The sequence below is a fragment of the Populus nigra genome, chromosome 6, assembly GCF_951802175.1.
Source record: "Populus nigra chromosome 6, ddPopNigr1.1, whole genome shotgun sequence".
Taxonomy (NCBI): Eukaryota; Viridiplantae; Streptophyta; class Magnoliopsida; order Malpighiales; family Salicaceae; genus Populus; species Populus nigra.
In genome coordinates this window covers 10131855-10203943 of record NC_084857.1, presented here as the reverse complement: position 1 = coordinate 10203943, position 72089 = coordinate 10131855, and the positions used below count along the sequence as shown (strand labels likewise).

Sequence of the window (72089 nt, the reverse complement as noted above, 5' to 3'; positions counted from 1 at the left end):
CAAAAACCCAGAGAGAAAAAAGGCCTTTTGGATTTGCCTAGAATTACATAACCGATAACATAACTGGTATTTTAATGAAATTCAAAACTCTTTAAACAAACTATACTCCAGGTATGAAATAAACAAAATTTTATTGGTGTTTATAAAATAGAAAACTAAAAAATTTAAATTTGGATCAAAGGAAAAGATATCTCAAGTAAGGTGAGTTTTGATATTAGCTTTTAAAATTCATTATATAAATACTTAAAATAGGAGCTTGGGAAAAGTTACACACATGTTTTTATCCAGATCTTTACATGCTCTTCGTCACTTTATTTTGAGTGTTTTTCCTTTTTTTTTAATGCTTCATCCCAAATCATAAATACATGTAATTTTAATATTTTTTATTATTATTAGCATGCATGCTAAAACTTTTAATTAACATCAATTACAAGTTTGAATACATATTAAGTTAATATGCATGTTAGAATTCTATTATTATATATATTGAAAGTATGTTTGTAGTAAGTTTTTATTCTACATAGATTTAAACTTGTATGAATTTTAGACCTTCCTTGAATATCTTTCATGTTTTAAATGCTATTGTTATAATAAATTAAACATTATTATTTATTAGTTTAATATATCTGAAACATTGAAAAACAATATATGCAAATAGATAAACAAAGAGTATTGAATAGTATTTCAATGCTATTTTATAGCACGGTCAATTATATGGTTAGTTACGCTTACGATAGTTTTTGTCGTTATAATTTTAAAAAACAGGTTTAAATAATGAAGATCAATCAACTTATAAAGTTATAATGAATTTGAAAGCATCTCCAACCATATCATTGGCAATGGGGGGAGTGTCTGGCTTCCAAATAGTGGTGTGACCATTGCCAGAAAATTAAGAAAAAAAATAGTAGTGTGATGATATTGATAGCCCAGAGGCATAATCACAAGAGCGGGGATTTCGAGAAGAAATTGAAAATTGGAGTAGCGGTGAACTATTGATGTATTCGATGGGTTTATAATGTGGCTGGGTCTCTACTCATTATTGCAAAGCATCGCCCCTGTTGACATTTGACATATCCCATTCTTTTCCATCATTTTCGTTCTTGTTTATCTCTGTTCTATAATCTTCTTTTTTTTAAAAAAAAAATTTAATCCACGGATCAACCCTTGAATTTATTCTTGTATTTTGAAACTTCCAAAATATTAGACCATACGTAGAGTTTCAGACCAGCAGTTCAGGTTTGTGTCTCTTCACAAGATCTTAATTGTCAATGAAAATATAGAATTAATAGTAATTAAAAAAATGATCAACTTGTGTGTTTTATTTGAGCACGTAGACAAGATAGTATATGCCGATCAAATCTGAAACGAACAATTTTCAACTCTCTATAATTTTCAGTTTTGGCATGCAGGGAGTGAATCCTTCACCTCTCATGGTGTCCAAAGCAGACGGAAAAAAGTAAAATATAACACCAAAAAACGTATAAATCAGGCAAAATGATATTTGTGTCTTCTTTGATGTGTTCGACACTTGCTATCTCATCTGGGATCCTTATGGCCCATATCTTTTAGTGCAGACTCGTTGTCGCCATTGGACGAGGCTCAGCAAGAAACATGTAAAGTGAGGCATAGAATTAAATTGATTGGATTATATATGGTCAATGCTTAATATTTTTTTTTTTAATTTGTAGGTCTGCATGTGGTAAAGGGGTTGCTTTTTTTTTTCTTGCTCAAATTCTATCATCCAAACTTAGATGACTTGATCGCTAAATGTTATCCTGGTTGCACTATGAATATCAATCCCGCATCATCATCGCGAGATGATTTCAGCTCTTTTGCTTTCTAGTTAAATCTCTCTCTCTCTCTCTTTAATCTTAAAAGCTCACCCACCCACTGATCATCTGACAATGTTCAAAGTTCCTTTCACTTGTACTTTAGACCTATTTACCATTTGTCCGTCACTTTAACCTGCGCCTTGCTAGCATGGCCTGCTCTTTCTCCCGCATTCTGTACTACTCGGTCGCACCCTCTCTACTTGCTGATATATCACTATTTCTACAAATTATGACATTAATTCATATGATATCTTGATAGATTTTTTTAGCTTGTCACTGACCTGTTCTCAAAAAACCCCATCCAACCCGAATTAACAATGTCCTCCTCAAACAAATGATAGAATAAATGAAGTTAAGATCGCAGTTTTATTCTTTTGTTTTCTTAGTGTAAGTTTACAGAGAATGGGATAGGAAATGAACGGTGATCAAAGGGTAACAAACCAAGTTGGCTTCACAAATTGAGATGTCGGGGCCGTTTGGATCCAAACGGCTTCCAAACGGATCCACATTGTTGTGACGTGGTTTAGCGTGTATTATGACATAACAAGTCACCCACTTCGGAAATTAAAGACTGCATTACATCCATAATTTGGCAAGATATGACGGAAACGTTTACTTTCTAGATAAGACTGATGAGGTCACGGAATGGTCTACAGGTCTAGATTTCAGATGTTATACATCTTCGAAATTTGAATATTTTCTTCTTTTTTTTTGTTAAATTTAGTTGCCCTGGATATGGAACAGCGGTGATGAAAATTATAGAGATAACCAGCATGACCATGGTTTTAAGTAATTATCATCTCAAGGTTTGTTTAGCCTTGACCTTCAACTCGGGAGAAATCACCAATTTTTATCAAAACTACGAAATAAAATTGGGTTCCTTCATTCGTATAAATTTATTTAAATTGGATCGTTGGATTGCAGAGCAACATCCCAGCCTAAAACCCTTTTCAAGTGCAACCTTCTCTTGCAATTTTCTTAGAACCTGAGAATATCATTTGAGAAATTGATTAATTTGTTATGCAATCCGATTATCATGTTCTAGTAATAGCCTCCCGGGAGGCACATTTTTTTTGTTTTTTTTTGTTTTCTTCACACAAACTTGTTTTACGAGAATTCTAGTTTAAATATTGTGTGAATTTTTATGTACTATGATTTTTATTGAAATATCAATTATCGTAATTTTGTATACATTGATGGATAGGAACCATTGTCGCCAGGTAGTTGTGCCCAGAGAGGTCAAGAAAATAACCCTTTTTCTAGTTATCTGACAAACACCATTCCGTTTGCTAATTCCATGATTGCAAGTCTAGTAATGATGACTATAGCTAGCTAATCAAACTATTTGATAAATAAAAGAAGAGGATAATCCTTGCAGGAGGAGCAAATTATTCTTTAATCCCTGGATCTTGAACACTGCTGTAATTGAATTCCTTATGTTTAGAAACTTATAATCAACACACTGCCTCTCGTTGACATTCTCTTTTATCGAAATATATTGGTTTTTCCTCAAATCCCTTTCTAGGTTATTTTTTTTCTATATAAATTATTAAAGGTACCGACTGGGATTAACAAACACACGAAAAGGAAAAAAGAAAAAAGAAATACCAACAAACGTTTTTAATAAGACATTGGTCTCTAAGAGTCGAAAAACTAAGTTGTAGATTTTCAAACTTAGACACTAAAAAACAATTCACTCTTGAAAGAAATAGAGAGGCACTAATAATGGCAGCACCAATAATTCCAGAGCAACCGTTTCTCTTTTTCAATACGCATTTGAAGTAGTCAGGGAATGAGTTGCCTGAAGAAAAACGTGTAATAACCAAAAAACATATGTAAAAAAAAAAAAGAATCACTGCTGGGAATTCTACAATTACATGAATTACTTTTAGGGCGTAATCCTATCTTGTCTACTCAATTTCATGCAAACTCGGGCACTCGACCAGAAGCCTATGATTTTTAATTGGTATGGACAGGCCCAGAAGGAAAGTGAGCGTGCCTTAAGGCCTTTTCCAGTGGCTCTATGCTGGTGGTATTCATTTGGCACTGTTGAATGAGATTCGTGGATGCTTGTCTAGCTAACAGTGGACAGTTGATTATGAGTCTACGTTAGTAAATGATGGTCATGAGTGAGTCTTTGGAGTGGAAGGTACCTCCCTTTCTTCATCACTCTTTGCTTGAATGCTCTATCTTTTGTTTGGTTTGCTTCATTTTAGGTCGTGTGAGCTTAGCCATCTATCTGTATTTTCAATGTCAAGCTGACAGCATTCGTGAAAATCTGGACCCTTCACTGTAAATTCATGTTAGGCTTGATTCGACGCTAGAAATTAAAGGTGCTACACAGGTTTAATATTCAAGGGCTTTAAGATTCTACTAGACCTAATTTGCTGGCTTCTCCAAGTACTCGTGTAGCGTCTTTGATCATAGCAGAAGCCATTATTCCCCTTGTGCTTGCTATATAGCTTTGAAATTATGTGTATATGATCTTCTGCGTATGGTCCTATATATATTTGAAGGTTTGTGTGTGTGTGGCGGGGAGCAGGCAGGGAGAGGTGGTAAGTAAAACGGTCTTCAACTAATCTACAGCAATCAAATTCTTGTTTCAAATGATTTCCTTGGAGTCCCCAACTCCATGAAGCAAGTGCCGGTCAAGTTTAAGAGAGGGGTAAACTAGAGAGAAAGAAACAGACTATACGTTCAGGTCTCAGTCTTGAAATCTGAGAGAAATAATTTTTGATCATAGGCTCACAAGTTAGCCACGGCATTCTAGTTGCCATTATTTTTTTTACTTTTTATAAATATTCAGAACTGGGCTTGAGCAAATGGAAGTATGGATTTTCTCTTTTCGGCCCCCCGTATATATTTCCAACCCTGAAGGCATCCCCTCGGGCCTATTCCTTCATTCAGGCCTAATGACACCCCGTTCGTTTAGTATATACATAGCATAATATAATATTTTCCAAGGGGAACATGGCTCCCCGAGAATTGTCAAGTGCCCATATGTGTTTGTTAAGGAGTGTTTGATTTGCATGAAATATTGTTGTCTGCTTCTCATGAAATATTTTATGAAAAAATTAGTTAAACATTTTATGACGATGTATTTAGTTTATTTAAAAATATTTTCAATTTATAAATTTTGATAAAATATTTTATATAAAGTAATACACTTATAATATTATTTAATTATTTTAATGATTAATTTGCCATTATCCCATCATCATAGTCTATATTATCATTACTGTTATTGTTTTTATTATTGTGATCGTCACAAGTATCAACAACAACATGTTATCATCAATCCACAACTATTATATTTTTTATATCATTAATTATTAAATACTATTAAAAAAAAAGGAAAAATATTTTACATACAAACAAACGCCATGTAATTCGAACCACTGTTAGCATTGATGGCCGACAAAGCATGATGAAATCTGTTTGTTTTCCAAGAAAAGAAAAAAAAAAATATATATATTTTGAACATTCTAAGAAATAATTGAATTTTCCTCGTAAAAACTTTCAACCGCCAAAAAAGCTCGTAGACCCCCTCCAATGCTTTGCCAGAACTCCCGAGTGGAGTTTTCAGTTTTCACTTGGTTGTTATCAAGGTCGAACATTATGTCTTAAGCATCGTCATAGAGAAATTATTTCATTTGAAGTTCCACGGGGACCAAATATATTGTAATTGATTAGTTACGTTACCTGTAATTTGCCACAGGTTGAATAAGTTTTTTTTTTTTGGTGAAAAAAATAAAAAATAAACATGTAAGCTTTTCAAATTTATTTTTTAAAAAATATAACTACAAACGAAAAAGCTTATGAGAATTATTTGTGTCAATATAGTAAAAAATAAAGTATTAATATGTCGATTCAACTCGTTTAGCTGTAGGTTAAATATTTTTTTTTCAACAAAAAAAATGAATGTGTAAATGTTATTAATATGGTTTTTTTACATCAAGTAAAAAATATAACAGTGAAATACAAAGTCGATGATCATATATAATAAAATATAATAAATATCATATGTATTAATAAAAATATATAAGATCTCGAACTAATTTTTAATATAATCAAACAATTAAATAATGTTGCAATTGCTACAACAAGACACTATTTTCTTAGCATGTGTAGAATAAATTTCCAGGAACAAAAAGTGCAAAGAAGAAAAATTAAAAAACAAATTACAAAAAATAAAAAATAATATTTTTTCCAAAAAAAAAGTGTAAAGAAAAAAACTAAAAAACCATTAAAATCATTAATTTGGCGTGCATTATATAATTTGTTTTTAAAGAAAAATATTAGGTAAATTAGCTACTACAATGTGTTTTTCTATATAAAAAATTAAAAATATAATTTGAAAAATCTATGCAGCCATCTAACTAAATACATAAATAATCATTTATGTAAATAAAAAAAATATTGTTAACAATAATCAAGAAAGAAACTATAAAAATAAGATATCTACCAGATTATATTTACTAAACTTTTTTATTTAAGTAAATAAAAGATAAATTCATTATAAAAAAACTAATAGCTTAAACAATAAATACAAAAATAAATAAATTAATAAACCCATACCATAAGCCCACATGATGTGGTGGAAGCTAAATTTCAACCACCATTGTTAGCCACATGCACCGCTCAAATATAAGGAAACAGATAATACATGCCAATCACGTGTTAACAATTTTGTTTTCATATGTATAAAACTAAAAATATCTCTGTGATTAAATAAAAATAATAATAAAAAATTATAAATAAAGAGTAAAACAATAATTTTACTGTATTTCCGTACACATTTCACTGTAAATCAACTACAGAGAAAAACCTAGATGGTTAGTATTTTAATTAACGAGTTTTTCTTTGAAAAAAGGACCGGGCTTCACAGTTTCATATATCATAGTGTTAATTACTTTTTATTTTTTAATCAATAAAAATCTTTTGTTTTACAATATGATCCGTGATCATCAAAACGTTTCTTCTTGTATTGACTTGACCTCCATAGCTTATCAGCTTTACTATAGATATTGATTTTCTTTACTCGTTTAATCAATAACTAATTATTAAAAAACACAGAAAGTTAATCACCGTTGATTAAAGAATATTGAAGAAATAAAGTTTATATATAAAATAAATTATCCAATCAGGTACAAAAAATCAATTAGGTGGACTCAAATTTAACACGTTTTTCCTCACCAGATATCATTGAGTCAAGGCTTTAGATCAAGAATTAGCATCATTCTATCATGTAAATATCTCAATTACCGTCCCTGTTATCCTCTAAAGGCAACACGAATGGCTCTGGAATCTATGACGTAGAATGCATTTATAAACATTTCATGATTCTCATCATCTTTCTGCATAATTAAATTAAATAAAATTAAGGTGGGAGGATTAGCACATTAATTATACCAGTCGTCATGACTCCGATAGCCAGCTTTTATTGTACATATGCGCCACTTCATCAAGTGAAGCAGTACATTGTAAAATAGCCAGCAGTAATCATTGTAAAACAGCCAGCTTTTATTATTTTTCTAGAACATGGTTTTTATTTGGAGTTTCAATCGTGGTAAAGCAGATCATCGTGGATGTTACGTGACAGTCATGATTTTATCATTCATAAAATATTTTAGAATTTATTACTAAATAATATACTAAAGTTATATAAAACTATCAATTATGAATAAATAGATAAAAAGAATAAAACAAGAAAACAATATTTTTTTGATATGTATAATGATCGGGTCAACTGTGACTCTTGATGATAAACATTATTTAATGTTACAAAATAGATTATAACATATATAGAAAACTAAGATTTCTTAACGAAACTGCATTAACGATTTTTTTAAAACCATGTTGCTGGATTTTTTTTTGTTTTAGATTAACATATGTTTTCGGATTAAATTGTGCACACTTCAACTAATTTCATAGATTTTAAAATTAATAATTATATAAATTTTCAGTAATTTTAAATTTTTTAAGATTTAAATTAATAACTTTTAAATATAAATTTAAAATTTAATGAATTGAGGTGGTAAGAATACTTAGATTCTTTGAACTATCCATGTTATATATAATATATATATTTTTTCTAATAACTTCTTTATAAATATATTTTGATCTATCTTTTCTATACATCCCATCACTTTTGTTTTTTTGAACGGGCCCTTAATTACACTTTTTGTGATTCGTTTATTTAGAAAATCTCGTACTTTTAAAAGCTGTGGGGGCGATCAGGGGGTGCTTGGCATTATGTGTTTTTTTTTTTGGTTAAATTTTGATTTTTTTAAATTAAATTTTTAAATATTTTTTAAATTATTTTGGTATTAAAAATAAAATTTAAAAAATAATAATAAAATATTATTTTACTGCATTTTCAAATAAAAAATATTTAAAAAATAAAGCACTTTCAAATATCATATATATATATATATTAATTTCTTTGTAATAATTAATTAAACAATCTAACTGATGAACTTTTACCTAACAGTACTATAAATGTTAATAAATAGGTTCATCAAAACAATCGAGGGATTAATCATGTAGGAGCAACAATTTTATCATGCTCTAGATTGACATATCAATTATTTCGAGTTTTTTTTTTTCCCGGGTACAATTAGAGCTGTCATTCTTTGTACTGATGATGCTTTCCTTGAGACAAAGCAGCATCTTCTCGTGTAAAAAAGTGACAAAGTTTCTTAAGTACTATACCAAACCCAACTAGACAAGCAATCCCAAGAACCATGGATGCCACTATATATTTTAAGAGAGTTTATAAGAACGCACTCATCAACACTACACGTATTTGGGCACCCAACACCCTTCCTCCCATCCAACGATGGATTCCGGCAGAGCTATTTACAGGCAATCAGCCTCTCGTCTAACCGTAGTTGCACACTTGTTTGGCATCTTGGCTTTCATTCTCATGCTGGTTTGGTTATTGCATTATCGTGGGGGTATCGAGTATCATTCTGACAATCCTGATCGTGTTTTCAATGTAAATAAAATTTCCTCACTCTTTGTTTCGTTACTGTCATATAATTATAACTAAATTGTTGTTAGTGTTTTTTTTATATATAATGACTTTATTAATTTTGGTTTGTAGGCTCATCCATTTTTTATGTTCTGTGGATTCATATTTCTTGTTGGTGAAGGTATGTATATTTTAACTTTTCACAAAAATACTCCTAATCATCAAGAAGTAAGAATCTTCCAAATATTTGCAACTTGATTTTGGAATATTGGCTATTTTATTTATTTCATTATTAGTGCATTTTTGGGACAGCATAATTTTAAATCCAAAACTCTCAAGCACCCATTAACAATTAATCTCAAAAAAATAATAATATTGTTGATATAAAAATCCAAGCCTTGTTGGGATTCTTACGTACGTACACATATATAGTAATTTTCTCCTGTCTAGTCCATTTAATTACTTTTTACAGCCTCCTAATTAATTTCTTATATAAATATATGTTGGTGTTGTGAGCAGCTATGATGGCATACAAAACAGTATTATCGCGAGGGATCGTAAAGAAATCTATCCACATGATACTTCATCTGATCGCCTTATGTCTTGGTATTGTTGGCATATGTGCTGTTTTCAAGTATCATGATATGATCCATGCCGAGGATGTTTATAGCTTGCATTCATGGATTGGCTTAGTCACCTTCTGCTTATTTTGCTTGCAGGTGCGTAAACAACTCACTTAACCATAAACTTTAACTAGTGATGAGAAAGAATTCTTTCATTGTCTTTCTTCGAACTGATTAAATTTTAGGCAAAACCATCCCATTTGCCCCTGTGTATGTGGAAATTGGTCATTTTCACCCTCTGTGTTTCAAACTTTGTCAATTGACACCAAAGCTGACAACATGTCGATGAAGTAGCCTCCATCAATAACTCGCACACGTTAATTAGTTTGATAAAAAAAAGGGATCATATTGCGATTTTAAGAAATATAGGGATTGAACATAACTTTTTCTTAAAAATCCCAGTAGCCTCGAGGCCCTCGACGTTGGGATCATTACCGTCCAGACACCATTGAAGTAATTTCATGGCTAGGATATTGTGATGAGTCAATGAAGGGGTGGATTTTCATAAACGTTCAATCAAGCATTTATACTTTTTAGCGCTGCAATTTAGCTCTTTTTTTAACTGCTTATTTAAAGACAGTAATTTTGATGTCAAGTACCAACCAAGTTAGAAACACAAGAGATATGACCCTCTATCTGTCACAAACACAAGAAAGGTGATTTTGCCTAACTTTATGTGTGAGCTTGTTTACCAAATAAATCTATCTTTATGCAAATTTGTGACTCTTGCTGCTATATAATTGAACTTGGGTCGCCCATGCAGTGGGTTCTGGGCTTCTCTGCGTTCATGTTTCCAAAAGCTTCGCCAGGTACAAGGGCAAGTATGCTTCCATGGCACGTTAGTGGGGGAAGGGCACTGTTATACATGGCGATATGTGCAGCCCTAACTGGGTTGATGGAGAAATCTACATTCCTCAATCTAAAGAATCACAGGGAGGCTCGTTTGATTAACTTCACTGGACTCTTTGTCCTTCTCTTTGGCATATTCGTTGATCTCTCGGTTGCTCTTGCCCGTTATGTGTGACTTTTCTGTACTCTGCCTCTCTGGTCTTTCACCGTTTATTTTTTGATTTGTGATTGGTTTGTGATCTTTTTTTTCGGTGTGTGGGTATGAATATATTAAAATTTTATATCTTGATTCGTTCAAAGCAAGCAAGTGATGGGGTTGCTTATAGTGCACTGATATTTTCTTATTAATAATTTCGGAATCTCGGGCCACGTGGCCATGTCTATTGGTAGCTGCATGTTCCTTTCGTTCCAGACAAGTTATAATAAACTAAAAATCCCTTGTTGGGCTTGCTGTGCCTTTTTCGTGGGCTCCTAACTTTCATCAAATTATTAATTTTCCTTTTCTTCTTCAACTGGCCCACCAATCATTCGGGCCTTCTTCAAGACATTATTTTCAAGTTTACAGAATAATAAAATAGTATTTATAACGTCATAAGTGTAGATATATTTATTAATTTTTAAGCACTGAAAAATAATTTCTTAAATGATATTATTTCTCTTCTCGATCTGAGGTCACAAAGAACTTTTATTTGAAATTATACTCATTTTTTTATATATAATTTCTTTTTAAGGTAAGAACATATTGATCTACACTAATACTAATAACTAGCATAATTACGAGATAATTAATCACGTAACTGAGTGATAAGATATATTATTATAATATAATAAATAAAAATATTTAATAGTTTATAATTTAAAAGCACTATAATTATAATTCCTTCAAATAACTATGGAAATTACCTCGTTATATGGTGTGTGTTGAGTAAATTTATGGTTATAGTATTTGAAGTATAACAAATATAACGTGCATTAACTAATTACATGTTTTTTATCAGTTAAAATAGAGAATAAAAAATGTACATTGAAATTAAATTTCCAAGTTAAACGATTTTATTAATTTCATATAGAGGCATTTTTTAAAGCAACTTTATTTATTTTATTTATTGTGAGGTTATTTTCAGACTAGGTTATTTATATGTCAATATTCAAAATTAAATATCTTGTTGAATAATTTTAAAAATATATTCACACATTAACATGGTATACTTAAAATAATTTAATAATTTTTTTAAACCCTGACTCTAAATTTAAATTTTTAAAAAAGTAAATGAAATGAACGCACACATCTCTGTAACCTTAGGCCGGCCAACCCGTCCGTTGAGGTCAACTTTTATCTCGAATTCGTCTTTTGCTCAGTATATATTTCAAGTCTCGACAGCACGATGCCTTGTTTGATCACATATATAACCGTTAACCTAATAAATTCAAATTCCATTGACAAAGCGAAGAATTGAATAGAGCCAGGAAACTTTGCAGGATTAGTCAACAACATTTGAACCTGGACCATCTTCCATCGGCTTTTCCACTTCTATCCTTTTATTTTTAAATTTCTCAATGTTATCCTTATTGTCCTCAAAACGTTCCAATGTTGCCCCTAACCATTAAATAGCCTACCTTTTAATTTGGTTTTTAGAGTTTCTTTAGCTTTCTAATTTTTTTTTAAGAAATGTTGTCAGCATTTACGGGGACCTGAGAGGAAAATGTGAGATACAAACAACAAGATAAAAACACGAAGAAATTTAGTCAAGGGAAAATTGAATTTTTTTAGAAACTACAAGGGTAAGATTTCTTAGAAACTATACAAACACCAAGATAAAAGCGTTTAAGCATGAGGGGGGTGATCAAGACATGGCTGGTTTACATTCCTGCCTTGGCCTGATCACCTTCTGCTTACTTGGTTTCCAGGCAAATCTTTCTTTCTTGTTAGGACAAGAAAAACCGTTTGTTTTTTCGGACAATCCCAAATGTTACCGTGTTATAGGCTGGTTTAGTTAACGGCATCATCGATTTTTTTAGTGTTCTGATCACTGGTTAGCACAAAATCGGATGCCGGGGTTCTTCTCATTTGTGCTCCCAGGTGCAGAAATGTCAGCAAGAGGCACATACAGGCCATGTCACGTCTTTGGTGGCTTGGCCATATTTTTGCTCGCTACATGCACTGCCCAGACGGGTTTGCTGGAAAAAGTCTCGTCAATTTCACTGGATTTTTTATTATTATTAATATTCAAATTAGTTTATATACCTTGATTAATTTTTAAAATTATAAAATTAATAATCATGTAAATTTTTAACAACTCTAAAATATATAATTAATTTCACTAGACTCTTGCCTATTCTATTTGCGGTCAGTGTTGGGCTGAGTGGTGTGTCCTTACACGAGGATATTATTAATAACATCAAATACAAGCACTAGATTTTTTCCATACCCAAGATGGGGTTTTAACTTTTAACTTGTTCTCTTCAACTACAAATAAAAGTGGGGCTCTGACATATCTTCTTTTTTTCTGTTTTTTGAAAGCGAGGCATTCCACTTAATTCTTACACATTAAAACTAATTAATTTATTTAAAGGTTCTTGAATAATAATAATAATAATAATACAGAGAACAAACTTTCTCCCTAACCTCACTGAACAACGAGTATTACTTTTATTTATTTTATTTTTATGAGACAATAATTATACATGACCATGTATGCACGATCACGATCCCCACCGCATTAACAAGAGCGGGTTGGCTGTACTTGCACCATTGATTCCCAACTTTGAAGCACTTCTTTTGATTTATATCCGGTGTCAATTGAGCAATTAATTAAGGCTTAATGGTTCTGGTACCACTAGTGGGCCCGATGGAATCTTTAATGTCAAAAGTAAAAATCGACACCCCAGCGAATCAATGGTTCATGTATTTAAGGTGCAATCCGCAGTGACCGGTTTTTATTAATGGTGCCGGCATCATAATCCCTTTCTGGGCATCCATGTTTAAGGGTCCCAGCATCATCCGATTGTGCTATTCGTGTCTTGCCACATAACATACGTTTCATATATTATCTGCAGAATCGTATAATATATACATTGTAGAGTACAAATCTTCACAGCTGCATCAACCAGTGCTAACAATATCTTTGAAAACTATATTCCCAGTATATTTATATATATATTTGACAATTATAGTTTAATAGTCGAAATATTGGTAAATTAAATGATATGGACAAAGACATGTATTCATTAGTTATATTGGAGGGATACCATCGAGTTCAGGGTCAAAAGCAGAAACAACAGTCGCCCTCTAAGGCCTGATCCTGCCATGTATTTACCAGTTTTAGACGGCCACTAAGAATATCAAACAGTATCAAACAACCTGAAATATACTGCAAGATAAAATCTCGCTGTTTCTGTTCCTTCTCTTTATATTAAAGCAATGAGCTTTCAAGCTCCCCAGTTTCACGGCTAGGAAGGAAAGTCGTGCATTCTGCATTTGGAGGACAAACATTCCAAGCCCAAAATGGCAAAGACAATTGCACACTATTAAGCATCATCTGTCAGCAAAATTATAAATAAAAAGGAATAGATTACACCCATTGTTGCTTTGTGGCTTCCATTCTCTCCAATAAACCATCGATCTCTGCTTGCATTCTCAGCTTCATGTTATAGTAATCACAATGTGTATTTTCCAAAGCCTTCAGTTCTTCCATTTTCTTCCTTCGTCTTTCTCCCGTCTCTTGCAAACTCAGTTTTGCCAGCTTCTCTGCATATTCTTCTTCTAACTTATCAGACTTTGCCCGAATCATCTGCCTGTACCCTTCAGCCTCCCTCCGTGCTTCATCTGCCTTGCTCTGGAACATTCTTGCTTCTGCTTCTTTGATCCGCACAATGCTTTCTAAGCTATCAAATCCATCATTCTTCTGTAACTTCCCAAACTTAAACTCACTTCCAATTTTTAGGTCATCAAGGAGGGCAGCTTTGATGTTATTTCGGTGTAGATCATTTGGTAGTGAATCACGTCTTCCACTTGAAGAGCCCATGTTGTCAATGGTATATTTTGGAGGAAGAGAAGGTGCTGACAGCATGGGGACTGCATCTTTTCTAAGGCTAGCTTCTGTTGGCATCAATTCCTTCGCAGAAACACCAGAAGCAGGAAAATCTGACATATTATCTGCATCTAAAATCCCCAAGGAAGATACATTATACAATTTGAATTTCTGAAGAAATAACTAGATAAATAACCATGAAAATTAAAGAAGTTGAAGTTCACAATCTAGGGATAGCAAATGTTGATTAATGCTGTAAAAGAAGGGACTTTTCTTTCCTCTTTTTTTTTTTTAAAAATGATTTTACTTCGATTTTTCCCCTTCATATACAATAAGGAAATAAACATTGAACAAACATGCTAAAATCCCATTTATATTACAGTACAGTGCAAGCAGTCAAGGATATGACATTTCCTGGTTATGAGAAACAACATCAGCACAAGCGAGGTGCGGGACATCACGTGAACATTTGACTTTGCTCCATCGAGGTTCAGAGCAATCAAAAAGGGCAGTACACATGGCCACCAATCCCACATCAGAAGGCATATTATTAGGCAAGTTACTTGTAACCAAAATTCTCTACCACTGCATACTTTTGAAAGGATAAGCACACATACTACATGACCTAGACCTTTGTTGCTCGAAACTGCAAAGCTCAAGAAATAAGAGCTTGTGTTTGAACTGATCCGCTTTTAGATGGTAACTATTGCATGTAATCACCCAGATATAAGAAACCAGGCATCCTAAATTAAAGAAATAACCTAGGCCATTTTGTAAATCAAGTTTTTACAAACTAAACGTTTCAGACAAATTACAGATTTAGATAATTCATAAAGGAAAAAAACCTGTTGGAAGAGCAGTTGATGTTGTCCCTAGAGTTGTTTGCTAATAGTAATATGTATGGAAGGACCACGAAAACCTTCAACATATATTGGATGCAAAGATATTTTGAAGGATTATGTGGTCTATCAACTGCAGCCTGAATACTCTCACAAATAGGCAAACTAATGCAATCCTTAACATACTGATCGATTGTTGTTCTTCAGCTCTCTTTAGCCCGGTGTCTCTAAAGCATTGTAAATTTTCCCCAATATCAAATTCTTCTCCAGAAACCTTTAGTCATGACCTGTGGTGCAGGTGGCAGGCATGTCTGCACTATTGGTTTCGAAAAAGATCTACCATCTTTGTTTCTATCTGCATTATCTAAAATTGTCTTCTACAAAAATCTAAAATAATCAAGTAAACAGACTGATGAATTGGACACCATTCTTTAAAAAAGATTACAAACAAGCTCAACCACTTCAAATTGATTTTCTAATGCAAGATAACCAAACTCAAGTCCCAAGAGTCCATCATATATACCTCAGGTCCATTATACAGCCACAATTGATCAGAAATAAAACTATAAAATTTACAGCACCATCAAAGGGCTTAAAGAACATGTTACACCAATAATGACTCTGTTCACAAGCCTAAACATGAATCTATTGAGCTCTTCAAAAATGAAATCAAACATGTTTGAATTCATCTTGTTAAGTAAAACCCTCTCCAATTATGCTCGCACATAAGCAATAATAAAATTAAATAAACCTAAAAGAGATTTTATCAAACCTCCAAACAACTTCGTTCAGTTGCAGCCAAAAAAAAAAAGCAGCACAATTTTCAGATTGGCACTCAAGCTTGGCTTGCAATAATGAATAGACCAAGTTTCATGTGTGACATAGTTATCTGTGTGCTTAGGCTTCTCTTTACATAACAATTGGATCTCAAACCAAAACAAAGCCTTTTTAAAATTTATTGGACCTGAGCTCGGATATAATGTCTCATGCTAGACTTGGGCTTGATCTGAGCTTGAACATAAAAATATACAAATAGAAAAACCTTTTTGTACCCCTAGCTTTTAACTCCTTATTCAGAGTCAATATGTTTTAATTGCACTTTTAGAGTCTTTTTTGATCTTAACTTCTATGCCCTTGGCCTCAGGTGTTTGGACATGTCCCGTCTTTAAGAGTCAGAGCTTAGAAGAAAACCATCAAAAGGCTCAGAGCTTAGAAGAAAACCATCAAAAGCCATGCCAAACACTCAACATAGTTACTATAAAAGAATTGTTTAGGGTGAAGAAACCAGCAGAAATATTCACACAGATAAATATAAAATGACCTATGCACAACTTATCACATCACCTTCAATAAACTTTAGATCAACCCTTGTAGGCATTTATTTGAGCTCCAACAGATTAATTTATTTATGTAAGGAAATTTATTTGGAGAAAAAGGATAAAGGTTTCAGCTTAAAAGAAGACATCAGTGACCAGAAAAGAACATGCAAGCTTTAATCAACAAAGCTCTGTCCATACAGAGAAATCTTCTTCTTTTTTCTAGAAATTCTATCAGGCTTCAAACGACAGCCTTGTGACAGAAGAATTCAGATTTTCACCAACAAATTCACTTGGATAGTTCAAGCATCTAACGATTTAACTAATGAGAAGAAATAGCGCATAAATTGCATAGAAAAAGCAGGAGTTCAAAGTTAGAAAACTTACAGGTAAAGAACTGAATAATGGCGATACAGGCATCTTTAGAAGATATCATTTTTCTTTCAAGCTTGGAAAGCAAGTCCTCAGCTTTGGTATTCAACTCCTTGCCTTTGAAATCCTGACTTCCCTTGAAAATCTTCGCAACACAATCAAGCTCCTTTATCAGAGTTTCTAGTCCCCAATCCTTTGCACAGCACACAAACACATCCTTGACAAAACCGAACATCTCCGAAGCATGATTGCATCCAATGCAGTGAAATTGCATCTCACTAGTCCCTGATGGACCCTTCAAGCTAGGACCAGGTCTAATGAGATTCTTTTGTATGCCACATGCAGCATGACACCAATGAGAGCAAACGTCACAGCCAACCCAACTGCAAGTATTGCTAGCACAGTCAAAATTCATACAGACAGGGCACATACATGAGCTGCAAAATCCCTTATTCCCTGAGCAAAACTTACAGTCACAATCATCCACAGGCAATATGCTCTTGCAATTCACATTCCTACACCTCAAAAACAAGAAAATTTCCACCAACTCGTTTGTAGGAAGCCGAACTTTCCCAGAAACAAAACTTCCATGCCCCATTTTGACCGCAACTAAAATTTCCAACTGGTCCTTTTGGCACTTTAAGAGAGTCTCCTTGGTAAGATCAGACCTTCTTTCAAGCCAGTTTTGAAGGCCAACTAACTCGTCTCTCTTTTCAGGCATGGCGATAAGATTCTTCAAGTACTCCTTGGTGGATTCCAATGTTTCTTCTGCTACCTCTTGAATGATCTGAGCCATAACAGGAATAGTCTCAGAAACAATCTGACGAAGAATTCTCCCCGGTCTAGAAAGCTTTTTTGCTCTACCTTCTGCATCTCCACTCTCCAAACCTCTCGAATTCTCCGAATCCCTTCTCCTAGAATCACCTGAATAAGCATCTAAGCGAGGCCTAGCCGGCAATTCAGATGGAAAAAATGAAAGATTATCGGAACTGGTAGTCTTATAGAGACTATTATTGCACGAATCCTTATTCGTTGCACGATTACCTTGCATCACAGAACCACCACCACCATGACTGTTATTGTTCAGAGCAACAATCCCGTCTACAATAGGCCTAAACCGGCTATGAACCGATCCATTAGTCCCTTCCCCTCCACACCAAATTTGATCATCTCTCCCTACAGAATACTCGTAATTCTCAGTTGAATTGCGAGTCATAGAACAACTAGGATTATGTGAAAACGGATGTGAATACGAATATGAAAGTGAAGCGGCAGTGAAATCATTAGAACATGTTGTTTGTGTGTTGTTGTTTGATAGTGTTGCTGCTGCTGCTGCCGCACCCAAAAACTCATGTCGATTTCGCTCAATCAAAGGATCAACATTTTGCAATGCATTGGGTGCAGTTAGAGAGAGAGAGACATCAGGCAAAGCTAGAGAAAGATTTAAAGTGCTCTCTAGCTTTGGTTTCTTGTCTCTTGAGGAATTCTCCTCAACTTCTTCATCTTCTTCACGGGGAACTTGTCGCTTGGAGGAAGAATTAGATTTGGTTTCACTCAGATTCAAGAAATCCCTCTCAACCCATTTCTCATCTTGGTTTGAATTATCTGAAAAGACAACTTCTTTTCCCTTGAGTGAAAAACCCAGTTTCGTATTATTGTGGTTGTTTTCACAGAGGTAGCTGAGAGTAAGTTCTTGAGGTTTTAAGCCAACCCCATCAAAACCCATCTTTGATTCTCTGAGAAAATCAATTCCCTTTTGAGACAAACCACTCATCTTCTCTCCTGGGTTCCCTTGGTTTAGAGACCTCTCGGACTCAGCCTCGCCATTAGAGACACGATCTTTCTCTCCAAACATGGCCTTTGTTTTGTTTTCAAAGGTCAGACTTTTAACGGGAGGAGAGAGAATAGGAGGAGTAGGAGGAGTAGGAGAGAGGGGGGGCGAGGGAGTAGAGACCTTTGCTTTGATGGTGGACTGGAAGGGCATAATGGAAAAAATGTGGGAATCTAGGGGGTGAGAAGGTTATTGCCTCAGTTCAAGTTGGGTGGGTTTTATTTTTTTAGTACAAATAACTGAAAAGTCTTACATTGCAGCATCACACAACCAAGCTTTCTGATTTGTCTTTGTTTTGTTTGTGTTTTTTCTTTAACGGCTGAAACTTTCAAAGCATTTTACACAAAACGGCTATACAGTATTCACTATTGACTACTCGAGTTGCTGATAAATACTCAAATCGTGTTTCCTATTCACTGCTGCAGTGCTGCTTCTTAGCCCAGAAACACGCAAAATGTAGCTCTCTCTCTCTCCATAGAGGGACTACAGAGAGAGAGAGAGAGAGAGAGAGAGAGAGCTTCCCCAGAAAAGAAATTCGTTCACCTCCCCTGTTTCATGGCTGTAGTGAGTCTAGTTTGGCCTAATTAACGGTAACATCCCATGTAAGGTACATAGAATATTTTATTCTAGGCCGACGGTATGTATCATTGCCGTGAATGTTGAATTTTCTTAATACAGAACATCAATTTTTTTAAGGAAGGAATCTCTCTCTGTTCCAGCCTTTGATTTTATGTACTAATTATTATTATTATTGTTTCTTTATCTTTATGTGTATATCTGGTGAGAAAGAAAGGTCAAAAAAAGGGGTGCTTCCTCTAAAAGAAGTACTTTTTTTAAAAAAAGTTTATTACTGAGTAGAACGTATGTCTTTGAAAAAAAAAATTGCTTGCTACAAAAATTTTTTATAAGTATAATTTTTTCAAACACGAATACGTTTTAATGAAGGTGTGTTGAATTTGATGTTCACTAATTGAGTTTAACACTATTAATTTTATAAATTTTTATATAAAATTATAAAAGAATTATTTTTTAATAAATAGACTTAATTAAACAAGTTTATACTCCATCAAGATTATTAGTTATATTAAAGTTATTTATGATCATTCATATCACTATCTTTTAGCTGAATAAAATGAATGAAATACAGTTTACGGTACAATTCAAAATATTATAAAAATAAAATTACACTGCAGTTCATCATCTCTAAAAAAAGCAAGACTTATAAGTTGTAAATACACCATAAAATATTCAAAATAAAGATTTTAAAGCATCTCTTTTTAAAATATAATTGTATTCTCTCTCTATAATATCATTATATTTTCTTTTTTAAAACAAATACTTATTTAAACATAGAAGAATTCTTAATTTCATTAATTAGAATTTTTTGTAGGTATTAATCATAAACCATATTGGCCTATTAAACACTAATTACAAGCTATTAACCATTTTGATTAGAAAAAATAGATAAAATTACTTAGACATCAACTAATTATCCAACCCAAAAAGACCATTGATTTATTATTGGTAAAGAAACTCGGTGATTTATTGAAATTTCATTATAAGACAGGCTAGTAGCACTCGTTGTGCATGGATTCACAAGTAAAAAAGAACAGCTCGTCCAGCTTAAAAATTTGAGTTATTTTTGTCAGTGGCTTCTTGAAAATGTTACATATCTACTTCCAATGCTTATGAAAACATTGGTTCAGTTCTACCTTCATGGCTAGACAACTATTAAAAGGCTCACCTTTTCTTATTTTTTCTCCAATTATTTCCAGTCCCCATGAATATTAACATATATCTCAAAAAAATAATAAAAAATAGTAGGTCGAATAACAGATAGGGGTAAAGATAGAATTCTATGGAAACTAAAATGGAAAGATTTATATAGGAGTAGAAACGAAATATTGATGAATCATAGGGACAGAAATAAAATTTAGCTGTAATTGACAGGGGCGGAACCGGAAAAGGTGGGGGTTTACGCGTCATCTAGCTGTTCGAGACCCTTGTCCCCCAAAGCCTCCTTTTCGTTGCTTTCTCTCTCTCTCTCTCTCTTTTCATTTAATTTCACCGGTCATCTGAGTTGCTGCCGGTAAATCTTCAAAGCAGCACTTTAATAGCATGATTATTTTTATGTGTTTAAAAATATATATTTTTTAAATTAATTTTTTAATATTTTTAGATTTTTTTAATATATTAATATCAAAAATAATTTTTTAAAAATAAAAAAATATTTTTAAATAAAAAATATTTTAAAAAACAATTATCACTAAAATATTAAACAAGCTCCGATATCGTTTTTTTTTGCTTGGAACTTTGGTGTGCCTTTTTGACCACAAATCATTTATTTGCGACCCTAGAAAGGTGCAGTCTTTCCTCTTTTTTGGGATGCAATTTTTTCACACTTCCGAGACAACGAAACAGCACCGCTCGCCGTACCATTACATTAAGAGTTGTAATAATGACTACATCAAAAATTAACCTGGCGAAGATTACAGGGAAACCTTGAAGCACATTATAAGCTATAATAGAATTAGTATGGTGGACTTAAGATAGAGTTCGATCCACAGATTTCTATGGTCAAGATCTTACTAGCAGATTAGGAGATCATGCATGGGATTGTTTGGAGTTAGGATTGAATTTGGGCCAGTACCGAGCCAGGGGACTCGAAAACGAGAGTCAAGCTGGGCAAGCCGAGGTTAGGACCTTAGGGCCACATGCCAGGCCAGCTACTTGAACGTGGATTCGAGGAATCCAAAGTAATGGTTAGAGAGGTCACGATGACGTTGGTGTTTCGAGGATTATTAACGCTTAATTTCAACGCTTAAGTTTTATCCAACCAGATAAAAGAGTGAAAAAAACAATAGCATTTCTATTTTTACTACAAACATTGTTTCTTGTCAAACATGCGACTAATACATATTAATATACACAGTAATCACAACACTCAGTCTACGAAAGAGAAAGAAGTACAAATGCATAATTTTTTTAAAAAAATAATAAAACTGAGATCTTGAATCTCATGGGTTTAGATCCTTGTTTCCAGTGATCTAGCATCATCTTAATCGTAATCATTTGATAGGATTTTGTTGTTGATGTTTTTATGGATTTCTTCACTGTTTGTAAGTATGGTAGTAATTATTTTTTAAAGTATATTTTTAAAAAAAATATATCAAAATAAAAAATAATAATTTTTGATATCAATACATCAAAATGATCTGAAAACATTAAAAAATATTAATTTAAAATTAAAAAAATAAAAACATTTTAAAATTTTTAAAAAATATTTTTAAAACACAAAAACAAAATTTCATTAGAGTTTCGCTTTGTATATATAGTTTCAGATTTCCAATATCACCATTTTAATTTTCAAAAAGTCTCAACTTTTCCCATAACAATTAAATAGCCATGTTTTGAATTTTGTGTCTGAGTTTTTTTTTCCTTGTATTTTTTTAAAGCACACGAGCAAGCTTGGCCTCAAAGTTCTATACTCGGTAGATTCTGTGTAGTCTTATTGGACAAACAAATGAAAGAAAAAAAGAACAAATGTTTCTACAAGGCTTGTAATATTTTTAGGGATTTGATAGCAAATGGGAAAGCATAAAATATGTAAAGGGTAAAATTTAAACTTTTAAAAAATTACAAGAGTAACATTGAAAAATTTTAAATTATTATAGGAGCAGAAGTGGAATATCGATGAATATAGATAAAGGTGGAAGGACAGTAACTCCAGGTTTATCTACCGCGAGCATTTGAACTGAGGATTGAAAGGCTGAGCGAAATGTCACGTTTTTTTTTTTTTTTAATATGTGTTTGGTATTTTAATGTAGATTAATTTTTTTAAAATGTTATTTATTTAAAAATTTATTAAAATATCTTTTTTTATAATTTTTGTTTTTTTAACATTAATATATTAAAATCATTATAAAATACTAAAAATATAATAATTTAATATTTTTTGTTTGATGTACCAAACACATTTCTAAGGATCTAAATACAAAAATAAGCAATGCCTTAATCAGAGTGACTCAGCACCGTTTCCTTCGACAACAACATTGTAACCGTAAGCGTGTCTTGTTTAATCAAATGATAACAAATTCTATATAAAAAAAATTGACACCAAACGCGTCTTTCTGGGACGACTGAAAAAATAAAAAATAAAAAATAAAAAAACAGAAAGATTTTCTTGGTAGAAACACCTAGAGTGAAGATGAGCACACTTGGTCAGCGAGTTCGGATTGGCAGAGAAAAGCAAACACGTTTAAAGAATTGTTTTCCACGGCACCGTTTGGGAATGGTTGGAATAAATTTCTTTAGGTTTTTTATTATTAAAAAAAAATTACTATATTTTTAGTATTTTTTATTATTTTAATATGCTGTGTTAAAAATAAAAAATATTATTTTAATATATTTTCAAGTTTTTTTAATTAAAAAAATAAAAGCCGTACGTAAATAAATTACCACAGAGGCTCCAAGAATCGAGTAGATGGAAGAATTCTTATAAAAAATAAATGAATTTTTATTTTTCGAAACACTCCCCGTGAGTTATTTTACTGTGGAGCCATATACACGTATACAGTGCACTATGGATTTTCTCTCTCTCTCTCTCTTCTTTCACACTAGGAGACGTGGGTCAATGATAGACATTCATTTTTTGCTCATAGAGATAAAGCAAGGATGATTGCTCTCCGAAAAAAAAAACCCCAGCTCCAGGAACATCTCCGATAAGTCAAATTGATGATATATTTTTTTAACAGTGTGAATATTGTTTTTTTTTATTTAAGTGTGTTTTAATAGTAAAAACTTAGTACTTTTTTTAATATATTTAATATATAATTATTTTAATAACTTGATTTAACCAAAGAATCTAAAAACAATTTATATAATTCTTAATTAATCTAATATTAAATCATAAAAATAAATAAAATCAATTAAAAAAAATAAATAAATAACTTGAATCCACCTTGATAAACTCATAATATATGTTATGTGACCCGAATAATTTTATAATATATATATATATATATATATATATATATATATAACAAATCAAATAAAAAAATGAAAAAAATGTTATTTCAACCAATAATTTTTTTTAATTTTGATTTAGTATTTTCTTTGGGATGCTTTAATAGCTTGTATGATATTGTCAAAAACTTGATTTTAATTTTTTTTTAAATATATTATAATAATATTTTTTTAAATTTATTTTTAATTTAAAAATATAAAAAATATATTTTAAATTTAAAAAATAAAATTTTAAAAAACACGGTAGAAACTGGAAACACTGCCCGTAAAAACGCTCCCAACTGCAAATAGCAAGTCTGAAGACCCATGTGAAGAACACCAAAATCGAATCTCATGTGCAAAATCCATAGATTATGATGAAAATAGAGAGAGGATGTGTTGCCGTTGTGGGGAGGATCAATTTTTTTTTGTGTTGGTAATAAAGATGTTGATAATGAACCTGTTGCTCAACAGGACTGGAGAAATGGCGTTGTTAAAAGCTGTTTGAGAGCTGTGGTTAGGGTTGTGAAAAGGCTGAGTTTTGGTTTTTATTTGTCGCGCAGTTGACTAACAATGTGAAGCCGCCGTGGGAACCTTCTAATTTCAGACAAAATTGGATTGGTTTGTCCAAATCTTTCAGGCAGCTTATTGAGGTTTTGGTCATTGTTTGCTTTTTTTATTGGTATTTGATTTGGGATGGCACAAATTCATGTGTTGACCGTATGAAAGGGAAGATTTGAATGGCATCTCTTCTCTTTATTCTAATTCATTCCATATCTGTGTGTACAGAATCCTCAAGTCATTGAAAATGCTGAAAAACCTAGGACAACCCCTTCAGCTGTTGCCTTTACCCAAGACGGAGAGATGCTTGCGGGCACTCACCAAAACGTCAGGCTGTGACTAATCCAAGCAATACAGTTTAATTTTTGAACTAAGCGTTTGATCGATAGGAGGTTCGATGATCAAAGGAGATGAAAATCGTTCCATCTGAGATAGTCAGGTCTCCGAATGGGTTGCAGCCAATGGCAACAATGTTCGCCTTGCCAAATTGGGGCCTTTATTCTGACCAAGATGAAAGAAACTGCAAAAGCATTTCTCGGAAAAGGAATTTCAAAAGCTGTGTTCACTTTGCCGGCCTATTTCGTTGTCCTCCATAGTCTATAAAGTTGATTTATTGATTTTTTTAATATTTTTTTTTATTAATATTGATATCTGAACTACCTTGCGTTATCTGGATTATTTTTTTTAATACCTTTATTTTGTGTGATGAATGATAGATACTAATTTCAGTTCTTTAACTCGTAAGTGTAAACTACCATTTCATTATTTTTTCTTTATTTATTATCGAAGGTTGAAACCCGCTAAGTTGTTATTTAAAAAATAATAGTTCTAATAAAAAAATGTAAGAAAAAAAACAAGAGAAAGAGGTTTTTCTTTAAAAAATATTTTTTATTGTTAATTTTTTAGATTTTTTTTAATTATTTTTAGTTTTTGCCCAGTAAACAATATAGCTAAAAACAATGTTCCAAAAATATATTAATAAGAGAAGAAAGATTTATACTAGAAAATGATTTTTTTTGAAATAATTAAATAAATAAAATTTAAGAGCTTGTGGCAATCAAATATTTTTATGTTAAATTTTCAGCTTCTTGCTTTAGTTTTTAGTTGGTACTAGTAATTTTTTAATTTTTTACAAGATAAGATAGTTTTTAATTTATTTTATTAAATACACGCACAAACTTTCCAATAATAAATTATATTTTTCATGATAACAAAAAATGTGTTCACAGCTTCTTCTTCATTATTTTTTTACATTAAAAATTAACTTTGCATGGACGCAGCATAGCACGCACGGTATTTGACTAGTTCTTATAGATAAGCTATATAAATCTTAATTAGTAGAAGCTTAAACTTTCTAAATTACCTCTTTTCAAGGCCGCAAGTCTTGAGATTTAACTGTTGTGGCCAAAGAACAATTAGTAACGACGACGTTGATAGCTTAAAAAACTGGACACAAGCAGCCCCCCCTGCAGCTGAGGCATTAACCCAGCAGGTGGAGTCACCTAAATACGAGAATCATCGATCTGGACTTGCTTCTCCAAGCTTCGCCAGAAAATTCACACATTGATTACCCTAGGCGCTTTCTAGCTCCCTTAAAGCATGATGCCTTATTTCCCAGAGTCCGACTCCCGTGCATTCTCAATACCAAACCGGAGTGAAAACAATTCACCAAACCAGAAACGACTTGGATGATCACCTATTTGTTGCGAGCATACCAAACCAGCCAACAGGTACAATAAATGCTCCTACAATCTCTAGCTACACATAATAAGAGGGTTGAAAAACCTTCATCAGCAGCCATGAATCCCAGGTACCATTAAAGAAATCAGGCACTCCACTCGGATAACTAATCAGAACAGATTCTTGCCAATCAGGAACAGGATGGACTGGAGATTCAAATCCTTTTCCACCAAGAAATCAGGCGTGAGCTCCCTATGATAACGAAGCTCGTTGGTTGGAAAGAATCTGAATTTTGCGGCAAAGTTTCCAAATTAATAACCTTTTGAGTTAGAGCCCATGGAACGTGGGCAAGGCAGCTTCATGACCAACTAGCAACCAGACTTCGCGGAGTAGGAACCTGAGGAAATTCCTCCCAGCTTTCTACTATTCTATTAGGTGCAGAGGATTAGCTAAAGGAACAGCAGATATAAAATCCTGATCACCAGGAAGTGAAGTATGAAGTCGGAACGTGTCCCAGGTTCTAGAGCTTTAAGTAGTGTCAGTAACCATAAAAAATGATAATCCAGAAAATTGATATTTGGCACCATAAGCTTCGAGACAGCATCCCCAACCCAGTGATCATGCCAAGTAGTGTGGACATAAAGTGCCCATCACCAACACGCCAGGTATAACCATCACGAAGGAAACTGAAAGCATTTAGAATGGCAATGCAAGTAGGGAGATCCCACTCCCTGGATGGCAATCAACCAGTGATTGACTGACCCTTAAGGTAATGGGAATGCATGACCTGCACCCATGATTTTGCTTCCATTTGAACATAAACCAGCATAATTAGTTGAAGTGTTCCAAGAAACCAAAATAAAATTCGACTTCACCATACTTAACTTTATTCAGGGAAAAAATTGAACAAGAAGGATGACACTGTAATTCCATGAAGAAAAAAACACCTGTGATTTAAATATATTACAAGAACTCTGCATTAATTTGAACGTCCATATTTCTCGTATATAAGGAGTCCAACAACATAGTTAGTGCTGTAAAATTACAACAATAAGAAAAAATTGACAACAAGAAAGATATGGTGAGCGAAGTTCTAATTAGAAAGCTCATAGCCATGCATATCTCACTGTACAAAGTGAAGACTGTTATGAGTAGCTTGTTTGATAGAAAAATAAGACACAACAATAAGAAAAAATTGATAACAATAAAGAGATAGAGAGCAAAGTTCTAATGAAAATTAGAAAGCTCATAGCCATTGCTGATGCATATCTCCCTGTACAAAGTGAAGACTGTTATGAGTAGCATGTCTAATAGAAAAATAAGATTTAAAGAAGTAAATGGAATTCAGAGCTTCAAGGTAAGATCAGGTGCTGATGAATCTGTCCTTGATGGTGGTGCCCTTGCTTCAAAATTCATATTTGGACTTTGAGCAAACTCTAATCCCGAGTTACCACCAACATCCTCATCAACCTGCCTAAAACTCCCAGGCCAATATGAACCCACATCATCTTCTTCCATGAACATCGGCATTCCATAATAGCCTTGCCCAAACCTAGCTCCACCTCTTGTATTAGCAGGCGTTTGAGATTGTATGAGACTTTGGTGCATCGCAGCATGGGCTTTGATCCCAAGAGACCGAAACGCAGAACCATGAAGTGGAAGAGAAGCCAAGCTAGTATATCTATCTGAAAGTATTCCCATACGCATTGCTCGCTTTGCCATTGTTCGCTCTCTCTTATGTGCATTTTGGTGACCACCAAGTGCCTGTGAGCTGTAGAACTTTCTGCGGCAGTAATTGCAAGAGAAAACTCTTGGGATGGTTGTGTTTGGAGCATGGGCAGCCACTTCACTGCTAGTCTCACCTGTTCCCTTCAACTCAATTTCACTGGAGTTGAAATGGAGTGATAAATCAAGGGAAACAGGCACTGGATTCTCTTGAATCTTAATGAGATCTGTGAGAGAGGAAGAAGGGGTGGTGCTTTCCTTTGATGGATCGGGGGACGGTGCATGCATATATAAGTTGGATGCTACTTGGCTACTAACTTCTGAATCATTTTCGAAATCCAAATTGGATTTTGGAGGTATCATGACTGGGTGATATAGTGAAGTACTTGGGCCAATATGTACTACCACAGAAAAACTGCTGATAACCGGATAATGCTTCACCTGCAGTTACAATGATTCAATTAATTGCCTCGAAGTAAGAATTTAAAGAGTAAACATTGGAACAGATATATATGCTTCGTTCTATCCCGATACCATATCTACTAAAGCAATTAAGGAATAGTGCCTGTTTGCTAGCTTGAAAGCACAACAAAATAGTCTAAAAGCACATCACAGCACGACAACTCTAATCCTGTCCAAAGTTCCCTGCATGTCTTAAACACACCCCGGACTCCAGAACAATTAAAAAAGATTAACAATCATTACATCGTTCATAATGTGCCCCAGTTAAGGTGATCCAAACAATTCAACCAACCAAAATCTTTTTTCTCTTTTCCATTCTTAATGAATAGAATAATACCACAGGAAAGGCTAACTTTTTATTTTTATTCTTTTTATTTATTTATTCAGAGAGAAAAGGCTGATCTCATCATCTCAAAAGCTCTCATTCCAGGAGAGGAACATAACTTTGGAACCATTCAAACCAACATCTCATGACTTCAAAAATTTAGGCCAAATTTTCTCCAGCTGGGGAGAGCTGATGAAATCTCAATCAGGAGGTAAATAATATAGTTTGAAGTGTTCAAATATGTTTCAACTGACTCATGCCAAACCATCTAAGGAATTCCTTTTTCTTTCTGTCATGTCCAGGGTTGATATTTAGCCTATATATATCCTTTCCTCGTAAACCCGTCCTTTTTATAACTTCAGCCAAACTGATTTTCAGATCAATGACTTCATTCCACGGTTTGTTCTCCTTGAATGCAGGTCACCCACTAATATATCTCAAGCTCTACAATACACGTGATTGAATCATCCTATACGAGCTTCCCTCAACTTTTCTAAATGAGTGCATCAATTTTCTAAGAAAATTTCCTCGACTAGTTAGCAGCATCTGATGGAAAGAAGGGATCGTCTCCTATTTCTGTGGCCTTGTTGCTGTTTCCATGTAGACAACATCTTAAACTCATTTCTAGGAAGTCCATCGGCCACTTGTGAACTTGCTTGATTGATTTCACTCCCAATAAGCTTGACCCACACAAAGCACCTCAACTTTAGCTTTGATTTCACATCAGTTATTTTGAGGATCTTTTTCATCACACAGTTCCAACGAATCATTAACCAAATCACTGTATTGACTAGTAGACGCACGCTCCCTGTTCCCCGTAAACACTTGAACTGGTTAGTTATTCCTAATTCCTAGTGTCTGTGATATGTATATCGCTGTTATAAAAGTTCACATGCATGTATTTATGTGTCTGTGCTAGACTACTTTGTAATGTTTTTGCAATAAAAAAGCATTGTGCTGGAGCTTTTAGATTATTATTTTTTCACTCAAACGGGAGCAATTAAGGTAAAAAAACCATTTCCCCAATTGACTTTTCCATGTAGCATCACACCTTTGAAATGATGGAAAGTAAAAACCATGTACCTCTGAACTGCAGAGCATCTCACAACTATTCAGACTTGACCTCACATGGTAAAGTTGCAGATCTCCAAAACTCCCACAAAATTCATGAATTTTCATTATCTATCATGCATATATAATTCTTCGAAACAACAGAGGCATCATTCAATTAATGTCTTGCCAGAACCAGACTACGTCATTTTTTACAGATCATCTGTAGTTCCTCAAACTTTTATCTCAAGAAAATTACTTCAATTGACATGTCAAATGGCTCTTAACTTGATCCACAACTTGTGAATAGATAAAAGTGGCCGGCTTCCATTATATCAATACATACCATACCTAAAACAAATAGAACTGCAACACCACCCCATGTCAAAACATGTAATGACTAGGCTACATTTAAGGGCATTCCAATTAAGTTAAGAACCAAGTAATCCTACAATCTAGATTTAGGAAAAGCATTTTAAGAAATTAAGAATGCGCGTACAACCCCTTCTCCTTTGGAAGAGGTCGAAAATAATGGCTAAAGTGAAGGATAAACATTTCTTAGTTGTATGGTCTGATGCAGTTTCAATCTGAACGAAAGCTCTACACTCATGCAAGAAGCAGGAATTGCCTCAGTTATTGGGGAAAAAATTGCATTTCAGATTACCATTCCAATTCTGTGCAAAATCAATTATAAAACAAGGGAGAGGAAAAGGCAAAAATGCAAAAAGCCCTCATTATCAACAACTCTAAGAAAAAAAAAAGCAGAAAATTGAACTCGGCTGCAGGCCATCAATAAATCCCAAAATCATTAACAAAACAGTACATTTGAAGAACATAAACAAACACTAAATGATAGGGTGAATCAGCATATGTAGAGTATACCCAAAAAACAAAGAAGATACTAGAGTAACACGAAAGAAACGATAAAAGATAAGAAATAATCAAAAACCGAAAGAAGGAAGTACAAAAATGAAATAATATGCAGCGATAATTAGGGAGGCGGTTGAAGTTCCTTACATGGTATCTTGAAATTCTCGAGTGAGCTTCAAGGACATAGTACTACTGTTTTGGGAAAAGAGAGAGAGAGTCCGTGTGAGTAATCAAAGTGGTTTTTTTTTTAGTTTTTACCACTTATGGAGTGGGATGAAAGTAGATAAAAAGAGAATAAAGAGAGAGAGAGCGATGCAAGCACTTGTGGGAAAGCAGAAGTCGAAGAAATGGAGAGGATGGTGCAACGACAGATAAGTCAGAGACAGAAGAAATTAAAAGAAAAGCAGATAACGCAATAAGCACTCTGATGTTGAATTTTGGGCCCTTTCCAAGTCTTTCAATCAACAACAGCTACACAGTACATTGATATCAATGAATGCATGAATAAAGAGAGAGAAGATGTGTGAGAGAGAGAAAAGCATACAAAACGACAGAGAAAGCAAAGACAGCCCCCACAAAAAGACACTCGAATCAAGTGTCTGTGATTTCATTTCATTCCTAAAATTTCGTTCTCACCCCACTTTTTTTCTTAAAAAAAAAAAAACAGAAAAGAGAAATAGTACTCCAGTCTCCACTTGGATATCAGATTCTTTACGTTGTCTTTTTACCCCCTTGCTTCTTTCCCCTTTTATTGTAAAGATGGATTCCCATGCCATCTCCGTCTCTCACACCTGGTTTTTGCAGCTCACATTCACATGAACCTTCATCTAGCCCACACGTTTTTATACTCTCTACAAACAGTTCTGCAAGATAATGTGGCCTGTTGATGTCACTCACAAATGAGACAAGGCCATAGACCAGACGACAGCCTCAGATGAGGACCCTTTTTTTTCTAACGTCTACTACTATCATTAATTTTTTCTTCTTTAGTTATAATTAAGATGTTAGCTGGGATCCTGACTATTTTTGTTGGGTAAGTCGTAAATACTAAGACTAAGCATCTCCGTCCTTCCGTGATGTTGGGAAGTCGTATTGATTTTTTAAAAATAAAAAATATTTTAAAAACTTATTATTATTATATTTATTTATTTTGTTAGAGAATCAAGTCATCGGTTTTACGGTGATTATCCATGGATAAGAGATTTCAAGTCCCCCTATCGCACCTTATTTTCTGATTAAAGATTTTTATAATACTAAATTAAATTCACATCAATCATCATCCCACGAAACATGATATTTTTTTTAAAAAAAAGAAAGCAAATTGACATTTTAGATTATAGACATCTGTAATTCATTTTCGCTCAAATTGATTATTGATTGGCAGCTCGTAGTGGCTAAATCAATCCAATCAATAAAGAATGACGTGTGCCATGATTACTTTGTATAGTTTTCAAGTTGTGAATTGTTGAGTGTGTTTTAGCATTTCATGCTGTTGTAAGAATTTAGACAAACCTTTTTATAATCAAACACTAATTTGTGTGTGATTATGGTAATAACGAATAATGAGTGTGCGAACTTATAAACTATTTTGATTTTGGACAAGAAAATACACTATCCATGTGGTATTAAGCTAAAAATAATTGCAAATTAATTCATACATGGTCGATTTATTAGATTGTTATGCAATGTAGGAACATGGTCAAAGAATATTAAGCTAAAAATAATTGCAAATAAGAGCTTGAATTTGCCTATCAAACAAACTTGTATTCTTGAATGAATCCATTTATTCTTATTTGAATTTATTAGATTGTTATGCAATGTAGGAACATGGTCAATCCATATGTTGATTATTGGTTGAAAAAAAGCCATGGTCATAATTTCTAAATAAAGGGAATTAAAAAATATATATTTTCAATTTACTGAAAAGATAAAAGATAATAATATTCTTGATTTCATTAAAGCTTAATCCCTAATAATGTAAAGTGAATTTTTAATTATTTTACAAGAATTCTCCTTCTTTTATGCTCGCTATGATAGATTCATCATGATCACCTTCCCCATCCGTGTCCTTTCGAAACAAAGGAATGAAACCGTGCACACAAAGAGGATAGCTATGTTAGCACGATCAACAGTTCCGACTTTGTTTCGTTTTTTACAGTTATTCCCGGACACAATTCTTCAATTAAGATGTCCTGAATGTTTCTTTCTTTCCCTGCCCTTTTCTGGCCATCTAGAAATTCTAACCCAACTGCCCCTCGCCACCACCGCCAAAGCCATGAAACCACATTCTTCGAATCAACCATAAAAAGCCACCGACTACTGCCACATATTAATCCCCACCGGAACCACCACTGGGAGCTGTCTCCGCCACAGTTTTCACCCTCTCCTGCTCGTGACCGTTCCTCTCCTGGCCAAAGCCACTCCTCATCACTGACCTCCCTTGCAGCAGCAGCAGCAGCATCGATCGAGGTGGCTTGCTGTGGTCGTTAATTGATTTGGGAATTGGTGGCGTGGGTGATTGTCAAGGTGGTGAAGGCTGGGTTCGAGTGAGGGACGATCTAGGTGGTCGCAGTTGATAATGAAAAGAACGATGACTCATTTATCTCATAAGACAAACAATTAATTTCACAAACTGGCAATGGTAAAGCTGCGATAAGCTAGGAACATCTTCCGTTGCAATGGATTTTTCACTGCTAACCCTAGCTAATAGATTCTCCATTAAGCATTATTTAAATATATTGGTTACCATGCCTGCTGTATGCTATCGACAGCATTCCAATTTAAGTTTTAATGAAAAAAGAAAAAATAAAGATGCTGATCACGAATTATTATTATTTTTAATGAAAAAGGAGCTAAGCATTTTTTTATCACGAAACTTGTTAATAAAATATAACAAGAATTGCAAAGGCCAATTAAAGGTTTAAAATGGTATAAGTTGATATTTATAATAAAAAAAAAAAAGTAAATATAGATACATGTATAAATATTTTATCCGTATAGGTTATAAAGAGTTCTGCTTGTTAACGGTAACGTAGAGGTAATAAATTATGGAAAAGAGATTCAAGCGAAGACAACGAGACCACTTTTTAAGTTGGTTTTTATTTAATTTTATTACAATTAAAATAAATATTTCAAGAGTTTGAAGGCTTTAAGTTTTCGAGAAAAACATGTATTTCTTTAGTCATGATATTCATTTTTTATTTATGCATTTTTCATGTTTTAACAGAACATGTCACTTATATTAACATCATGATTTTTCAATAAAAACTTAATGTAATTAAAATAAATATTCACAAGAGTTTTAATAATTTAAATTCGTGACAAGAAATATATTTCTTTAGTCAAAATCTCTTATTTCTTATTCATTTATTTTTTTTATTTTGAATAAAACATATTTTTTTTATTAAAATCATATTTTTTAAATAAAAACTTATCATGATCTTAGAAAACTCATGTGTTGATAAGTTTTTAGACACTTGTTTGGAAAAAACAAAAGAATAATTATTTCATGAAAATTATATATAAAATTTATGATAACAAAAAAATATATATTTTACTCTTCTTGAATATTCATGTGCAATATTTTTAAGAAAAAATTATATATTATATTTATATATAATTATTCATAAAATAATTAAAAAATATCATATAAAGCTCTAATCTCATTTAAAGAAAATGATATAATCAAGTTATTTTTTAAATGTCATGTTAATTATTTATCTAAATATAATTTTATTTTAAAATAAAGGCTAAGTTAATGTAGCTCGTGCATGTTTGGACTTGCAAGGCAACGCTGGCGCCTCTAGCCTTAAAAAAATGACAACGCATACATGACTAACTAAGCTTTAAAAAATGACCTGATATATTTAGGTTTATAACATCAAACTTGCATGCCTAACCTTTAAAAATAAAAAAATCAAGTTTTGTTGGGCTCAAAGGTTAGACCTACAAGCTTGGCATAAAAGGAAAATCTCAAGTGTTTTTAGGGCAAATAAAGTGTTATTTACTAAAATATTGAAGTCTGAATTGAGATATAAGTCTTGTAATTCCAAAAAATTATACTTCAACTTGTTTTAGCAAAAAAAAAACACTTATAAAAAATCATATAAACCTCAATAATTTTATTTTCAACTCTAAAACAACCTTCAATTAGTTTAAAAATCAAATAAAAAAACAATTATGGACCTTGATTTACTTTCTTCCAACATGGTTAAAGAGAAAAACCACATATATTCAACTTTATTTCCGAATACAAACTTATTAAATCAAATTCAACTTTTTTTATTATTGGTAAGTGGTAAACCAAAATTTTTCTCTCCTCTCCCTTCTCCAATGACTTTTTTATTATTATTATTAGCATCTAATGATCAGAACATGAATAAAATGAAGTTTTATGATAAAATATCAAGCATTTAAAACCATAAGAACGAAATATGAAAATATAAAACTTCAAGGATTAAATTGAGCTTTTTATAAAAACTTCAAGGACCAAATTGATTTTTTTTCAACATCAATGGACTGAAACACCATGGAAATAAAGTTTTAGGACTCAAATATAGAAACAATATATAATGAAACTAGGTTTGTCGTAGTTCACCATTCAAAGCGATGGAGTCATCTAGTGGTAAGGAAACTTATAATTTATTAATAAAATAATTCAGTTTGATGTTTCGTAGACTGCAAATTTTATCCTTCAAGTTTACTCATCTAATTAACGAGCTAGTGTTTGTTTTTATCCTAGTAACTTCCAGACACCTATTTCATGGAAACGGAGCGTTTTATAAAGGATAAGAATCTCTTTTCGCTTTCTTCTGTCAGTTGAAAAGACGAGTAGTAGTCCTTGTGGAGATTCTAAAATCATTTCGGCCCCAGGAGTGTTACTGTTACTGAGTGCAAATCTGTGCCGAACAGATGCATTGGAATGGGCCAAGCCCATCTTTTCCTGTATATATAAAATATGCTGCTTGCCACCATCTGTCTTTTCAATTTTATTTCTTACAGGATGTTAAACCCTGCTGGGGTTGGAAAAAAAAATTTGAGCTGAGAAGCGTGTAAAACTTGGTTGGATTAATTTTAAAGATTTATTTAAAAAATAAATGATATTATTTTAATAAAAATAATTAATTCATATTTATTGATTAATATGATGATTTAATAATTTAAATTAACAACCATGTAAGTTTTTAATAATCTTGAGATTTGTAAGATTCGAATTAATAATTTTTAAAATATAAATCTATAACTTAATCAGTTGAGTTACATCTCTCGAGATTTTCTTGAACCAAATTCTTAGTAAATATGATCCATGCCATAGTTATATTTCTCATTTTGTTTCCCTTCCCTTGAGGACATGTAGCTATATTCGCACCTTTCATAGACTCTCAAGGCAAAACTGGAGTATGGAGTTGATGGGTGCCAAACAATACTGAGAAATTGCGTGGTTAGATTTATGTACTTTACTGTGTAGCTTAGTGGCTATAGCACCAAACTATAACCCACCTCATCCCAGGTTCGGGACATGCTTTTTGAAGATCATGTGGTACATCCACTTCACCTAACGATGGGGAATAGAAATTTCATCTGGTTTTTGTTTGTGTTTTTTTAAAAATATTTTTATTTTAAATTAAAAAAATGAAAATGAGAATAATAATAGGCATGCATAGCTACCACGAGTTTTGGGCATATTTTAGGACCATGGAACCCAGTAATTTTCTTGTCTTGACTAGTCGATTAAGTATCAGCATATTTGTATTCAGCGTTTACGCTGCTTTGTCAAAAGAATTATTTGGTTTCTATGCTTTAATTTTATTGTGAGCAAATCAAAAGGATTTGGTATACAGCCAATCGGATCGCATATCACGGGACCTCAGATGGACATATATACCAAATCATGAAAGAGCCCAAAGCTGGCTTGATGGCCTGTGGCTTTAAAAAATTCTGCCCATATCTTCAAATCATCTCAGATTTCTGGGAACTTATTCTACGTACGTACATTGGAATTCAATTTATAGACATTTTTAACTAAAAAGATAATATTCGGATGAAGGTACGTACATACGCCACGAAGACTTTCTATTAGTTGTTGCCTGACCCATGACTTGTCTTGTCTTTTTTCTCTGCCCTTGATTGCGAGCCTGGCTCGTATGTTCTTTTATATATATATATATATATATATATATATATATATATATATATATATATATATATATATATATATATATAGCTGCAGTTACTACAGGAAGATCAAATGTACTTTAACTTCACAAATCACAAGCTATGATTTTGTTTCTTTTAGGTCATATTTGTTCCTGAAATTCAATTTTTGAAAAATTATTTTTTAAATTTTTTTATGTTTATTTGTTATTAGAAAAATTGATCAACGAAAACACTTTCCGGTCAACGAAAAACACTTTCCAGTCAAAAAAAAATTTGATTTGGTTTCCAGAAAAGTGTTTTTCCTAGAAAATTTGGGCGGAAAACACTTTTTGAAAGTTGTGAAAAATTTAGAAGTGTCATTATTTGCTGATTATATCAAATTTGATCCTCAAACTTTTGATTGCTATATATAATTTGTTTTGAATATTTATTTTTCAATTCCATCTATTAAAATTTAATTTTTATATTAATTTTGGTTCTTATTTTTATAATTGCTATTTGCTTTTTCCTTATCATTTTTTTATTGAAATTTTTTATCTATCAAATTTGATCCTCGTTCTTTTGATTGTTATTTATTTTATTTGAAATAATTTATAAAATGTTAATTATTATTATTTTAATTTCTTCACTTTTTATTTTTTTTTTAATTTTTTAGATTTGGTCTCTATTATTTTGATTATTATTTATTTTTTTTGAGATAATTTATGAAATTATATTTTTTTTCAATTTCATTCTTATTCAACTTTTTAATTTGTGAGATTTGTTCCTCATTATTTTAATAAACTTGAGGAAAATAAAACATTAATAAGTTATTTTCCAGCTCATTTTCCATAACATAACCAAACACTGGAAAGTGTTTTCCAACTTATTTTCCATTACACTACCAAACATCGGAAAATACTTTTCCAGAATTCATTTTCCAAAAAAAAACTACTTTCCAGCAAACAAACGGGGCCTTAAAAACAATGTCGTTTGCAAGTGGCCTTGAAGACAATCACATAATAAATAATGTCGATGTCGTTTGCAAGTGGCCTTGGGCGTGCACCTCTTGTAAGAGCCTGAGACAGTCGAGGTTTTATTCGCTCACCTGGGTCCATAAAATGCGCTTTTTGAGGGGTGGAGTTTCCTCGAATCCAAAAAAAAAGTTCTATAAGGTGTACCACGGGCCGAGTCAAAAACAAATTCAACGTAAAGAAATAATGCATAGATGAAGCTAAGTGTTTCTAAGAAAACGAGAAAAATCTAATATTTTAATTATTGATTTGATTGAGTCTAATAAACTTAATTATTTTAATAATAAAAATTAAAAATTATAATAACAATAAATAAACAAATATTGATAATAATTAACTCGAAAAATAATAATAAACTTGTATTCTTGAATGAATCCATTTATTCTTATTTGAATTTATTAGATTGTTATGCAATGTAGGAACATGGTCAATCCATAAGTTGATTATTGGTTGAAAAAAAGCCATGGTCATAATTTCTAGATAAAGGGAATTAAAAAATATATAAGATTTTCAATTTACTGAAAAGATAAAAGATAATATATAATATTCTTGATTTCGTTAAAGCTTAATCCCTAACAATGCAGAGTGAATTTTATTTTACAAGAATTCTCCTTCTTTTATGCTCGCTATGATAGATTCATCATGATCACCTTCCCCATCCGTGTCCTTTCGAAACAAAGGAATGAAACCGCGCCCACGAAGAGGATAGCTATGTTAGCACGATCAACAGTTCCGACTTTGTTTCGTTTTTTTACAGTTATTCCCCGACACAATTCTTCAATTTCTTTCTTTCCCTGCCCTTTTCTGGCCATCTAGAAATTCTAACTCAACTGCCCCTCGCCACCACCGCCGAAGCCATGAAACCACATTCTTCGAATCAACCATAAAAAGCCACCGACTACTACCACATATTAATCCCCACCGGAACCACCACTGGGAGCTGTCTCCACAACAGTTTTCACCCTCTCCTGCTCGTGACCGTTCCTCTCCTGGCCGAAGCCACTCCTCATCATTGACCTCCCTTGCAGCAGCAGCATCGATCTAGGTGGCTTGCTGTGGTCGTTGATTTGGGAATTGGTGGCGTGGGTGATTGTCAAGGTGGTGAAGGCTGGGCTCGAGTGAGGGACGATCTAGGTGGTCGCAGTTGATAATGAAAAGAACGATGACTCATTTATCTCATAAGACAAACAATTAATTTCACAAACTGGCAATGGTAAAGCTGCGATCTGCAAGGAACATCTTCCGTTGCAATGGATTTTTCACTGCTAACCCTAGCTAATAGATTCTCCATTAAGAATTATTTAAATATATTGGTTAGCATGCCTGCTGTATGCTATCGACAGCATTCCAATTTAAGTTTTAATGAAAAAAGAAAAAACTAAGATGCTGATCACGAATTATTATTATTTTTAACGAAAAAAGAGCTAAGCTTTTTTTATCACGAATTTTTTAATAAAAAATAAAAAGAAAATGCCTTGTTTACTAAAATTAATTTAAAAATATATGAATTAATAAATTATATCAATAACTGCAATGGCCAATTAAACGTTAAAATGGGAAGTTGATATTTATAATAAAAAAATAAAAATAAATATAGATACATGTATAGATATTTTATCCGTAGAAGTTATAAGGAGCTGTGCTTGTTTTGTTTTTTTTTTTTTTTGGTATAAAGGAGCTGTGCTTGTTAACGGTAATGTAGAGGTAATAAATTAGGGAATAGAGAAACAAGCGAAGGCAATGAGACCATTTTCAATGCTGGATTTTATTTAAATTTATTACAATTAAAATAAATATTTCAAGAGTTCGAAGGCTTTAAGTTTTTGAGAAAAAAATTATTTTTTTAGTTAAAATATTCATTTTTTATTTATGCATTTTTCATGTTTTAACATAACATGTCAGTTATATTAACATCATGATTTTTTTAATAAAAAACTTAAGGTTATTAAAATAAATATTCACAAGAATTTTAATAATTTAAATTCATGACAAAAAAATATTTTTTCTTAGTCAAAATCTCTTTTTTCTTATTCATTTTTTTTTATTCTGAAGAAAAAAAATTTAGAACCATGTTTTTTAAATAAAAACTTATCATAATTTGAAAAAACTAATATGTTGATAAGTTTTTATACACTTGTTTGGAAAAATAAAAGAATAATTCATTCGTGAAAATTATATACAAAACTTACAATAACAAAAAATATATATATTTTACTCTTCTTGAATATTCATATGCAATATTTTTAAGAAAATTTTATATATTAGATTTATATATAATTATTCATAAAATATATAATTGGAAAATTATCATATAAAGCTCTAATCTCATTTAAAGAAAATGATATAATCAGATAACTTTTTAAATGTCATCGTAATTATTTATCTAAATTGAAAAATTAGCATTTGTTGTTTTAATACATTTGAAATAAATACTTTTAGAACCATTATAAATGTTTTTAGTTAAGTTGATATAAATGTTTTTAAAGTCAAATAAATATTGTTAAAAATGAATAATAAAGATAATTGCTATAAATATCACTATACAATATACTTGTAATAATACTTCACTCACTCGATATTAGTATAATTATATATAGAACAACTACCACTTTAAATTCTATTTTGTAGCAGTGAAAGTATTTTGAATATAGAATCAGAGTAGCTTTAATGTTACACTATATTTGAATAAATTGAAACTGCAATCATGATTTGAATTTTGGAAGGAAATCTTCGATCACACAATTATTACGTGAAACTTGTATTTATATTGATTTTTCTTTCTTTCTTTTCTTTTGAAAAAAAAAAGAGCATTTGTAGAAATGAATATTTCTAAAAGAAGAAAAGGGGGGCCAGTTGCTATGGTAACGTTACAACTTACAATTACAAAAAAACAATAAAACAACAAAACTCAGTTACTCTGGCTATTCATTCTTCGGCGATACCTTTTTTTTATCTTTTTTTCATCGCATTTGATCGATTTTTGCGTCAATTTATGTTATGGAATTTGTTTTTATTTATTCTCTATCGATATACAGGGTCTTTGTGAATGTTCTGTAAGTGAATTGAACATCAATTTTATGAAAAAAAATAATTTTAATATGTTGTTGGAAAAAAAATTAAAAGAACAAAGGACCAATATTAAAAAAAAAACCATTTCAATTTTCAATTTTCAATTTTCAATTTTCAAGAGGCTAAAAAACTTCAATTTAATTTTGAAGTTTTAATTTTTTATATACTTGGTCAATATTATTTAAGAATTTCATGTCTAGATCCTAAACTTTATTTTATTTAAGTTTTAGTCCTTAATATTGAAATTACTAGAAAAAAAACATTCATTCATGTTATGGCAACAAAAAAAAACTAATTTTGATGTTTATGGATTCTTTTTAAAAAATAAAATTTTATGAAAATAGTCTAAAATTTTTATCTTGCTATAAAAAATAGATCAAAGCCCGGAAAAGGTTTTTGTATCGTTTTAAATTTTTGGATTTTGAATTGATTTTATGATATTTGATGTTAAAAACGGTTTTACATAGATTATTATGATGTTTTTTAAGTAATTCTAGGTGAAAACAAGTGATAAATGAGTTTTTTTTAGATAAAAAAATCCTAGCCCCAGCTTTTAATGGTCTTAATGTGAACCAGATGATAACATTTTATTTATCCATACGGATATCATGTTATCTATTTTATTAAAAATAAATTGCATGAACTACGTGTTGTCCATTCATTAAAAAGAGAAAAACAATTAAAGGCTAAGTGCATGGCAGTATAGGCCCATAAGCACCCGGTTTCTCTTTTATTTTGCCAACACTTGACCTCTTTTTATATTACCCTCTCTAATTCTTTTTAGTTGAATTGATTATGAATAAAAATATATTAAAAATATTATATATTTTATCATAGTTTTCAAATAAAATTACATTTTTTTATAATAATATTAACATCGTGAATTATAAATATAAATATAATAAATAAAGATATTTTTTAATATTAATATATTAAAACAATTTAAAAAAAACACCAATTTAATATTTTTATAAACAAGTTAAACCGTAGTCAAGCCTGAGAGCATCACATGGGAGAAGGAAAGCCTAACCACGGGACCACAACATAGCCATGGCAGGACATTGAAACAGGAAAAGAAGAGGCCCAATCCAAGCCAGGATCTTTGCTGAGGGAAGCAAGCACCTCCATGAGCAGCACCGTGTGTTTGAGAGAGAGAGAGAGAGAGGGGAGGGTATAAAACCTAACGCGTCCCCACAATGGATATGTTAGTTGGTTTGATGTGATGGGTATATCTTTGAAAGGAGATTTAAACAGTAGTTGATGCTGGTTGTTCTTTGAAAAAAGGATATCTTGTGATGGAATAAGTGTGAGATTTCTTCGGGACCATTGTTTTCAACACAACAGAGGCAAAGCGACTACGGGGAGGGGGAGAGTGTGACCTGGGCGTTGTCTGCTAGCAATGGCTTATAAGACGACTCTTCTCTTGTAGAAACTTTTGTTGCCACTCAGAGTAAGTGTGTGTGTGTAGATGTCGGCCATGTGGGCTGCTAACTTTATATGTTCAATAAATGATCATGATCATGTCGTCCTCTTTCTCTTTGCCATCACAACCCCCCTCCCTCCCTCTCTGTTCAATAAGTGATCATGATCATGATCATGATCATGATCATGTCGTCCTCTTTCTCTGCGTTTGGTTCTATACTTCTATACATGTTATCTGAACTCTGTTTTTTTATTAAAAAAAAAATACTTTCTTCTAGTTTTTTGCATTTGAAAATGATGTAGAAGTTGAGGTACAAGTTAAAATCTAACCATGTACAAATATCACCTATAAAAAAATCTAGTTTTTTCTTTTCTTTTCATGCTTTTTTTATAGGCTTCATGCACAAGCCTAGTTTCTAACGCATTCTAAAGCACACCTATAGTCTCACCCAAACATGCAAATTACAGGGTGTTGCTTATTGCAAATTTATTTGACCTGACTTGTCCCATCCTTAATTTTTGGTTGGGTGGATTTACTTGAGTGAATTTAAAATGATGTTATTTTATTTTATTTAATTGAAACAATATTAATTTTTAAAAAAATCAAACTAGATTTAGATCAAATCATTAGTTAAATAAAAGCTTGATTTGGTCATACCAGGTCAACTCCTACCTGATTTAATTTAAAATCTTGTTGGGGCTAAAAATCAGGTTAGTAGATCATTGAGTTTACTTGTCAAGTTGGATCAAGTTTAATAACATTGTCTTATTAGTCTCTGGAATCAAGGTTGTCAATTATATTATGTTATGTCTGGAAATGCTAATATATCTCGTTTCAATTCAAAAAACAAAATAATAGGGAACAAATTTCATTTCACTCATAATCTCGGCTTGTTCTATAAATTCCAGCCAGTTTCTTGCTGGAACATTCCAATTTTGTCCCGTCCAAATAATGTTTTTTTTTAAAAAAAAAATTCTATCTTTTTTCTCTCTAATTCTATTTTTCAACACTTGATTTATTGGAGATTGTACTTCATAATTTATCATGGTTTGATTTTTTTATGTGGTTATCTTGATCTCGAGATCCATGTTACAAATTTGATGGGTTAACTCAACTGACTCGGGTTTTTTTGTCTATTTTTTTAATTGATTTTTTTTTCAGTTTCATCATTCAATATTTTATTGATTATGAATTAGGCTTTTTATTTTATTTTGATTTGTTTTCTATAAAATTATCTCAGTCTCATTATCAGGGTCACGAGTTTTGCGAGTTAATCCAAGTAGACTTAAGTTGTTTTATGGCATCATGACTCAGGTCGATCTAACATGTTGTCGCCTTAGTGTTTTTTTTTTAAATATCATCTTAAATTTTTTAATCAAACTATATTTTTACTGGTTGTTCAAATTGTCTTTGAACCCGTCGAATCGACTGGTTTACATCGGGTCAACTCTCATATTTTTACTTGTGTTTGGAATTTGAATTGTATAATTTCAAGTTAATTTAATTTTAGATTTAAATTACAATTATATTTATTGAATTAATATTTTGAATTATATATATAAACAATACAACTACGAACAACACTCTAAAATGCTTCAAAATCAAAATTTATTTTTCAAATTAAAAAACAAAATATCAACCAAAACAAAATTAACAACTTGCCTTGAATATTTCCTTTTCCCATCCGTAACCCCGTTTGTTTTTACGTTTTAAAAGTGTTTTTTTAAAAAATTGAATATATTTTTTTTCTTTGCTTCAAACTAATATTTTTTAGTGTTTTTAGATCATTTTTATACGATGATGTCAAAAATAATTTTTAAAAAATAAAAAAATATTATTTTGATGTGTTTTCAAATAAAAAAACTTTAAAAAATAACTGCAATTATGCTTTCAAACATGCAAATGACTCACCAACCAACCTGTGTTGTGATAGACAAGCATACTGACCAACTAGTGTTTTGTCTTAGACGAAGACTCTTGTTTTTGACTACGACTTCTAAAAAATTCTATGAACTATAAACTTATCAAGTATTTACAAAGGATGATCATGTCTTTAAACCTTTTGAAAGCAAGAGTTATTTTCTTTCGGAATAGATTATCTAAAACGTTTCCTAATTTAATGCTGGTATCACTTTGCATCCATATTTTCCCATAAATTTCATATAATCATATATAATTTATAATATAATTTCACATTAGTTTAATCCCGGTTAACAAATAAAAGTCCTACTAGATTCCATAAACGAAAAGTAAAGAAATTTACAAGAATTCCATTTATCATGTTTTGACTTATTCTTGATACACATAATGCCCTTCGTGACCCGATTATAAACCACCAAACAAACCCAACACAATATTTTGCAAGTTATAAAATTTCGTTGTTTGCTGGCAGTGGGTATTAATTTCCAGCCACAATACTGTCAACTGTAATTTGATCCCTCTGTTACGATTCATGCTCGTCTCGAGAAGGAATGGTGAAGAGTATATTAACCTTCCGAAACCATAAGAATCAATCAAGAAATTTATGAAGATAGATCACATGATTTACTGTGGCGATTCAATGAACTGACTTGGGTTGTAGATTGAAATTATAAAAACAAAAACAACGACATAAATTAACATAAGCAAGCATGCAAATTCTATAGCCATGTTCATTGGAAAATATACGTGCGATGCAACTGTGTTTTAAATACGTAAAAAAATAATCTATAACTTGGGTTGTAGATTGAAATTGTAAAAAGAAGAACAATGATCTAAATTAACCTAAGCAAGAATGCAAATTTTATAGCCATGTTCATTGGACTAGGATAATCTAAGAGAAAACAAATTAAAAAAACAGCGGATTCTAATTCCCAACAAAAATGATATATAAGGATGAAATCGAAAGAAAGTTAATTTTAAAAAAATAACAAAACAAGCACCAGGAAATCGAGCAAGTATGCCAAACCTCGTGGCCCGGATCATGCAAATAAGATAAACCTAATAAAAACCAAACAAAAAAAACAACAACGATGCTTGTTTATAAAGCAGTTCAATATCAAATGATGAAATTGAGAAAGCATTGAATAAAAAAAAACAACTCAGAAAAAGACTCGAGTTAACTTGGGTTAACCTGCAATCTTGGTATTGAGAATTTGAGATCAAGATAGACGGATGGAAAAGAAATCAAATAAAATTACAAAGCTCTTTTTTTAAAAAAAAAAACCCTGGAATGATGAAAATAAAAATGAAAACAAGCGTAAAAAAATAACCCCTAATAGAAAAAGAATGATATTAAACTGAGTCAAATTTTTAAATCTATAATTTGGGTCATGAAACGAAGATCATCCAATTAAATCCAATTTCAACCAAACTAACATAAGCAAGCATCGACATAAATTTGGGTTGTAGATTGAAATTATAAAAACAAAAACAACGACATAAATTAACATAAGCAAGCATGCAAATTCTATAGCCATGTTCATTGGAAAATATACGTGCGATGCAACTGTGTTTTAAATACGTAAAAAAATAATCTATAACTTGGGTTGTAGATTGAAATTGTAAAAAGAAGAACAATGATCTAAATTAACCTAAGCAAGAATGCAAATTTTATAGCCATGTTCATTGGACTAGGATAATCTAAGAGAAAACAAATTAAAAAAACAGCGGATTCTAATTCCCAACAAAAATGATATATAAGGATGAAATCGAAAGAAAGTTAATTTTAAAAAAATAACAAAACAAGCACCAGGAAATCGAGCAAGTATGCCAAACCTCGTGGCCCGGATCATGCAAATAAGATAAACCTAATAAAAACCAAACAAAAAAAACAACAACGATGCTTGTTTATAAAGCAGTTCAATATCAAATGATGAAATTGAGAAAGCATTGAATAAAAAAAAACAACTCAGAAAAAGACTCGAGTTAACTTGGGTTAACCTGCAATCTTGGTATTGAGAATTTGAGATCAAGATAGACGGATGGAAAAGAAATCAAATAAAATTACAAAGCTCTTTTTTTTTAAAAAAAAAACCCTGGAATGATGAAAATAAAAATGAAAACAAGCGTAAAAAAATAACCCCTAATAGAAAAAGAATGATATTAAACTGAGTCAAATTTTTAAATCTATAATTTGGGTCATGAAACGAAGATCATCCAATTAAATCCAATTTCAACCAAACTCATATTGAATAATGAAAACAAGAAAAAAAATTACAAAACAAAAAAACCCAAAAAAAAGAACTAGTTTATAAATAGAAAACAAATAAAGAGGTCTCCTATCACTTTCTAGTCTTTTACTAAAATTTTGAATTGTTTTTAATTTCATCCTGGAGAAGTTGCATGTTGTTCTCTTTTTAAATCTATTTTTAGTAAAATTATAGGATGACATACATGCCACCATAGCATAATAGCCCTCTGTCTCTTGGGCGTGCATTGCATGAGTCAACCTATTTAAACCTTCTTGTTAACTTCAATTCCATGTATTTTTTTTATTACTAAATTTGATATTTTAAACCCTAATTATTGTATATTATTATGATTTAAATATATTTTGATAATCCAAGTATCAACCGAGCACAATAACTCTCCCTCGACATTACGAGACCATTATATCTAGACAAGAAGGGTAAACTATCAAGTCAATTTGCAAAAAATAAAAATAAAAATAAATGATTAAATTAAAAAAAATAATGATCAAAATTATATTAAAAAAAATCATAAATATTTTTCCTTCCCAAGCAAGCCAGTCCTCGATAGAAATTAAAGTCAAAGGTGTTCAAAAGTTTTAAATTCGATTCTCAAAACTTTAATTGATATAAATAAATAAATAATAATTTTATTTTACAAAATCAACTATTAACTTAGCAATGAAGTATTAGTTTAACACCTCAACGACCTTGTTCATAGATATTCAAAATAAAGCGCATGCAAGGCCTAAAAACTCACATTATTATGATTTTAAAAGGTCAAATTAAAAAAATAAATTAAAAGACCAAAATGTAATATACCAAAGGATAAAAAATAATAACAATAAAAAAAATTAATGTAAATTACTGTTATAAACCACAATTATTTGTCTCCTAGTAAACAATAACTTTACTGCAGGACTTTGTTTTTTAGTGGAATTTATAATGTAAGTGTAATGACTGTATAATAATTTCCAACTTATTTATCAATACAAGTTTTTTTTTTAGAATGTTTTCCATTGTAAATCATCTTTCAAAAATTTAAAAGTATCTTGTGATTGTGATTGACTGTGAGATATTTTTTATTGATTATGTTCTTCAAATATCGTCAATTTAAAAGTGTAATGATGTGCTTCCTTGTAAATTAAGGGGTTAGTTCCAATTTATTTTATTCTCTCAACCGAACAATAAGGATTTGTATTCCATGCCTTCACCTATTTTTTTAATCAATATTTTTGTATTTAAAAATACATCAAAATACATTTTTTATTTTTAACATCAACACATTAAAATAATAAAAAATCATTAAAAAAACATAAATTTATAATTTTTTTTAAGGAAAATATACTTAAAACAGAAACTATCATATTTTCAAATTCCCACCAAACGTCTTCTTTACCGTCTGAATTTTTTGAGAAATAAATTTTGAATATGCATCTTCCTTTTTTTTATTTTCCCCCTATTCTATCACGAGAAAGAAAGAAGGAAGGAAAGAAAATAGTGTCGATATAGAACACGAGAGTGGAGTCGCTTCATGACGTAGAAGGGTAGAGTTGTAAAAAGACTGGGATAGAAAAAAAATAGCTGGGAATGAGATCCATTGCCTTTTCTCGGTGTCAACATCCCAAAGATATGCGATAGTGATATTTGGCCTCTGTCCTTTATTCATTTATTTTTATTTTGCAAATTTAGATTCTTTCTGCCATAAATTATTTTATAGCGTGTTTGTTTTATGTTAAAAAAATATTTTTGAAAATTATAGATTTAAGGTAAATTACAGAATTTTTACCAATAATACATCGCCATTTATTTATTTTGTGGGAGACAATCTTCGTATCTTAATTGGCCGTAGTTTTGTTTTTTAACTAGAAATTGATTGGTGGGTGAGAATCCAATCTTTCTCTCTATTAAACTCTTCAATAAAATTAACAGATTTATCAAGTGAATTAAAATTAAAAACTACATTAAATGACAAATTGAAATTTATAAATGGATAGTTGACAAAAAAAAGATCTTCAAATTAAATGAGATTTGGAAGTATGGTGGTTAGCTGACATTTTTAAGTTTTCACGGGAATTATTGACAAAACAACAACATGATGAAGAAAAACTGTAAGCGAGGGAGAGACAATAATAATAATAATAATAATAATAAAGGACGGAGAAGAAAACTCACAACTCACAAGCACAGTTCGAATAAATTAGAGAGAGAGAATCGAACGAAGATCTTGAATTACCAAATTTTTATTTTTAAAATTCATGAACTAAACCATGGTGTTTTTTTTTTCAGTTCGTACTTGTTTCGGATGGGGAGTCAAATTTACTGTTCTTCCTCTCAATGTCAGCCTTCTCGGCGGCCTTGATAGCTTTTGACAAGGAAGTGAGCATTGATGATTTTTTTTTTTTATAGGAGCAGCAATTTGACCGTCGAAATGTATGTTATGATACGCAATCACAACAGAGGAAACTCAATTTTTGGATTGATTGATGTCTGAGAAAAATGGTGTTTTTTAAAAAATTTGATTTTTTTTAAATTATAATTTTTTATGTTTTTTATTATTATTTTATTAATGTGTTGATATAAAAAATAATAATAAAATATTATTTTAATGTATTTCTCTTTAAAAAACAATCATTACCACACTGTAAAATACCTTTTTAATATAAAAAAATAAAATATAAACAAAAAAGAACTAAAAAAATTAAATTAGTGAAAATATTATTAGTAAACTAAATATGATTTTTTCTCTGTTATTGATTATGTATTAAGAGGTGTTTGAAAGTGTGATAACGATTGTTTTTTAAAGTGCTTTTCACTCGAAAATTTATAAAAATAAAATTTTTTTATTTTTAAAATTTATTTTTTATATTATTACATCAAAACAATCTAAAATTATAAAAAAATAATTTTAAGTGCCAAACACAAAATAAATTCTCTAAAACTCATACGAAAAACAACTTTTCAATAGTAAGTCAATTTATTATTATTATTATTATTATTATTGCTATGCTTGATGATATATATCTTCATATTATTTTTTCAGGTGTGAAAATGTTATGTTTATTTATGTTTTCAATTAAATTAAAGATAAGAAATTCATATATTTTATATCAATAACAAGTTTATGATAATTTTGATTATTATTACATGTTTAGTAACGTAATGTATAATATATTTTTAATTAAAAAATATTAAAATAATAATGTTTTTTAATTTTTTTAATAATAACACATCAAAATTATGCTAGTGTGAGCATTACTTTTATGTTTGGATTCTAGAAGCAACTTTGTGCTTATTTGGTAGTGCGTTTTGAAAATATATTTTTCTTAAAAAATTATTATATTTATATTCTTAATGCAATATTTTAACATGATAATATTAAAAAAAATATTTAAATATACTTCTAAAGAAAAAACATTTTTAAAAAACATTATCTTGAATTTTAATGCCAACCCAACCTAGAGATCAGACAAAAGTAAGAGGAAAAACAAAAAGTCATCCAAATAAAATGCAAATCCAACCACAGAAAAGGAAAACGAGAGTTGAAAATGCATGCTCTTGCTGTATTCTAGACCCAAAAAATACAGACAAGGAAAACGCATCAATGTCAAGTCAATGTGAACTGCAAACTATAAACAGAAAGAGAGAGAAACAAGAAGGGGGGAGAAAGTATGGCGTGGGAGATGCCCTAATAAAATAAACAAGAAAGACAGAGAAGAGAGAGGGAGGGGGGAGGTGAAGACTCATGGCTCTCAGAACAGAGAGTAAGAACTCATAGTTTAATAGATTGTGCAAGAAGGGAGAGAGTTGGCGTATCTCCAAAAATCCTAAAAATTCGATTCAGTTTGCTTTAAAAAGCAAGGGGCAGATAAAAGTGTACATCTACACAAACATTATATTATAAATAAATACAAAACCCAAGATCAAGACTGTCCAAATCAAGTTAAAATAAATAAAAAAAAAACTGCGTGTAAAAACTTGGCCATTATTCAAAGCACCTCCACCTTTCTCTCTCTTGGACTACAGAAAAACCCACCATTGTTGATTGAGTTTGTTCCCTTCTTTCAACAACCTCCCTCTTATCTCTAAAAAGCATTTTGCTCGCTTGTGCTTCGCTGTTCGTGTTCTTTGGTCAATATGTGTTTAGATTTGTAGTTAGTGCTGCTAATTTTTATAATACTAAACAAACAGCAGTGAACGTGCTTCTTCTTTGTTTTGTTGCCTCTCGCGCACACTATTCCCCTCTCTCTTCCTGTCTCCCATGCATAGTTAAAAAAAGAAGTGAAAGTGAAAATTAAAATTAAAAATACTAAAATCTTCACGCCTGGAGATGAAAATGATTAGTGTTTTTTCTTTTTATACAAAACAGTCTGTTTTGAGAAGTGAATGAAAGAGAGAGTCTTTGGAATTTGGGCTGTTTTCTACCTTTCGAGACTCCTCATGCTTGTGTCTAATTAACAATCAAGAACTCTTTTCTTTTCAATTCCGGGTCTCTTTATTTCAGTTCTTCAGATGGGTTTCTTGAGAGGGATTTGTTTATTTCTCTAATTTCTTTTGTCTTCCTCTTTTGCTCAAATCACTCTAAACAATGCTGTAAATGATAATTTACTTGTAGTTAAGCAACAGCAGTGCTACTTTTCTCTGTACATCAGAAGAAGAAAAAAGGTCTTTGTACATCAGAAAAAGAAAAAAGGGTAGCTGCAGCATTGCTACGTTGTTAAAGAGTATTACCTCAGACATACATGGCTGTGTTGTGTCCCTGTGTTATTGGCTTTTTTCCTTATTAGATATGAACTGGGGGTCAGAGAAACAAGGAGAAAATCAAGAAGACTCTGATAGATTTTAGTTCTTGTTGTGCTTGAGTCCATCTATGGCGTTGAATATACAGCAAAGCTACCACCACTCAGTGGCTGTTAAAATGAATGGGCAACAAATGGGGACCAAAAGGGGGTATACATTTATACAAGCCAACAGGACTTGGCTTCCCAAGATTTTGTTGCTCTGGATCATGGCTATGGCACTTTTTAGTTTGACAATATACAATGGCATGGATGCTGATAATAGAGTGAGGAGAAAGGAGGTGTTGAGTAGCATGTGTGATCAAAGGGCTAGAATGCTGCAAGATCAATTCAATGTTAGTGTCAACCATGTTCATGCCCTTGCCATTCTTGTCTCCACTTTTCATTACTACAAGAACCCATCTGCAATTGACCAGGTTTGTACTCCTTTCTTTCTCTCGAAACTTTTGATTTCAGTTTTTGTTAGTTGAATTTTGAAGGTTCTAAATGGTTGCCGGCGAAAAAGACAAAAATAAAAGAAGGGAAGATGATTTTGGAATCTCAGATTGTTTGCTGTTCTGTTCCCAAACAAAAAAAATAAATAAATGGAAAACTCACTTCGATTTAGCCACAAGTCATGCAAGGTTTAGTTAACTTTGATTTCTGAAGAATTTTTTCTTTCTTTCTGTCTTTCTTCTTCTTCTTCTTGTTTTTTTTTTTTTTGTGCTTTGAAGTTGTTTAGGCTGTTTTGTTCCTCAACAAATTATGGTGAAGCCATTGGAAAATTACATTTCCTTGCGATTTGGCTTGCAAGAGTAAAAAAAACACGATATGACTTCGTCAAATATTTGTATACGACTAGGGAGTTCTTTCATCCTTCGATACCTTGTTCTCTGATTGTGCATGCTGAGATTTGATTTTGACAAAAACTGCAGGAAACCTTTGCTGAGTACACTGCTAGAACTGCTTTTGAGAGGCCATTGTTAAGTGGCGTAGCCTATGCACAACGAGTGGTCAATTCAGAGCGGCTGGAATTTGAGAGGCAACATGGGTGGACAATAAAGACAATGGAGAGGGAGCCTTCACCCATTCGAGATGAATATGCACCTGTAATATTTTCTCAGGAGACGGTCTCCTACATTGAGTCTCTTGACATGATGTCAGGGGAGGTAATTTTTTGAGTCTGTGACTTGAATTTGGATCCCTTGTTTACACCATTTACGTTTTAGTATCTAGTTTTTAAGTTTTCTTTGGCATAATGCAGGAGGACAGAGAAAACATACTGAGGGCTAGGGCTACCGGGAAAGCTGTTTTGACGGGCCCCTTTAGGTTACTAGGTTCTCATCACCTCGGTGTTGTATTGACATTCCCTGTTTACAAGTCTAAGCTTCCTCCAAGCCCAACTGTGGCCCAGCGCATTGAGGCAACTGCTGGGTGAGTGCTGGTTTATATTAACATTTTCAATTAAATTCAATTTCGATTTGAAAAATATATAGGCTGACTAGAAGATTCGACAAAACATGGTTCTATGATGTTACTCAAAAAATTCTCTTTATGCTTAAGCAGTTTATTTTAGATACTAATTTTGAGCTTAAAAGTTTCGCCTTTTGGTTTGTTAGTGTGATGAGATTATTTGTTTGATGCCATTAAATTTGATCTGTTGGTGCATAATAAATATGACATTTTGAGACTTTGTTTCATCTCTCTTTTTCCTTGTTTTCCTATCTACTTGCTGCAATGCTGCATATCTACAATATCGTATATTAGAAAAAGAAAAAATTTCGTTCTGTTTCACAGAGACAGTTTTGTTGCTTCAAAATGATTCAATTGTTTTATTTTTGTAAAATAGCTTAAAAGATTGGGCAAGGTAAATCCTTTGTTACTCTATATGCTTGTCATTGACATGAAAATTTGGCAATCGTTATTGTATCAGGTGTGTAGTTTAGATTGAGGTGTTGTTTCTTCGATATGGATATGATGAATTTTATTTCCACTATGCTGCCTCTGAATTTCAGTGATATTTTTGTGTTTAAATGCAAATTTGCTCCTCATTGTGATCGTTGTTCTACAACCTTGAACCAATTTCTGATTTTTCAAGTCTACCTCTCCTGAGCTGTCTAGAGATGGAAATTTAAAACTTCTTATTGAATTGCATTTCACTATTAGCAATTAGAAAACAGACAGTCAAATGCTCTTTTAGGCCTGTGGTAGTGATTGATATTATGGCTGGAATTTCATCCACGTCACCTTTATTTCCTGGCTATTTGGGCTCCCCGCATTGGAATTTTTCATCCCTTACAGTTTGGTTGATGCCATGTATTTTGTAGAAAATCTGGTTTCATCTATTAATATAGATTTCAAATTGAAAGCAGATACCTTGGTGGAGCCTTTGATGTCGAGTCCCTTGTGGAGAATTTACTTGGACAACTTGCTGGGAATCAGGCAATTTTGGTGAATGTTTATGACATAACTAACTCTTCTGACCTTTTAATCATGTATGGTCACCAAAATCAAGACGGTGACATGTCTCTTTTGCATGAAAGCAAGCTTGATTTTGGAGATCCATTCAGAAGGCATCTGATGACATGCAGGTAAATGTATCAAATCACTGATCTTGATTTCCTAAGATAAATGGAAGAGTGAGTTTCCAGCATACAGGTGGTTATAATTTGAAATCTGAGCAGGTACCACGAGAAGGCGCCCACTTCATGGACTGCACTCACCACAACTTTCTTATTCTTTGTGATCGGTTTATTAGTGGGTTACATCTTGTACGAAGCAGCAATTCATATTGTAAAGGTCGAGGATGATTTCCATGAAATGCAGGATTTGAAAGTCCAGGCTGAAGCTGCTGATGTTGCAAAATCCCAGGTATTTTCCCCAACATTTCTGTAAAGAATATAACTGAACCCCCCTTGTTTTCTTGCTGTAGCATCTTCCTACCTGAGTATCATTGTGTTCTTGATGCCAGTTTCTAGCTACTGTATCTCACGAAATCAGAACACCTATGAATGGCATCCTTGGTATGCAAGATCTCTCCTTTTCTTTTCTGGAATATGAAAAATATTCTAGGTTCTTGTCTTTTCGTAATCAGTGGTATGGTCTGTGCACAATTGCAGGAATGCTTGCTTTGCTACTAGATACAGATTTAAGTTCAACCCAGAGGGACTATGCTCAAACAGCTCAAGTCTGTGGAAAGGCACTGATAGCTTTGATAAATGAGGTGCTTGACCGGGCTAAAATTGAAGCTGGAAAGCTAGAGCTGGAAGCAGTCCCATTCCATATTCGATCCATAGTAGATGATGTCCTTTCTTTATTTTCTGAGAAGTCTAGAAACAAAGGCATTGAGGTAAGTCCTAGGGAAACACAATAAGGGCAAGTTCAGTATATTCATATCTTTTCTTGTTAGCTGAAATGAATTCTCTTAAAGGGACCAAAGACCTGTTTCATTCTTTTCCTTGGGTTGAAATATCACGTCTGGTTTTTGGATTTTGTAAAAGACAAACTGCAAGTTTCTCTTTTATGTTTAATCTGACCTTTTCTTTTTTTCTTCTTTTCCGTGGACTCCTGATGTCAATTGGTGGTGGCATTCTGGATGTGTTATCTCATCGTAAAAAATGCCTGAAACACGGTTGCATAATCAATTGTGGAAGTGCAGCTGGCAGTGTTTGTTTCTGATAAAGTTCCAGAAATTGTTGTCGGTGATCCTGGGAGATTCAGACAGATAATCACAAATCTGGTGGGGAACTCTGTTAAGGTTAGTGTATTGCTTGAATTTTGTTATACAGTTCAACCTACTAGAATGTATCTGTATGATTTCTTGTTAGTTCATTTATCAATTAGCCAACTGTAATAGTGATAGAGGTTTGTCTTAGCACAAATATTATGTTTTACTATGCAGTTTATGATTAATCCAATAATGATTTTTTTTCACCATTAGCTTTATTGCCTTCTTTAGAATTCTACCTCTTGTTATAATTGACATTTAATTCTGTTTGGCAGTTCACTGAAAGAGGACATACATTCGTTAAAGTTCATCTGTATGAACATGCCAAGGCCACGACAGATACAAAAGCAGACACTTGTTCAATTAGTGGGTCCAATGAAAGTGTGCTTATATCAGGGTCCCAAAAGTTCAAAACCTTAAGTGGTTGTGAAGCAGCAGATGATCAGAACAGTTGGGATGTCTTTAAGCATCTTTCCGATGAAGATTTCCGATTTGATGCCTCAATAAATGTAATGACCAGCAATGAAGCTTCTGAAAATATTACTTTGATGGTATGTGTGGAGGATACAGGAATTGGCATCCCCTTAAAAGCCCAGAGTCGTGTTTTCATGCCCTTTGTGCAGGCAGACAGTTCAACATCAAGACATTATGGAGGAACTGGAATTGGATTGAGTATAAGCAAATGTCTGGTTGAGCTCATGGGTGGTCAAATAAGCTTTATTAGCCGACCTGAGGTTGGAAGCACATTTTCATTCACAGCTGTTTTTGGCACGTGCAAGAAAAATGCTTTCACCAAAATGGAAAAACGCAATGCTGAAGATTTGCCTTCTGGCTTTAGAGGATTGAAAGCATTAGTTGTTGATGGAAAACCAGTTAGGGCTGCTGTAACCAGATACCATTTGAAGAGGCTTGGTATCCTAGCTGAAGTTGTGAGTAACCTCAAGGTGGCTGCTGGTAGCTGTGGGAAAAATGGTTCTCTAACATCCGGGTAAGTTCATTTGGCTGGCTTTGCCCCTAATCATTTTAACTTAATTAAGAAATTGAAAGGTTCTAAGGAAATAGCAAGAAACATGTGTGAATCTTCTGCCCATCACTGATGTCTCTGGTTTGCCTTTTGGTTTGATCTTAATGAAAAAACACAATAATCATTCCACTTTTCATGCCACTTTGTGTCTTCAGGAGGGGAAGCTCGTTTACTAGATTTTGGCTTCTGTGTTTTAACTTAGAAATGACTTATTTTCATGTCATTTGCTACTATGATGCACATCATCTGCCCAAGATTCAGATTGCCATGTGTTTATCATATAGAATTCATATCAGGAACATTGTTGGGAGTGTGTAGTTGTAATTGAATTTTTGCAATGCCAAGATTTCTACTAAAGCTTTATTGCACTGAGTTGTTGGTTGGGGATGGTTGATGGATTTTTTCTCTCCTTGTCCTTCTTGACAGCTTTGGCCTAACTGTCACGACTGAGTTCCAATGTTCACAAAATAATTTCAAAGTAATATAGCTGTAGGCCTATGTTTAACCCATACTTCAAGGGCAGCAGGGTTTTTATGTGAAAGAGCATGTTAAAAGTATAAAAGCCTATATTTTTCCTTCACTTAATAATGTAAGCTTTTTTCATAAAAACTTTTGAGTTGAAATTTTCCTTGATAGGGTAATCAAAGAAAATTACTCTCTCATGGAGTGTCTCCTAAATTCTTTGGAGTGCACTTCTATTGTGCGAGCACTTGTAGTTTTGGCTGATATAGAAACCATAAAAGAATTGATCTGAATAAAAAACGTATCAAATAATAGTTTTTATAAAAGATAACTTGTGAAGTAGCCGATAAAAATAGATCATTGATAGAGCTCCTACATTTACATTTTGTTGAGAATTTGAAATTCCATGCTACCTTGTGCTTGGCATAACCTCTTTGTTTTAAATTGCAGAAGTAAAATCCAGCCAGATATGATTCTAGTCGAGAAGGATACATGGATTTCTGGGGAGGATGGTGTTTCAAGTGTATGGAAACTGGACTGGAAACAAAACGGACATGCATTCAAGTTTCCTAAGATGATCCTTCTTGCTACCAATATTACCAATTCTGAATTTGATAAAGCAAAGGCAGCAGGTTTTGCCGATACCGTGATCATGAAACCTTTGAGAGCAAGTATGGTGGCTGCATGTCTTCTTCAGGTGCTGGGCATGGGCAAGAAGAGATCACAAGGGAAATGCATGCCAAATGGATCTTCTTTCCTTCAGAGCCTTCTCTGTGGAAAGAAGATTCTGGTGGTTGATGACAATAGGGTAAACCGCAGAGTTGCTGCAGGTGCGTTAAAGAAGTTTGGAGCTGATGTCGAGTGTGCTGACAGTGGTAAAGAAGCACTGAAATTGCTTCAACTACCACACACTTTTGATGCATGCTTCATGGATATTCAAATGCCAGAAATGGATGGGTATGACTTTGAGATTTTGTTTTATGATTTTGGATTGCAATGTCCTTTATTTTTCAGCTCTTCTTCCTTGGTTGCTTATAGAATGAAATTATTTTTATCTATACCCCGTTCTCACAAAAGCCAAACTGATCAATGTCTTTGATTACCTCTCTTTTTTCTTTCCATTTTTTTTGTTAACGAACCTTTTTGGCATCATATAACAATATTGCATAAGAAATTTTAGTTCGTATATGGAGAAATTATTAGGTCAGATGTGTTTTTAGTTGCTCCAATTTGTGGTTTGCAAGGAGCAATGTAATCTTTTTGGCTAAAAGAAGCCATGTTTGTGCCAGTCATATTTGGGCAACCAGAGCTTGGGATCAGAGCAGTAGTGGGAATGGAAGGGCATTTGGTCCTTGTTTCTGGAGATCTGAATTGCCTGGTTCTTGTATCTTTTCATCTGATTGAAAAGTAACTAGGCTCCATTATTTGTTAAAATAAGTTTAAAGAGCAAATTTCATGCTCCCATAAGTTTCAAACCTTGGAGGATACACAAATTGGTGATCTAGGGGCTTTGGACTCATATTCTCTACCACTACTTATGCATACTTAACAGATTTGATTGCATGGCATCAGGAACTAAGCAAGTACAATTGGCATGCTTTGCATGACGTTTACATTCAAAGTACCATTTACATGGGTTTTCTCCTCCAGGTTTGAGGCAACACGTCGTATCCGGCAGATGGAGAGCCAGGCAAATGAGCAGATGAATGGTGAATCCATGGTAGAAGGAGGAACAACTAGAAAAGGACAGTGGCATATTCCAATATTAGCAATGACAGCTGATGTGATACATGCCACACATGATGAGTGCTTGAAATGCGGGATGGATGGATACGTCTCAAAGCCTTTCGAGGAAGAAAATCTTTATCAGGCAGTTGCCAGGTTCTTTGATAGCAAATCCACTTTAAAGTCATAATAGGATTCCCCTTGCCTCGTGGGAACTGGGAAAATCTAAATTGGAGAGTTTCTTTGGTTGATCTGAACCAGCAATTTTGAATCACCCGCTGGTGCACTTGGTCTCGAGTGGATAATGGACGTTGGTTTCCTTGGGTTTTTGATGATTCGTCATCGAAAATAGTTACAGGTTCGGGCAATTATTTCTAACCACCTTCAGTTTAACTTGAATAGATGCTAAGCACATGTATACTACTAGAGAAGCCTCCGTCCCCACTTGTATGTATAGATCATTGGGAGGGGGAGGAGCAAAAGTTGTAAATCTTTTTCTCTTTTTCCTTTTTTGTTGTTGAGGAGTCTTCACCCTTGTTTTGTATTTTTACCTATTCAGGAAGACTTATTGACTAGACATTGCTTTGCCATAGAAGGGTAGTTGAGAGTGAAACCATTTGCATCATTGCATGCGCATTGCCTTGGATAATTGATGGAGAAAGCCACGTTATAGGAATTCATGCTCAATGAAACTTTTCTGTTAATTGCACCTTCCAGGGAGTTGTTGGAGGGCGCCATGTTTTAGTCCCCCTCCACAGGTGGTCTGATATCTATCCCCTCTGTCAACTGCTTGGAAGCTTTGGGATTAATGAAGACATTTTTCTAACGTGCCATGAACGAGTTTCTGTTGAAAGTGCGTTCACAGCTGCAGAATTAGAGCTCAGCATTGCTTCTCTTTTGATGGTTACTTGCACTGTCTGATTTCTTAACCTTGATGGGTTGTCCTCCTATATATGAATATATTTTGGAAAAATTACAACGAAGTTCACCAAGCTGAATACACAATAACTTGCATGCTATTTTTAGTTTGTGAAAATATATTTCTGGGCCATCTATTCTCTCCCCCTTGTTTTCGTTAGTTTTATTTTGCAATATACACCCCTTAGAAAGGGTTAAGATGTTTTTCAGCTCCGGCTGTTCCTTTTTTGGTATTTAAACAGGAATGAAATGATTTTTTTTTATTTTTTAATATTAAAATAATTTAAAAATATCAAAAAAAATTAAAACAAGAAAAAATTCCTTTGAAATGCAAAAATAAGCGGCGTTTTAATTACTAAGCAGAAGTTGATAGGTATGGAGAAGTAGCTATGGACGGAGGTCGATTTGTCAGAGCCACAACTCGCCGCAAAGTTGAATGTCGATGGACATAAGGTGTTCTCATACGAAGACCAGACCTTCCTCATAACCGTGGTTCAGAAGGATCACTTTCACGTATGCGGCGGTGGACATTGATCAAAGTGATTTGTGAGAGGTAGAAGATTCCTACCACCTCAATCCAGCTCATCCAAGCTGTCAAAATTGCTAAAACCACATGCTTTCTTCCTTCTTCTTCTTCTTCTTCTTCATACCATAACATTAACTATACTTCCTTGATTTCAATACAATAACTAAAGTCGGTAGAGGACGGAATTCACTTATTTAAATAATTAAATATTTGTTTCATAAAGAGGAAAAAAAAAGTTACTACTAGATATTTATATATACGGTGTCCTTGCTCAACTTTTCCCTCACCAGCCCTCGCCACCGTAAGGCGGAGATCAGGCCTGAATAGCCATCAGCCCATTGCTAGACTTGTTTAGCTCTCAGTGCGATTTCTAGGCCGGGCATAAGCCCATCAAATCAAGGCAAGCCCTAGATTTGTTAAGAGGATCAAAAGAATTTAACGATTTGCTTGTTGATTCTAGAGGCACGGACAGTTAATATTGGGGATTTCTAGTAATTAGTTGAGGTTTAAAATTTAAGAAGGATGAGGCGCGATTTCCAGAGAAAAGGATTGCCTGCCATCGCTTTGCAGTCAAAGAGGAGCAATAATAATAATAACAATAATCATAATAATAATTTATTTCATTTCACCGGCGATTTATTTCATAGGAAGGGGGTCAGTTTGGGATTTTAATTATGGAAGGGGCTATTGGCACAGCCTTTTTTTATATTTTTTTTGCACATGGAATGCTCGAAGTGTCCCTGTATTCCAATCACTATGATTAATAATATTTATTATAGCTATAATTAATTAATTAATTAATTAATTAAAACCAAAACCATGGCATCCACTGGATATATCAGGCCACAACAAATTCCAGCCGTGCAACATCACAATTCCTTAATATAGCCAGATCATTTAATACCTTTTAAAATAGAGATGAAGAGTCAGATCACCCACCATGGATTTTTGGCAGAGAAAAATCAGATTGCGGGAGCCAATAAACTGTTTGATTTTTGCAATCTAAGGACAATTAATGTATTTAATATAAATAAAAATATAAGGCTGTGCTGAATTGCTGATAGATAGATAGATTGGGTGTGCCGATAGCAACTCCCTTTAATCGTATGCTGGGTTTAGCATTTCTCAGCCTTCCCAAGGCCTCCATCTTTCCTAGAGGATTCTGTGCGGAGTGCAGTCATGCAAGCCCTAGAATGCCCCGTGTCCACATGCGCTTTTTTTATTTCTTTCAATTTTTTGCTGCCCCATACGCATCATTTTACCCCGATTTCCTTCGAAACCCAATAATGCCGTGTCCCATATGCATCTTTTTACTCAAAACCATTCATAGTATATGATTTTTTGGGGCACAAATGTAAGAGATAAGAACAATCATACTTTATTATATTCACGACAGGTATGCGATTTGTTGCACCTTTCAAAAAGAGAGGGTGGGGAACGAGTCCACTTAATATTGCGGACAAAGAATAAAATGTTCCACTATGTGTGTTTCATCCGCCTAGAGAATCGGCAATACTATGCTTTTAAAAAAAGCTGGTTCTCCTCGGAAACTCCACGTATAGATATTATTAGGCTGGTGCGCACGCTAAGATGCGGGTCCGTGTTATCTCTCCACCGAAATATTTAGGGATCACAAGTATGTTTTGAAAGAAGAAAAAAAATACAATAACTCAGGATATTATCTTGATGAACTAAATATAGTTGTTTTTATACATTACTTACTTGGACTAAAAAAAAAACTATAAACAATAAGATTTTTATAAACAAGATTAAGCAAAAAGATTAAGAAATTTTTAAAAATAATGATCAAATTGAAAAACACTAATATATGATATAAATTTGAACATGTAAAATTTTTCAATGTGTTTTCTTACATTGAAAAAATAGTAAATATAAATCAATAAACTTATGTGTGCATCAAATCAAATAAATCACGAGTTGTTTTGTAAATAGATTTTACAAAAATTCATAAAAGATTAATATAAATGTAATTCAAGAAATTTAAGAGATTAATATAAATTAATATATTTAATATCACAATATTGGTTGTTTACCTAATTATGTATAATAAATTTGCTTGTTAAAATTAATTTGTAATAAAAATCAACACAAATAAAATTTATTGAATAAAATAAAAAAATATATATTATGCAAGACTGCATATATTAAAAATAATTTTAAAAAAATACATATTAAATCAGTATAAAATATATATAAAAAAATATTACAAATGAATTGTACTAACCTTCGAAAAAAAAATAAAACACCCAATTTAACTAAATAACAATCATTGATTCAAAAAAGCTAAATAAAACAAAAAAAAATCATTGAGAATGGGTATTAATTAAAACATATATTTAGAAATGATTTTACAAAAGACATAAAAATAAGTATTAACAAAAAAAATCAATTTTTTTTAAAAAAATATGAAAGAGACCAAGTGTTGTTAGGTTTATAAAGTCATGTCTAGTGTCTGACCCACCCATAAAGGGCCCCGCACGCGGGTCTTTAATTTTTTTAGTTAATTGTTTGTCAAAAAAAAAAAGATGACGCGTCTTCTATAAGTGCCTAGAATCTAGCCACTAGAGTATCTAGAAAAAAAAAGTTTTATTTTTCATCGCGGGACAAAGTAGTTTTTTTTATCTATAAAAAAATGCATTTGAGATCCCGTCATATTAAATTGACATTAATCAACATGGGTTTATCATAACCAATTTTTAACACTATATTCAAAAAGAAATTTCTCAAGTAAGGATTTGTAAATTTCTCAAGTAAGAAATTTCAAAAAGAAATTTTTAACCTCATATTAGATTGACATCGATCAATATTTTAGGCATAATAATCTCTCTCTTCTGAGTAAGAATTTAAGAAATTTCTCATTGATGGTTTATATGAATTATTGTTGGAGGTCGGACAATTGGACGATTTATAAAATTATTCAAAGCACAAAAAAAATAGATCTTTAAGTAATAAATTCCTAAACAACTCTAGATCTGTCGAATAAAATTCTAAGACTCTCAAATAATTTTGTTTTGTTGTTTTTATTGCTTGTAATTGCGTGACCAATACACACCAACATTATTTCTTCTTGATCTAGTATGTTTTGCTCATTTTTGATAGCTGGATCCTGACAAATATTTTTTTTATTCACTTTGAATATTTGTGATGTGATATTAGGTAGATATTTATTTATGTTGATGATATTGCTTGCAGAAAATTGGTAACTGACGTGTTGATGATTTGTTTGTGTGATTTATTATCTTTCCATGTGTAAATATTTTTTTTGAAGTGTTGATTTGGGATTTTCCTAGTGTGATGCATGATTTGCTTTCAAACCTGCAGGCAGGGATAGCAATTAGATCTTAGAAGGATTTTATATTTTTTAGAAAATGAAAGTAAAAGAAATCTACAAGTCTTGAGAGACCAAGCAACCTTGAAGGCTGAGAGATTACTAGATGCCACACGTCACATTGTTGATCGAGATCTGGGCCATGGACGTATAGAACACGAGATCTTTTGGAGACAATGCCAGAACTTTTCCTAAAATTAAGGAATAGTTGGTCGTGGTGAAATCTGGAGAGCTTGGAATTGAAGTTGATTGATCATATATAATAGTTGTATACGATTAGTTTTAGTTGTAACATAGCTGTAGCTGCAGTAGCTGTAATTAAAAGCCATGGATCAAGGGTTTGAATATTTCCATGTTCTGAATGAATGAATGAACAATGTGCTGGGTCATTTCCCATATTTTTTATTGAATGAAAATTCTCAAAATACATTAATTAATAAATTAATAAAATCCATTGAATTTTCAATTAATGAAGCCAAAAAGGAAATAAAAAATATGAATACCTTGTTGAGTAGGAAAGTAATATATATGTTTGTCTGTTTATTTATTTGTTTATCGGATTAATCCAACAACAACAATTAAATTTTTTTTGAATGTACTGGATCAATGTGAAGGATGTGTTTTTAATATTATTTTTTAAATAATTTAATTTATGCAGACATGTAAATTAGTTCAAAGATTCTCTTATTGTTGAATAATTCTTTCTATGCACCACAACAAAACAATAGTAACCGGCCGGCTCCTCATAATCCTAATCACTAATTTGAATGTGAAATATTTAATATTTAATATTTAATTTAAATATGTAAAAGATCTGTTCATATCTATAATTTCAGGACATAGGAGGTGTTCACGAAAAATATCAAAAGTCAGAGATGATTCCTCGATACCTTCCTGGTTTAATTAATTGACGGTGGAAGACTTGCTTTTTTCTCCTATTTATCAACCCGTTTGTTTTTTCATTTTAAAAATATTTATTTATTTATCTATTTTAAAATAATATATGAATATTAAAAAAGTAAAATATATTTTCAAATAAAAAACATGAAATATTTTTAAAAAGAAATTCAAATACATAACCCGGAATAGACTAGACAAGGCTGGACTCACTCGCCTGTGCCAACTGTAATCCGAGAAAAAGATCCAACGTGGAATCCGTAGAGTTTTCAGTCCAAAATACATAAAAGGAAAGCTTGCGTTCCTTCAGTCCACAGAGACAGACAGAAAAAGGGTTTTATCTTTTTTTTAATTCACACTTTTCTCGCCACTCTCTTCCTCACCTCCATCTCCGCGTTTTTTTCTGCCAAAATTCTCTCTCCCTGCAAATAAAACATAAATAAATAAAATCTCTTTATCTCATCTGATTTCGTAAACCCTAGCAGAGTAACCCTCTCTCTCTTAAAAAAAAAAATCTCTCTGAAACGCCACATGGGTGTTTGGCTTTTCACCAATTTCTCACTCTTTCTTTCCCTACTACTATGTCTAGCCAATTCTCAGCAAAACGACGACGCAGCAGCCATGATGAAACTGAGAGACAGCCTTGGCAACCCATCTACTCTCGGCTGGTCTGGCTCTGACCCGTGTAACTGGCTCCACGTGGGTTGCGTAGATAACCGGGTCACTCGGATCCAAATAGGCGATCAGAATTTACATGGTACTCTCCCCCCAGAACTCAAAGACTTGACTCAGTTAACTCGGTTCGAGGTCATGAACAACCAGTTAACGGGCGCATTACCGAGTTTATCAGGTTTAAGCTTTCTCCAAGTCCTCTTTTTACATAACAACAATCTCTCTTCAATTCCTCCTGATTTTTTCGCCGGAATGACGTCCTTAACCAGAGTCTATTTGGATTACAATCCTTTTGAAACATGGGAGATACCGGTGAGTCTCAAGGATGCTAGTGCTTTGAAGGAATTCTCGGCGAACGGTGCTAATGTAGCTGGAAAAATCCCTGAATTTTTTAACAGCGATGTGTTTCCTGGCATGGAGACTTTGCATTTAGCTTTTAATTATTTTGAGGGTGGATTGCCCCTCAATTTTTCGGGGTCTACTATACAATCTTTATGGCTTAACGGCCAAAAGAGTAATTCGAGGCTAAATGGTACTATTTCTATCCTGCAAAACATGACTTCATTGAAAGAAATTTGGCTCCAAGGAAATCATTTTACGGGTCCTTTGCCTGATTTGTCTGGAATGATTTCATTGGAAGATTTGAATTTAAGGGATAATAGCTTGACGGGTGTTGTTCCGCCATCATTGCTGAACATTTCTACACTTCGTGTTGTCAATTTCACTAATAATAAGCTCCAGGGACCGACGCCCAGTTTTGCTAGGACAGTTGATGCGGATATGATTCCCGGGACTAATAATTTTTGTTTGGATAATCCTGGTGTTGCTTGTGATGCTACTGTTAATGTTTTGTTGTCGGTTGCAAAAAACTTTGGATACCCTGCTAGTCTTGCTGACCTTTGGAAAGGAAATGATCCTTGCACATCCACCCAAGCCTGGAAAGGAATTACTTGTGGTGGAGGGGATATTTTGGTGATTAACTTGAAGAAAGCAGGACTTAGCGGTACCATTTCTTCAGACTTTTCTTTGATTTCGAGACTACAGAAATTGATTCTTTCTGATAACATGCTTACTGGTACGATACCCGATGAGCTTATAAGTTTGTCTAATCTTGCTTTATTAGATGTTTCGAATAATAAACTCTCTGGTCAAATACCCAAGTTTAGAAGTAATGTGCAAGTGGAATATGGTGGAAATCCTGATATTGGGAAGATTAACACTAGCTATGCTCCCCCTGGTGCTCCTGGAAGTACACCTTCTGGTACAGGTGGTGGTTCGGATGATAGTGGAAACAAGAACTCAGCTAGTGGAAAGATTGTGGGTTCTGTGATTGGTGCTGTTGGTGTTGTATGTGTGGTTGGGTTAGGTGTATTCTTTTATAGTAAGAAACAAAAGCGATCTAGTAAGGTTCAGAGTCCAAATATGATGATTATTCACCCGCGCCGCTCATGGGATCAGGATGAGGTGAAAATCACTGTTGCTGGATCAAGTGCAAATAGTGGAGTTGAGAGCTTTACTGATAGTGTTGGACCCAGTGACATTCAAGTGGTCAGGACTGAGAATATGGTGATCTCAATTCAAGTTTTAAGAAATGTTACGAATAATTTTAGTGAAGAAAATATATTGGGAAGAGGTGGATTTGGGACTGTATACAAGGGGGAGTTGCATGATGGAACAAAAATTGCAGTAAAGAGGATGGAGTCGGGAGTGATTAGCGAGAAGGGTCTAGCAGAGTTCATGTCTGAGATTGCAGTGCTTACCAAGGTTCGACACCGCCATCTAGTCGCCCTTCTAGGATATTGCTTGGATGGAAATGAGAGGCTTCTTGTGTATGAATATATGCCTCGGGGGACTCTTAGCAGTCATCTTTTTAGTTGGAAGGAGGAGGGTATCAAACCGCTCGACTGGACTAGAAGATTAACTATTGGCTTGGATGTTGCTAGAGGCGTTGAATACCTACATGGGCTAGCACATCAAAGTTTTATTCACAGGGATCTCAAGCCTTCCAATATTCTTCTAGGAGATGATATGCGGGCCAAAGTGGCTGATTTTGGATTGGTTCGTCTTGCTCCAGAAGGGAAAGCTTCAATTGAAACGAGACTAGCTGGAACTTTTGGATATCTTGCTCCTGAATATGCAGGTAACTAAATTTTCAACTTCCATACTTTGCATGCCTAGAGTTATTCTATTATTTTATTGTAGAGTAACCAATAAAAGAAATAGACGAACATTAGGTTGTGAGAAAACCATAACTGAATGAATAAAAAAGCATGAGAAGGACGGGAGGATGCAGCAAAGAATTGCAATTGAGTTTGATACTTCTATTTCTTTTTTTATTGGAAGGATTTTCTATTTGAAAATTCCTTTTCATGTAGGCTTTTAATGGCTAAAACATTGCAGAAACAACACCAGAGTTCTCTCTCTGTCAATGGACCATGTTATTACCTTAAATAACTAGAAAAAATCAATAAAGTGAATAAACCTGATCCATGGTATTGTATTGTTTGTGCAACATTTGTAGGTATAGGAGTACAAGATTTCATAAAACTATAAAAGAGCCTCCTCCTACATAGTATTGGTCCTTGTTTTGACACATAAATGATCTTTGTGTTTGCATGCTTATGATAATAGTTAGCGTGACTGCATTGGCTGAGATGAACGATTCACTTTGCTTTATTGTATTTATTGGGCACACTGGACTGAACTGGAACATATTCATTCTCTTATAATGTCAGCTGGTGCTCCCTTTTGTATTTTATTTTCTTGGTTTTCAATTCAAGTGGGTCACTGGTAGCCAAATAAATTCCTTGCATTTCAAATGATGAATGATCCACTCTTCTTTGTCTAGACTTCTCAGCATGTTAAAGGAATTTTGTATCTTTTGTTTGACAAGTCAGGAGCTAAACCTGAATTCTTCTGTACGTCTTGGCAGTGACTGGTCGAGTGACTACCAAGGTTGATGTGTTCAGCTTTGGAGTCATATTAATGGAGATGATCACAGGAAGGAAGGCACTGGATGAGACCCAGCCTGAGGACAGCTTGCATCTTGTTACTTGGTTCCGTAGGATGCACATCAACAAAGACACGTTCCATAAAACCATTGACCCGACCATTAATCTTGATGAGGAAACCCTTGGTAGCATTAGCACAGTTGCCGATCTAGCAGGCCACTGCACTGCAAGGGAGCCCTACCAAAGGCCAGACATGGGTCACGTGGTTAATGTTCTGTCATCTCTTGTTGAGATTTGGAAACCAGCAGAACCAGATTCTGATGAAATGTATGGGATTGATTTTGAGATGCCCTTGCCCGAAGTGCTCCTGAAGTGGCAGGCATTTGATGGAAGCAGCTCTTCATTTCTTGCCAGTGGGGATAATACCCAGACTAGCATACCTACTCGGCCATCTGGCTTTGCGGAATCGTTTACATCAGCAGATGGACGGTAGAGAAGGAAGGTAAAGGAAGTCATGTGTCTAGCGATATCAGTCTGTAAGCATGCGGTTGTGGTAGGAGTGGGCTCTATCTGAATGCTTAGCTTGTGATTCTTACCACCCCCACCCTTTGGCTTGGTAGTTTATATTTTTCTGGTGCTTTTGAGTGTAGGAAATGCAGATAGACAGATATTTGAAGAGTGGATTAGCTTTCATTTGTTCGTCGTTTTTTTTTCTTCGTCTCTTGTTTCATTGGGATCTGACACAAATGATAATCAATCCCTTTTGTTCAATGCGTTTCCCAGCAGCTCTTTTTTTTTTTTTGTAACCAACAGTTATGATCCCGTTCTGTAGAGGAAATGGCGGGAATTCTATTTATTGGGGTGTCATCATCGCCTAAATCATGAGTTGCTGCTTTATTTCATGTTCCCCTTTTCCATGTCTGGTACCAAATCCATTTCCAGATAATGATGGGTAGTGAAAAATGTGGTTGTTGGGCCCTGATGATGAAGTGGCAGTCCCTTCTTAGCCTTTGCATGTGAAGATGGTTAGGCTCCGTTCGGCTACAATTGCATCCGCTCTTCCATATGCTTTTTATTGAGGAACACTGCAGTAAACTCTTGTTCCAAATAAATTATTTTTTTTAATTTTTATATTTTTAATATACTGATAGTGAAAAATAAAAAATTATAGCAACCAAGTAGTGTACGACACGGATTGAGGAAAGTCAAACCATATCTTATTGATTTCAACATGTATTAGATTACGTGAAATCCATGTCACATGTAAATATCCTTTCTCTCTCTCTCTCTCTTTTTTGTAATAAAAGCTTAGGTGGTGGATGATGTGATGGATTAAGACGGCATCTACACTCTCCGAGTGTCATGCCGGATAAAACAATTGTATTTTATTATTATTATTATTATTATTCTATTTTCCTGGGTAAGCCGGCAAGTGCATGAATGGATGACAATTGTCTGGCACGGACCTGCTCGGTGGATTTATCTGCTCGCCAGCTGTATGTATCTTTTTGGTTGCCAACATTCTGTCACCCCAGACAGCGACTGACAGTACTTGATGATATCTTCAACTTGATGATATCTTCAGCTTTATCATCATTATTCTATAATCAGCGGAATTGGTGGCCATCTTGTAAATAGTTAATCATAATTAATATCTTAACTTGACGGTCAATTATTTTTAAGCCGGATATCAAGCCTCAATTTCTGGCGAGTGTCTTTTCTTCTTTTTATTAGTCTTGCAATTTACAAGGGTGGTGATGTGGATTTATTAGATTTTAGCGTTTTGTTTTTCTTCATGCCTCTTCCGTTCTCCTCCAGGTCGCCACCTATTCCATGCATGTGCTGAAAAATATTTCTCCAGTGTTTACGGGCATTGAAAAAGAAGTTAGGGATAATATATTTAATCAAACTATTCGAGGAGAGTATATTTCCTTCCTGAAGAGGTATTTTCGGAAACCACCCACTTCTAATCTTTAACTGGCACCGTCAACATCATCATCGTTGTCTCGGAATGACTGAGAGTTCAGAAAAAAATAATACCCAATGCCTCGGTTACTTGCTGCGCCGGGTATCTTCAATGATCCCGAAGAGAAAAGGAAAACAGAAGGGGGGGAAAAACACGATTGTCAAAGGGAACGACATCGTCCTGGTGTACCCATAGCAGCTTGACAGCTTAATATGTACTTGAAAAGGGGGCGAAGACCACATTTTGTTTTGAACTTTAATTACAAAAACACAGTATTGTTTTAAATCTTTGTAATTATTGGTTGTTACAATCACATGACAGGCCGAGAGCAGCTGCTGGGCCTAAGTTGCGTTTCCATTAGGCGCGTTTACCATATAAAAATTAAGGTTTTTTTTAGTATTGAGTTTTAATTTTTATTTTATTTTTTGTTAAAATTAAATTTTTTATTTTATTTAAAATTTAAAATTTTTAATATTTTTGGATTGTTTTAATGTCAAAAATAAAAATTTTTAAAAATATTATTTTAATGTATTTTCAAATAAAAAAAATCTTAAAAAATAATCACCATCACACTTATAAACACCCCAATATTTTCATATGCACAGTAGAAGAATAGATTAAAGTCAAAGATGAAATATTTTGAAGTAAAATGTTTTAGCTTTAAATATACGATTAAATTAAGTGTAGTTAATTTTGTTATGAAAAATGGCTATCGGATCTCAAGCTAAATAATCGTTCTCGTTATCACGAGCTAGTGCCTTGACTTGAAATAATATTAGAAAGTCAATCAAATGTATTGGGTTGAGGGTTATATTTCGAGTTAATATTAGAAAGTCAGTTCCGAGGTGGTGGTCATTATATTACCTCGCTCCATTGAGACCACGCATCTCCCCGGAGCTGGGAGAGGCTACCTGCTCAAGTAACGGGACATGCGATGAATATTTTAACCAGAAGGCCCAATGTAGGGCCACGGCCTCCAAGCCCACTTATGGGAAGAACCGCTTTCAGACGAGCATGGAGCGGAGCTGCTACAGTTCTTTCTCCTCAACTTCCCTTGAGTTTTAATTTCGAAAAAGTTAACCTTCAAAAATATCCATAGTACGAAAGAGATTAGCAAAAAAAAAAGAAAAAAAAAGGATGAGGGGTTTTGCTTGCCTCTCCTTCCGTAACATTGTTCGTAAGAATATTTTTTTTCTTTTTTTTAATTAAAATTTCAATATTAAATTTATTAATGATTGAGTTATGTAATTTTTTTTTAGAGGTTATCCAAAGCTCCTAACTTAAACCGTGAGTTTGACAGGTAAATTCGATCAACTCGAGTTTTTTTTTTTTCAAATTGATTTTTTTTCTTGATTTCATCATTCAACATTAAATTAAAAAAGAATTAGATTTCGTAATTTATTTTGGTTTTCTTTATATAAGGTGTTCCTATCTCATAACTCAAATCATAAGTTTGACAGGTTAATTCGAGTTGTTTTTTTATATCTTTTTTTTATTGATTTTTTTTTCAATTTCATATTTCATCACTAGTTTGATTGAGAATTGATTTTCATAATTTATTTTGATTTTATTTGTTGGGTTATTCCAATCTCATGAATCAGGTTATAGATTTGACAAATTACCTCGGGTTAACTTAGGTAATTTTCTTGGGTTATTTTTTTAATTGATTTTTTTTTCAGTTTCATCCTCCAATATTAGATTATTAAAAAGTAAGTTTCGTAATTTATTTTAATTAATTTTCTACAATATTATTATGAATCATTTTACTTGCAATTTTATGATTTTACAATTCAATTTTATGATCCAAGTTTATATTATATATTTTATATCGTGTTAAAAAAATGTTTTTGACAACCTTGATTATGATGTTATAACTTAATATACAAACTGAAAAATTGATCCGATAAGAAAAATGGATATCTATTCTCTTAGCCATTCTTCTTACTCCCGATCCTGATAAGAAAAATGGATATACGGGCCAGGATGGATCAGAGTTGGCATAGAGACATTCTCAAAATAGGAATCCTTTCATGTTCAAAAATAAAATTGGGCTTTGCCTCACACTCCAGTGCAGCGTAGAGAAACCAAGCAGTCCGCCAATCCGAGGAGGTAGGCTTGGGCCTACTTGACTTTTCAATTTCCCGGCAAAGATTCGGCCCAAACAAACAAGTCGTCGAAATATTTATTGGGTCCAAGTTTCTAATTGTCAGACGATTAAGTCTTCACTTGACTTCCACGCCTTTCTTCTTCTTTTTTTTGGTTACGTAAAATCTTGTTTTCTCTGCTTCTTTGGGAACCTCTTTCGCTTTCGGCATTCGCACTAAAAATTGCTCCAAACAGCTTTGTATGATTTTTCTTAAAAAAACAAATCTGGTCAAAGGGCGATGATCGGAACAACTTTGATACAAAAAGAATAATTGAAAACCATACGATTATCTTCACTTTTCAACCCCCTCAAATATAGGGCATGTGCTCCTCCACCACCGCAAATCTAACCTCTCTTTTAATGATCCGATCACATGTTCAAGTTTTTAATAATCAACTAGACAGTATATCTTTCTAGTCGTCAATTATCAAGCTAACTCTAATATTTTATAGTTGACCATTCACTTTTACTATATACCAAGTTCTATTTTCTTCTAATCCCTTGGTTTATAATTTTCTTTTAGTCCCTCCTCCTAATTAAAAATGGGGAAAATTACTGGGTATGTTAGAATCTGTATACTCCTCTCTCTCTCTCTCTCTCTTACTGGGAAAATCTGACAGGCATGAATTTTGAAACCCAGTATGCTGAATAACTCTCTCAATTAAAGATTATCCCAATAGTAAGGATATATAGCGTAATTAAGAAATGCAAATCTAATTAGAATAAAACTGAAAATATATAAACATTTTCTTCATGTCATCAAATACCAGAA

General features: G+C 32.9%; 5 protein-coding genes across 7 annotated transcripts; 3 read left to right on the top strand and 2 right to left on the bottom strand.

The window, feature by feature from the left end:
* Nucleotides 1–8606: 8606 nt before the first annotated feature.
* LOC133696468 (probable transmembrane ascorbate ferrireductase 3) lies at nucleotides 8607–10563 on the top strand. Its single transcript, XM_062118659.1, has 4 exons — nucleotides 8607–8832; nucleotides 8941–8989; nucleotides 9328–9527; nucleotides 10195–10563. The coding sequence occupies exons 1-4, from the start codon at nucleotides 8674–8676 to the stop codon at nucleotides 10453–10455; spliced, it is 669 nt and encodes a 222-aa protein (XP_061974643.1). The 5' UTR covers nucleotides 8607–8673; the 3' UTR covers nucleotides 10456–10563.
* Nucleotides 10564–13649: 3086 nt separating this feature from the next.
* On the bottom strand, nucleotides 13650–19196 carry LOC133696937 (protein OBERON 3-like). The gene is made up of 2 exons (XM_062119235.1): nucleotides 16854–19196; nucleotides 13650–14442 (listed from the first exon to the last, which is right to left on the bottom strand). Exons 1-2 carry the CDS (start codon nucleotides 18820–18822, stop codon nucleotides 13853–13855), a joined length of 2559 nt encoding a protein of 852 aa, XP_061975219.1. The 5' UTR covers nucleotides 18823–19196; the 3' UTR covers nucleotides 13650–13852.
* Nucleotides 19197–26864: 7668 nt separating this feature from the next.
* Nucleotides 26865–30882, bottom strand: LOC133696228 (zinc finger protein 4-like). Its single transcript, XM_062118350.1, has 2 exons — nucleotides 30494–30882; nucleotides 26865–28080 (listed from the first exon to the last, which is right to left on the bottom strand). Exon 2 carries the CDS (start codon nucleotides 28000–28002, stop codon nucleotides 27259–27261), a length of 744 nt encoding a protein of 247 aa, XP_061974334.1. The 5' UTR covers nucleotides 28003–28080; nucleotides 30494–30882; the 3' UTR covers nucleotides 26865–27258.
* A 19321-nt stretch (nucleotides 30883–50203) lies between these two features.
* LOC133697284 (histidine kinase 4-like) lies at nucleotides 50204–58505 on the top strand. The gene is made up of 11 exons (XM_062119758.1): nucleotides 50204–51391; nucleotides 51890–52123; nucleotides 52219–52388; nucleotides 53327–53545; nucleotides 53639–53825; nucleotides 53926–53977; nucleotides 54074–54303; nucleotides 54613–54711; nucleotides 54957–55669; nucleotides 56618–57124; nucleotides 57818–58505. Exons 1-11 carry the CDS (start codon nucleotides 51047–51049, stop codon nucleotides 58080–58082), a joined length of 3021 nt encoding a protein of 1006 aa, XP_061975742.1. The 5' UTR covers nucleotides 50204–51046; the 3' UTR covers nucleotides 58083–58505.
* A 5385-nt stretch (nucleotides 58506–63890) lies between these two features.
* Nucleotides 63891–68107, top strand: LOC133696687 (receptor-like kinase TMK3). 3 transcript variants are annotated; one of them, XM_062118944.1, is made up of 3 exons: nucleotides 64305–64432; nucleotides 64524–66394; nucleotides 67187–68107. In XM_062118944.1, exons 2-3 carry the CDS (start codon nucleotides 64669–64671, stop codon nucleotides 67696–67698), a joined length of 2238 nt encoding a protein of 745 aa, XP_061974928.1. In that variant the 5' UTR covers nucleotides 64305–64432; nucleotides 64524–64668; the 3' UTR covers nucleotides 67699–68107. The 3 variants fall into 3 exon arrangements, with proteins under 3 accessions (XP_061974927.1, XP_061974926.1, XP_061974928.1); XM_062118943.1 differs by having other exon boundaries at nucleotides 63891–66394; nucleotides 67152–67288; XM_062118942.1 differs by having other exon boundaries at nucleotides 63892–66394.
* The last annotated feature ends 3982 nt before the right edge of the window (nucleotides 68108–72089 follow it).

Bases quoted from the DNA above. Each gene is read 5' to 3' on its own strand.
- LOC133696468 (XM_062118659.1), top strand. From the start codon at position 8,674: ATGGATTCCGGCAGAGCTATTTACAGGCAATCAGCCTCTCGTCTAACC. The intron at 8,990-9,327 runs GTATGTATATTT...TGTTGTGAGCAG, and splicing joins CATATTTCTTGTTGGTGAAG to CTATGATGGCATACAAAACA. The intron at 9,528-10,194 runs GTGCGTAAACAA...TCGCCCATGCAG, and splicing joins TCTGCTTATTTTGCTTGCAG to TGGGTTCTGGGCTTCTCTGC.
- LOC133696937 (XM_062119235.1), bottom strand. From the start codon at position 18,822: ATGCCCTTCCAGTCCACCATCAAAGCAAAGGTCTCTACTCCCTCGCCC. The intron at 14,443-16,853 runs GTAAGTTTTCTA...TGGGGATTTTAG, and splicing joins CATTATTCAGTTCTTTACCT to ATGCAGATAATATGTCAGAT.
- LOC133696228 (XM_062118350.1), bottom strand. From the start codon at position 28,002: ATGATACCTCCAAAATCCAATTTGGATTTCGAAAATGATTCAGAAGTT.
- LOC133697284 (XM_062119758.1), top strand. From the start codon at position 51,047: ATGGCGTTGAATATACAGCAAAGCTACCACCACTCAGTGGCTGTTAAA. The intron at 53,546-53,638 runs GTAAATGTATCA...AAATCTGAGCAG, and splicing joins AGGCATCTGATGACATGCAG to GTACCACGAGAAGGCGCCCA. The intron at 53,978-54,073 runs GTATGCAAGATC...GCACAATTGCAG, and splicing joins ACCTATGAATGGCATCCTTG to GAATGCTTGCTTTGCTACTA.
- LOC133696687 (XM_062118942.1), top strand. From the start codon at position 64,114: ATGGGTGTTTGGCTTTTCACCAATTTCTCACTCTTTCTTTCCCTACTA. The intron at 66,395-67,186 runs GTAACTAAATTT...ACGTCTTGGCAG, and splicing joins TCTTGCTCCTGAATATGCAG to TGACTGGTCGAGTGACTACC.